A 72,089-nucleotide genomic window follows, 5' to 3' on the forward strand; every position below is an offset into this window, starting at 1 on the left:
TCTCCACTGACCAAGCACATGCATGCACACCTCCACGTACATATGTTCCCATACCCACCCCCACACACGGAAACCCACCCACACCTTGTGTACACTTTACACAACCACACGTATACTCAGAGTTGCATGTGACTGTCTTGACCAAAGAGAAGAAAACACACAGCGGTGTCTTGATTTTCACCCCACCCTTGCGCATGTGGCCCCCAGGTCCTTCCTGGGCTCTGGGCCTTTCCGATTAGGCAGTCTCCAGTGTTGACTAGGTCAGTCTGGCCTTGAGCATCATGGCCAGTCCTCCCCAGTCCCTGCCAGCATAAGTCCTTATGGGCAGCCCCTTCTGATCTTCCTCCTTACCCCTTCCCTCTTTCCCAGCAGATGAGAGATCCCCAGTACCACCCGACCCCGGCTCTTCCACCTCCCTGGCCTCGGCAGAATATGGATAAGCAGAGCAGTACCCGCAGGAAGGAGGTGCACACACAGGCTTCAGAGTCATCCACAGCCACAAGTCTGGCTCCTGCCTGCTCACTTCCTGTCTGTACAGATTGGGGCGGGTCCCTCAGCCTGTCCTGATGCTGAATGCACTCATCTGCAGCACAAGATCCCTGGAATCTGGAATCAGTAAGTGATTGAGTTCAGGAGCAGGAGAGCCGGAGGGCAGGGAGCGGTACTCCAGACCTGTCCACTGCTTCACTCTGCTCTCTTCCCCAGGTAAGCCTCCACCTGGCCTGGGTTTCTCTCCTGCAAGGTACACCATGCAGACAAATTTGAAGACATGGCATGCCACCAATGGGCTTCCCCAGTGGCTCAGCGGTAAAAAATCTGCCTGCAATGCAGGAGACCTGGTTCGATACTTGGGTTGGGAAGAGTCCCTGGAGAAGGGCATGGCAACCCACCTCAGTATTCTTGCCTGGAGAATTCCATGGACAGAGTAGCCTGGTGGGCTACAGTCCATAGGGTCGAAAAGAGTCGGACATGAATGAGCAAAGGAGTACACACACACGTGCCACCAGTAACTATGATAATTTAAAAGATGTTGGAATACTATCAGTAAATAACTTTGAAAAATTGAAATTTTATGAACTCTGGCTAAGACTATATTATATAAAGTATATGTGGATATGGGCAGGAATTTTAAAATTCGGAAAAAATAAACTTCTGAGATGAAAAAAGCAGGAAAGGAAAAAACCATGAACCCTTCTCTCTCCTTGGGATTCTGCCCCCTGGATCTGTAGCCATGCAAGAGTCTCCTGTTTTCTAAAGAAATCCCTCTTGACGACGCCCTTCCATCACCCAGGCCTTCTCTTCATTTATGTTATTAATATGATACTTACAATACTGCCCTTCATCTGCTTCCTCCTCTCCCATATATCACAGTGAACTTGCACCTATTCCACCTCCAGTCTCTTTATGTTTTTTAATATTTATTTAGTCACATCAGTCTTAGTTACAGCATGTGGGATTTAGTATCCCCACCAGGGATGGAACCTGGGCCCCCTGCACTGGCAGCACAGTCTTAGCCAATGGACCACCAGGCAAATCCTCCAGCCTCTTTTTTTTTTTTTCATTTATTTTTATTAGTTGGAGGCTAATTACTTTACAATATTGTAGTGGTTTTTGCCATACATTGACATGAATCAGACATGGATTTACATGTGTTCCCCATCCTGAACCCCCCTCCTACCTCCCTCCCCATCCCATCCCTCTGGGTCTTCCCAGTGCACCAGCCCTGAGCACTTGTCTCATGCATCCAACCTGGACTGGTGATCTGTTTAACACTTGATAATATACATGTTTCGATGCTGTTCTCTCAGATCATCCCACCCTTGCCTTCTCCCATAGAGTCCAAAAGTCTGTTCTATATATCTGTGTCTCTTTTTCTATCTTGCATATAGGGTTATCATTACCATCTTTCTAAATTCCACATATATGTGTTAATTTACTGTATTGGTGTTTATCTTTCTGCTCCAGCCTCTTTCAATGACACTCGTTCATCGCTCCTGTGGGGTCTCTCATACCCAAGTCAGTTGCACCCCCCTTCCAGCCTCCTGGTTCCGGTTCCAGCATGCTCCCTTCAGTTGAGGGTGGGGTGGAGTGGGGGGTGGCCAGAGCAGAGGCCTGACTTCCAAGCCTGGCTCAGCCCCTCACCAGCCATTCTGCCTTGGGTCATGCACACTTACTCTCCAAGCCTCAGTTTCACTATCTGTAAAATAGGGCCTCAAGGAACACCTGCTGTACTGGGCAGTGGCTGTGAGAGCTATACAAGGTGATGTGTGCTAGGTGTTTCCCAGGTAACAAGTTCTCAGTCATCATTATTTCTTTCTATTTATTTGTGCAGTTTGATCCCTAGGTTGGGAAGATCCCCTGGAGAAGGAAATGGCAACCCACTCCGGTATTCTTGCTTGGGAAATCCCATGGACAGAGGAACCTGGTGGGCTACAGTCCATGGTGTCACAAAGAGTCATACATGGCTTAACGGCTGAGCAATATATTTATATATTTATATATATATATATATATATATATATATATATATATATATATGTATATATATCCCCTTACTCTTGAGCCTCTCTTCTCTCAGTTGTTCTTCTTATTCTGACCCTTCAGATCTTCACTCCAGAACCTTGAATCTCCAGCCTCCCCTAGTCCATCCCCTCATGTCTTTTTTTTTTTTAAATCCTTTCAACCTTTAACTTGGGAATGTGCTAGCACTATGTTGTTTCAGTCATGTCTGACTCCTTGCAACCCCGTGGACTATAGCCCACCAGAATCCTCCATGGGATTCTCCAGGCAAGAATACTGGAGTGCATTGCTATTCCCTCCTCCAGTATTCTTTATTTGGGAATAAACCCATCCTTAAGGAGAAACCTAGACTTCTAGACTGTATTTCTTTTAGGCCAATTATAAGAATGCTTCAAACCAAGAAAGCAGGATTATATTTCACAACCTAGTGAATTCCATGCTTTACTGCAATCTTCCACAGATAGTATGAGATCATTTCAAAGAAATTCTCCTCTGCTCATGAAACAGATATTTGCTTGGACTTTCTTTGAAGAAACAGACTTCCAGTTCCATAAAAATAGTGTCAAAATGCAACTGCTGATTCAGTGAGCCTGGGTTTACATCTGAGGAAACCCAGCACAAGTGGCTGCCAAGATATGACAGTGCACCCAGCAATTTCAGATTTAGGTGAAATTGGGGACAAAATAGTTTGTAGAAAGAACACCATTACAGAAATAAGAAGACCACAGTTAAAGTTCCATCTCTCCTAGGTATGCAACTCTTTATAAAATAAGAAACTGCAGTATCTATTTCTCGTGGTTCCTGAGGCTACAGGAAAACACTCAAAATTTAAAAAAAAATTCGAATGAAGGCAAAAGAAGGGGATGGTAAAGAATGAGATGGTTAGATAGCATCACTGACTCAATGGACACAAATTTTGAACAAACTCCGGGCATGGTGAAGGACAGGGGAGCCTGGCATGCTGCAGTCCATGGGGTTGCAAAGACTCAGACATGACTTATCGACTGAACAAGAACAACATATTCACATGGTTAGAACTTCAAAAAGTACAAAGGATATGTAATGAAAACTCTTCCTTCCACTCTATTTCCCATCTCCAAATCCCATCTGCAAAGGGTAATCACTGTGATTACTTACCCTCCCAAAGATGTCTTATGTATACATATAACAATACACTGACATATTCATTTCTGCACCTTTGTTTTTATACAAATAGTAGCATGCTAGACACCATTTTTGCACTCAGCTTTCTTCACTTAATATGAGTGTTAAAACTTGCAAGTGGTACATGAAGGCAAGGAGTTATGATAAGATGGTTTGTTGGCATCACCAACTTGAGGGACATGAGTTTGAGTAAGCTCTGGTAGTTGGTGATAGACAGGGAGGCATGGTGTGCTGCAGTCCATGGGGTCGCAAAGAGTCAGACATGACTGAGCAACTTAACTGAACTGAAAGAGAAGGTGCATTACACCAAAAATCAAGACAGTCATTGTATCTATTATTGTTCAGTTGCTCAGTCATGTCCGGCTCTTTGCAACCCTATCGACTGCAGCATGCCAGGGTTCCCTGTCTATCACCAACTCCCAGAGTTTGCTCAAACTCATGTTCATCAAGTTGGTGATGCCATCCAACCACCTCATCCTCTGTCGTCCCCTTCTCCTCCTGCCTTCAATCTTTCCCAGCATCAGGGTCTTTTCCAATGACTCGGTTCTTCGACATCAGGTGTCCAAAGTATTGGAGCTTCCGCTTCAGCATCAGTCCTTCCAGTGAATATTCAGGCTTGATTTCCTTTAGGATTTACTGGCTCAATCTCCTTGTTGTCAAAGGGACTCTCATGAGTCTTCTCCAGCACCACAGTTCAAAAGCATCAATTCTTTGGGGCTCAGCCTTCTTTATGGTCCAACTCTCACATCTGAACATGACTACTGGAAAAACCATAGCTTTGACTATACAGACCTTTGTCAGCAAAGTGATGTCTCTGCTACTTATTTCTTCCCCAATGATTTATTCTTTGCTCATCTACACCTCAGGAAATCCATTTCCTATTCATATACACATTCATATCTCTTCCTTTGATTTTCTTGCTTTCTTTCTGTCTTTGAAAACTGTGCAACACCAGGAAAATCAATTCCTTTTTTTCTGTTTTAATTTCTGGTACAAACTGACTCCAAGTGTGGTTTAGGCCCTTGAGAGCCAAGCTAGTGTCATATTCAGGTCCCCTGAAAGGAAAGTCATCAGCTTTCAAGTGGCATCATACAGAATGAGAAGTGAGTGGAATTTCGTGTCCTCTAAAGGGATCAAAGCCCTTGGCTGCCTCTCCAGCCGAGTGATTTTCCAGATGACACGTGCACTGGCATCGTTTGAGCAGGCTTGTTATAATCCAGAGTCGGCCTGAGGTGGCATCTCAGGTTGTGTGTATCTCACAGATGCGCAGGTGAGGCTGACACAGTCAGCAGCGGGTGGTGGGCTGTGCTGCCCTCGATCCTGGCTCCAGTAGGTAAACCGCAGCCCCTCCTCTGGGTGCTGGAGCATCGGTGACGGAGCTCCCACGTGAGCTGCTCTCTGGGAGTCACTTTCAAGTGATGAAAGGTTTCTCTTCCAAAGACAAACTATTTCCCCAGAGGCATGTGTGCGTGCTCAGTGAGACCCCGTGGACTGCAGCCCACCAGGCTCCTCTCTCCATGGGATTCTCCAGGCAAGAATACTGGAGTGGGTAGCCACACCCTCCTCCAGGGCATCTTTCCGACCCAGGGATCAAACCCACGTCTCCTGAGTCTTCTGCATTGGCAGGAGTGCTCTTTACCACTGAGTCACCTGGGAAGCCTCTGAACTCCATTCCAGCAGAGGCAGAGACCAGCCCGTTGCTTCAAGGCAGGACAACACCTTCAGAGTCCCCCTTGACTGGTCTCTACTGCAGCTGACCCATGGTCCACATCCTCCTCCTGATCAGTCCTCCCTCCTCCAGGCTGCTGACCCTACAGGCACTTCCCAGTCAACCCTGCAAACAAATCTCTGTCCCGTCGTCTGTTTCCTGAGAGCCTAACAAAAGACGCTTTTTTGAAACTAAAATCTCCGTCTTGAAATACAGAGAAAACTATGTTAACAACAGAGTGAAACCGTAGATTTTGTCATGCTGTGTTTATGGAAAGGACCATTATAATTACTACACGTATCATTTTTAAAAATCTTATCTTATGCTCATTTCTATTACAAATAGAGGATGTTCCAGCTAATTTATGGAAGTCTAGCCTCAGGATTTTTTAAGTTCATTGAACATTCCAACCCCACATTAATAACATCCTTTTCATAGTAGGTTCCTTTCTTTTAAAAATGGCAATTTGTATGATTTTTCATTTTTAATGCAAATGTGAAGAAATCATCCATTCATTCTTTCTAGAAATATTCACTGAAGTCCTCTGGGCTTAGCACTGACTGTTCTGGGTGCTGAAACTACAGTGTTTTGGAGATTTCATTCTAGTATTAAATAATTATGTCTGCATAATGGCAAGCTTTAGCTTTCCAGGTCACTTAGTGGTAAAGAATCTACCTATACCGATTAATGCAGAGACACGAGAGACGCTCGATCCCTGGGTCCGAAAGATCCCTGGAGGAGGAAATGGCAACCCACTCCAGTATTCTTGCCTGGGAAATCCCATGGAATAGAGCAGCCTGTTGGGCTACAGTCCATGGGGTCGCACAGAGTCAGACGTGTCTTAGTGACTAAACAAAAACAACAATGACAAGTTCTACTAATGGACTGAGATAAGTGATGGGTGTAGACAGTGACTTCCAAGAGTTTAGATCTTGAAGCCCTTGATCTTATATAAAACACAGTTCTCAAGGGAATTCCCTAGTGGACCAGTGGTTAAGACTTTGCCACCCAATGCAGGGACTGTCAGCTTGATCCCTGGTTGAGGAGCTAAGATCCCACATAATTCGTGGCACAAAAACCAAAACATGAAGAAGGAAAAAAACAGAAGCACTATTGTAACAAATTCAATGAAGACTTTAACAATGGTCCATATCAAAAAATCTTCAAAAAAAGAAAGAAAATGGAAAAAGAGGTAAGCAGGTACAAAGCCATTGAATCTCAAGTGTCAAATTTCACCCTGTAGGGACCAGATGGAGAAAATCTCAAATGGAATATGCTCCACACAGAGCCTTAGGTACCATCCCCTACCCCCAAACTGTTCTTCCTACAGTCTTCTCCAATCAATTCAACAGCACTATCCCTTACCCTGCTCCAGGAGCCGAAAATTCAGCAGTCGTCCTGGACCCACTTGTGTCATTCTCTCAGCCCCTTATCAGCAAGTCTGGTCAGCTGCATCTACAGACACAAGCTCAATCCTTTCCACCTCCACTTCCTCACCCTAGAGCAACAGCATCTCCTGACCAATCTCCTTGTTTCCAGCCTTGCTTCTCTGTGGTCCAGTCTTTACCTTGCAGCCAGAGTGAGCTCTTAAAAAATATCAATCAGAATATACATTGTTGTTGTTCAGTCGCTAAACCATGTCTGACTCTTTGAGACCCCATGAACTGCAGCACACCAGGCCTCCCTGTCCTTCACTATCTCCTGGAGTTTGTTCAGACTCATGTCCATTGAGTCAGTGATGCCATCTAATGGTCTCTCCTTCTATTGTCTTCTTCTCTTTCTGCCTTCAACCTTTCCCATCTTCAGGGTCTTTTCTAACGTGTCAGCTGTTTGCATCAGGTGGCCAAATTATTGGAGCTTCAGCTTCAGCATCAGTCCTTCCAGTGAATATTTGGGGTTGATTTCCTTTAGAATATACATTGCTATTTGTGAAATAGATAGCCAAATGGGAATTTGCTGTATGATGCAGGGAGCCCGAAGCCAGTGCTCTGTGACAACCTAGAGGGGTGGGATCGGGTGGGAGGTGGGAGGTAGGTTCAAGAAGGAGGGGACCTATGTATACCAATGGCTGATTCAGGCTGATATATGGCAGAAACCATCACAATATTGTAAACTAATTATCCTCTAATTAAAAAAAATAAAAATATATCAGTCAGATTATGAATTAGGTCATCTCTCTGCTTGCAACCTTTCCACGCTCCCCATTATACTAACAATAAAACCAAAAGTCTTTACTGTGGCCAATAATCCCTCCACAATCTAGCCACTGCCTATTTCACTGATCTCTACTCAGACAGAATTCCCTAGTCTATTTCACCAAGTTCAAGCCACCCCGGCTTTCCCCTGCACTGCATGTTCCCTCTATCAGAAATGTTCATCCTCAGTTCTCCACTCACCACATCCTCAGGAACCTTCCCTGGCTACTCTAACTCACGCAGCACCTCTGTTCCTCTCTGAGTTGAAAATCTTTCTTCGTTATGCCTATAGCTGTTGGAAATTATTTTATTTGCTCACTTGATTGCTATCTACACATTCATTAGAATGGAAGTTCCATGACATCAGATCTAAAACTTTCATGCACTCATGTGTTCACTCATTGACTCAACAATAACTTATTAAACATGAAAAAAATACATACAAAATACTGTTGCTTCTTGGAACGATGTGCTGTGCTAAGCTGCTTCAGTTCTGTCCAGCTCTTTTTGACCCCACAGACGGTAGCCTGCCAGGTTTCTCTGTCCGTGGGATTTCCCAGGCAAGAATACTAGAGTGGGTTGCCATGCCCTCCTCCAGGGGATCTTCCCAATCCAAGGATCAAACCTGTGTCTCCGACATCTCCTGAATTGTAGGCAGATTCTCTACTGCTGAGCCACCAGGAAAGCCCATGTTTCAGCCATAAGCCACTACCTTGCATGTGCAAGTTTTCTTAATAGATATCAGTTGACTAAAGAAATAACTGAATAAACTGAAGGGTAGAAAAAAAGATTGAATAAGAAAGAGGTATATAGGTCACATATACATTGCTAATGAGAAAACTGAACTTTAATAATAAAGCAACAAAATGCTAATTTAGACTGGCTGAGACATCCCAGATCAAACAGCACTGGTCCCAGAGAAAGTGAACTGGGAAAGGCTCCCTCATTGAGACTTCTGAAATTATACAAAAATCATTAAAATGTAGAACACGACTGTGAGTAACCAGCATGAAAATACCATCCACAGTTCTTCTATTAGCAGGATAACCACTCAGTAACTTATTAGGAATAATTTATTAAGTGCTTTCCTTGACAAATGAAAGGAAACTGTATTGTAATTAACCACCCTTGCACTGCTGATTTCTAACAATAATTTTGTGTCCAGGATTTAATGAATCTTTCAGGAATTTCAAAGACTGCAACAAGCTGAAGTGAGTTTTGAGACAGCAAAGCAACCGTGTTTGCATGGGTTGGAACAACAGTGGCTGATTCCAGCCAGAAACTCCAATGTTTTTCTGCTTTCAGATACTGGTAATTTTTCACATGACATACTATCACTTCTTTTCTTTATTTTATTTTGGCTGCACTGCATCTTCATGGGGGTGTGCAGGCTCAGTAATTGCGGCAGGCAGGCTTAGTTGCCCTGTGGCATGTGGTATCTTTGTTCCCAGACCAGGGATTGAACTCATGTCCCTTACACTGGAATATAGATCCTTAACCACTGGACCACCAGGGAAGTCTCCCTTTATTATCACTTCTATGTGAAGTCATACGTACCTTCTCTCCCTTCTTTTCATTACAAAAACTAGTGAAGACATTAAACTAATTCCAGGTAGAGCAAGATCTCATTAATTCAGGCTCATGATGGAGAAAGCCTGTGGGACCCTGTTGCAAAACCTGAATTCTAAGACTTTCAGATACTGGTGACTTGGCGACTGAACAACAACAGCAGTCACCAAAAGTAGTGTCTGCTTTTTACAGGGCACTCAAAGCCAGTGCTCTGGGACGACCCAAAGGGATGGAGTAGAGAGGGAGGTACGAGGTGGGCTCAGGATGGGAGCACAGGTGCACCCGTGGCTGATTCATGTTGATGTATGGCAAAAGCCACCACAATATTTTAATTAGCTTCCAATTAAAATAAATTAATTAATTTAAAACTTTTTTAAAAAGACAAAAAAAAGCAGTGTCTGCTTTTTAAAAAGATACATTTGATAGTGTAAAATAAGTTATCTAAGTATTGACTTTTGCTAGTACTTGCCAGGGAGGACTCTAAATGAATGTCAGATTAAAAAGACTTATGACAGCATATTACAATTGATTTGTCCTCTTAGGGAGGGTAAACATTTTCCCCTACAAGATTACTTCTATTATTTTCTTAATTCACTTTTTTAGAACACTTAGCAAAATTCAATCCAGGTCCAGTCTGTCTATATGCAAACTTGGGATTTGTGGATCTGAATTCATATTTTATTGTAAAATTAAAAAAGCATTCTTATACCCAGCATGGTAAAATTACTCTAATATTCTCCAAGATTTCATCAGAGACTTCTTTTGGTGTTTAGGTGTCAAGATATTAATTGCTTTTTCCAATGTGCTGTGACCCATGTTTAATCAGTTTTCTTTAATGACTCAAGCAGGGAACTCAGTGACATCTGTGAGTGGCAGAAGGAGATGAAAGAAGCTAGGTGAATTATCTCTTCACCATTCTAAATGATATTATATGATTTCACAAGCTCAGACTTCTGCCCAAGTAAGCTATTATTCATTTATTTCAAGGCCAGGAATGCCTAATGTCTCCAGGATGAAAAAAATGATGTTGATGTTGTTACACAAGAATAGATGACTAAATGAATGGAGCAGAATAGAAGGTCCAGAAAACCATATATGTTTTCAATGGACTAATGTCAAAGGGTAAAGACAATCTTTCTAATAAGTGGCATCAATCAACGGATATACAAATGGGGAGGAAAAAACTCTTGACCTCATATCAGGTATGAATATCAATGCCAAAGGGAATACATTATTAAAAATACCATTTGCAGCACCATGGATGGACTCTGAAATTGTCATACTGAGTGAATTAAGTGAGACAGAGAAAGAGAAATATTGTATGATATTGCAAAGAACTTATTTTATAAAACAGAAATAGGCTCACAGACTTAGAGAACAAACCCATGGTTATCACAGGGAAGGGATAGTTAGGGAGTTTGGGATGAACATGCACACACTACTATATTTAAAATAAATAACCAACAAAGACCTATTGCATAGCACAGAGAACTCTGCTCAATATTCTGTAACAACCTAAATGGGAAAAGAATTTGAAAAACAATAGATACATGTATATGTATAACTGAATCACTTTGCTCTACACCTGAAACTATCAAATTATTGTTAAACAACTATACTCCAATATAAAATAATTTTTTTTAAAAAGGAGTACAGATACCACCATGAAATATAAAACAATAAAATTTCTTAAAGAAAGCATACATTCATGACATTGGATTTCTCAAACAGGACTCAAATTGTCAGTCATAACAGAAGAAAATGATACATTTCTATATTAAAATAAAGAACTTCTATTGATCAAAAAGACACCATTAAGAGAGTAGAAAATGCAGCTCATAGAATGGAAAATCATATTTGTGATGTATACATAACAAATGACTCATTTCCAGAATTTGTAGAGAATGTCTACAAATTGGTAAGGAAAAAGACAAAAGTAGAGCAAAAACTGGCAAAAATATGGACAGGCACTCCAAAATATGAGATCCAAATGGTCAATAAACACACAAAAAGATAGCAAGTCTTAGTACTGACCAAAAAAACACAAACTAAATACAAAATGTGCTACCACTACACACCAAACAGAATGGCTCAAATGAGAGAAGGAAAATATCCATTTTTAGTAGGATGTAGAGCAACTGGAACTCCCATATATATACTGCTGATGGGGCTATAGGTTGGTAGAACCGTGTTGGAAAACTTTTTGGCAGTTTCAGTGTTTGGCAGAGCATAAGAACATCTCATGATTCAGCAATTTTACTCCTTGGTATACCAGACCACCTGACCTGCCTCTTGAGAAATCTGTATGCAGATCAGGAAGCAACAGTTAGAACTGGACATGGAACAACAGACTGGTCCCAAATCAGGAAAAGGAGTACGTCAAGGCTGTATATTGTCACCCTGATTATTTAACTTATATGCAGAGTACATCATGAGAAACGCTGGGCTGGATGAAGCACAAGCTGGAATCAAGATTGCCAGGAGAAATATCAATAACTTCAGATATGCAAATGACACCACCCTTATGGCAGAAAGTGAAGAAGAACTAAAGAGCCTCTTGATGAAAGTGAAAGAGGAGAGTGAAAAAGTCAGCTTAAAGCTCAACATTTGGAAAACTAAGATCATGGCTTCTGGTCCCATGACTTCATGGCAAATAGATGGGGAAACAGTGGAAACAGCGAGAGACTTTATTTTTTGGGGGCTCCAAAATCACTACAGTTGGTGACTCCAGCCATGAAATTAAAAGACGCTTACTCCTTGGAAGGAAAGTTATGACCAACCTAGACAGCATATTGACCAACCTAGATAGCATGTTAAAATGCAGAAACATTACTTTGCCGACAAAAGTCCATCTAGTCAAAGCTATGGTTTTTCCAGCACTCATGTATGGATGTGAGAGTTGGACTACAAAGAAAACTGAGTGATGAAGAATTGATGCTTTTGAACTGTGTTGTTGGAGAAGATTCTTGAGAGTCCTTTGGACTGCAAGGAGATCCAACCAGTCCATCCTAAAGGAAATCAGTCCTGAATGTTCATTGGAAGGACTGATGCTGAAGCTGAAACTCCAATACTTTGGCCACCTGATGCGAAGAACTGAGTCATTTGAAAAGACCCTGATGCTGGGAAAGATTGAAGGCAGGAGGATAAGGGGGTAACAGAGGATGAAATGGTTGGATGGCATCACCGACTCAATGGACATGAGTTTGAGTAAACTCCAGGAGTTGGTGATGGACAGGGAAGCCTGGCGTGCTGCAGTCCATGGGGTCTCGAAGAGTTGGACATGACTTGGTGACTGAACAAGAGCACTCACCAAGACACATGCAAACATATTCATAGCCCCAAACTGGAAGCTACCCAAATGTCCATCAACAGTAGAATGAATAAATGAACATAATGAGAACTAAGTCGCTTCAGTTGTGTCCAACTCTTTGTGACTCAACAGACTATAGCCTGTAAAGCTTCTCCATCTATGGGATTCTCCAGTCAAGAATACTGCAGTGGGTTGCCATGCCCACCTCTTGCAGATCTTCTCGACTCCAGGGACAGAAACTGCATCTCTTACATGTCCTGCATTGACAGGTGTGTTCTTTATTACTAGCGCCACCTGGGAAGTCCAGAATGAATAAATAAGTTGTGCTATGTTTGCAATCAGTTAGTGCAATGAGAAGGAGAAAACTACAAACACACACCACAGCGTGGATGTTTTTTTACAATATTATGTTGAGTGACACAAGAGTACATACTGCATAAATGCATTCACACAAAGCTTGAAAACAGGACAAACTAATATATGCCCTGGAAAAAGGGTGTGTGTGTGTGTGTGCGCACATGCACATGAGTGCTCAGTCATGTCCAACTCTTTGTGACCCCATGGACTGTAGCCTACCTCATTTCTCTGTCCGTTGGATTTCCCAGGCAAGAATACTGGAGTGGATGGCCATTTCCACCTCCGGGGATCTCCCCACTCAGGGGATGAACCCATATCTCCTGCATTGGCAGGCATACTCTTTACCACTGAGCTACCTGGTAAATAGTATAGATGACCTTATTTGCAAAGCAGAAATAGAGACACAGACATAGAGAAAAAATATATGAGTATTAAGGGAACAGGGGTCGTGGGAGGAATTAGGAGACTGGGGCTGGCACAGATACACTACTGATGTCATGTATACAACAGACAACCAATGAGAACGCACTGCACAGCACAGGGAACTCTACTCAATGTCCTGTGCTGACCCAAATGGGAAGGAAATGCAGACAAGAGGGGATACATGCATACATATGGGCTTCCCAGGTGGCACTAGTGGTAAAGAACTGCCTGCCAATGCAGGATATATGAGACATGGGTTCAATCCCTGGGTTGGGAAGATGCCCTGGGAGGAGGGCATGCAACCCACTCTGGTATTCTTCGCATCACAAGGAGTCTGACACGACTGAATCTACTTAGCATATGCATGCACACATATGGATAGCTGAGTCACTTTGCTATACAGCAGAAATGAACACAACATTGTAAAGCAACTATATTGCTAACAAAAATTAATTTTAAAAAGTCAGGATAGTCATTCTTCTTTGTGAGATTTTCACTGGAAGGGGATTTGAGGGAGGTTTCTGGGGGTGCTTATATGTCCTGTTTTGTTTTTTTTAATCAGGATGCTAATTACATGAATGTGTTCCACTAGTGAAAAAGCATCCAGCCAGCCACGTATGATTTGTGCATGAAACTAACTGCATATAATTCATGCATAGAACAAAACCTCACAGCATGCTACTTCATCATTTCCAGTTTATTCTCGATTATATTTGGAGGGGCAGATTTTACATGATAGCTTCAAACCAACCATTATACGTTAACCAAATTTTACACAAGCCATTTGAAAAAAGATCTAAAAATGTGCTTAGTTATTAGTATTATATAACATTGATCAAGCACCAAGAGTGCGCTGAGAGCTTTACAGAACAAACATAGAAAAGACAGTCCCTGCCTTCGAGGATCCCCACTCCTTTAGACTCTAAACTTCAGAGTCGTGCCCATAAAACTTCACCTAATATTTCACACCCCTTTATTCATAAGGCATAAATAAGGAAGTTTGTTGCATTTCTCCTTGTTAATAAATATCGAATACCCTTTTCCCCTGTTATACCAACTATTATTAACATTGTTGCCTTTAAATACAAATTCCCAAGGTACAATATACAGTATACTCTGATTTGGTATTCACACAATTGAGCACAATCTTCTTGCAGGCTGGTTATAATATGAAACAGGTTGAATTTCAACATTCACACATTTTTATACCACTTAACAGAATCGTGTGTTCTCGGCAGAGCTTTTTTTGTTAAGAAAAAGGAGGTGCCGTGCTCTTAAACTGATAAACTATAAACAAAGACAGCACTGCCTTAATGCCAATAAGGGTATCAGAGCTTATGCAGGTTCCAAACAGTGACTTTCAGCACATCTATTAAGCCAGCCTTGCAGATACAAACCACATAGCTGCATGCCCTAAAATACTAATAATTTATCAGCTAGTAATGGGTGATACAAGTATGATTTGCATTACTGTATTTTCCATTTAAAGAAGGTACTGGTGTAAAATATCTGAAAACTGTGAGCTGGGAAATATTCTTTGCTTCTCTGCAAGGCTGTGTTCAGAGCAAATTTAGACTGAAAAAGAGGATGTGATGGTTACAACTTTATTTGGATAAAGAGATCTAATTTTAAAATAATCCCTTGATAACGACCGATGGTCCATTTTCTTTAAATGAAAGAGAACCGAAGTGAATATTGATAATATAATGATTTTCAGTTTAGGCACAAGAAATGGTACTTCATCAGAATATGCCAGATATGGTGGTAGAGGCTGTTGCTTACTACAGAAGTCAGGCCTGACCCTAGGTCGCCCACAGGGAGCTCATAGCAGCAGAAGATGAGAGGCAAATTTTAGAGGAATGGGTAGATGCTTCATTCCCATCCAGACTCTGGTCTTGACCCTTTCTGCAAACAGAGGGTTGGAGGAGCTGGAGTGAGTCTAGAGTTCCAGGGAAAGAAAGTGTAACAAGCTTGGGATCAATGGAGAGAAAGAAGCCAACTATGAACTTCACATTGTCTAGACCCCAAGACTCCAAGCATCCATCAGACTTCACGTCATGGCAAAGGTGCATAACTTGACACCAGCTCAGAGCTACCAAGCTAAGGACAATTGCTTTCCAGAGGAAACCCCTTTGTCTGGGGGTCATCTCTGTGTGGTCTCCCATGGGAGTGACCAGGTCTGGATGTTTCCATGATGCAGCAATGAGTGGAGCTGAATTTTAAAGCTACGCTGGACTTAGAGCAAGACTAAATTTCTTTGACTACCTCCCCAGATATGAAAAGTGTAAGAGAAAATTCTTCACTTCTATGCGTTGGGAGGGGGCTTATACTCGCCCCCTCCCCAGGGAGAGGGCCCTTTAAGAAGAAACTCACCCAAGGGCAGTGGCCATAGTGGTTCGGTCGATCCGGCGTGATCCTACCTGGCAAATGAAGGAGTCCGAATGGGATTTGACAAATTTTTCTTATCTTGGGTGACTGCATCTCCACTTCTCTGCAAATCACAGGGCAAGAGGTTGGCAACCTACCTACCTCTGCTGCTCTTGTGACTTAACCTGTGATAAAGGGGAGAGCGTCAGGGCTAGGGTGTTTTCTAGAGTGGTATAGATTGGGAGGAGACTTGGGAATCCACAACTCCCAAGGGTATTAACCTAGAATCCCCTTTGGGCTGAAAGAAATAATTTATTTAATGTGCCCAACCCAAAACAGAGCACCAAAAGACTAAATTCTGATGATAGACAGTAATATATATTAATATATTTTTCATTTTCAATTACAAATCCTCAGGTTTCCATACTAAGGCTTAAATTTCAGTCACCTAGCTGAAAATCTATACATAAACATGAGACTATAAATAGAGAACATGAAGACCTCTAAAAACGAAGGTTTACTACAGATGAGAGCATCCATCCTATATTTATTAACAACACAAAATGTTCTGACTCCCCTTTGGGGGAACAAGAGAATTAGACACAGCAAGCTAAGCAATATTTGGAAGATTTTAGGATGGATGCTGAATTCCTATTGCTTTAAAATCTGAGATGCTTCCCAAAACTCCCTTTTAGGAATTTATTCTATCATCGGGCTTCCCTGGAGGCTCAGACAGTAAAGAATCTGCCTGCAATATACGAGACCCGGGTTCAATCCCTGGGTCAGGAAGATCCCCTGGAGAAGGAATGGCTACCCACTCCAGTATTCTTGCCTGGAGAAACCCATGGACAGAGGAGCCTGGCGGGCTAGAGTCCATGGGATCCCAAAGAGTTGGACATAGCTGAGTGACTAACAATTTCACTTTTCTTTCACTGGAGTGACATGATTCTTACTACCAACATTTATTTATATTCCACTTTGTTCTCGGAAGAATTAAGGTAGATAGTTTTTGTCCATTGTTTTTCTTTAACCTATAATAAGACATTAGGATCTGACGCTGAAAAGGATTCTTTCTGTTCACTTATGTCAAAGCACCATTCAACAGGTGGAAACTGAGATCAAATTCTCATGAATGACAACGGCTTCCTTACATGGGAGAAATCTTGCTCTCAAGTTAATTAACAGAGAAGACAATAAACCAAAATTAGGTATTTAGATAGACATATAGATAGATAGATAAATGGTTAAATAGATCTTTTTTTTTTTTTTGCACTGCTGACAAATATTTGAAACTCTGGAATAGGTGCTGGAGTAGTTGAGAACACCTCAGAGCCTTTATCATATTATTGACAAGCTTTCAAAATCTTTTTAAAGCCATTGGAAATGGCTGGTATTATTGGTGCACAGCAACCACGGTTTATAGTTAGAAGGTCAAAGTTCTGCCATTGTCTCTACTTTTCAAGGCACAAGGACAAGTTCCAAAATCAACTCATGGTAAAAGGTGGAGGATCTGTACTACCAGGAGATAGAAGATGGAGGAGATGACCCACACACCAAGGCAAGGATGGGAGGTCCTTTGGGATACCTTGACTTTCAAATGTTGAGCATACATCATTAGCGAGAAGCCCTCCCATGGCTTGGGGTGGCCACTGGAAGGTCTCCTAGCCTGAAGACCTTGGCCTATTAAGCAGAGAGGTCACTTCATGCCATGCCTGACTTGGCAGTCCAGTACCTTTCTACCCTGGGCACCAGGAAGAAGGTCCGGAATGTTTCCATGAAGATCTGCAACAAAGAGCATCATGATGACAGAAGGGCAAGTATGAAAAGTCAGTAGCCCTTGATGACAGTCAGCAGAGAAGTAAACAGTAACCCCCTATGGAAACATATCCTGTTACTTCATCTGCAATGGTCTAGGAACATTAAGGAAGAGAGAACCCAGGCTTTTCTTTCTCATCGTGCTCTCTCTTAGCTTCCATTAAAGAAGTATGTATTAACCATCTCCTCTATAGCATATTATCCACCATGAAATGGAAAGAATCCAACCAATTAACCTTCCTCTTCTTTTTTTTTTTGGCCCAGAATTCAGTTTGTATCTACTGGTCGTCCATTACATTCTTTCGGTAGGAAAAGATATTGCACTTCTTAAAATTCATCCATGTCATTAAGTCAAAGCTAATAGGTAGGTAGACATCTTTCTAGAATGAATATTTTCTGAAGCCCATCATCAGCATTTGCAGAAAAGCCTCCATGGTTTCTGTTTCAACAAGTGGTGCCTGACCTGCCACGTGATTTTAGATTACAGACAGAGACGTCAGAGGTCACGAGCCATCGGCAACATTGCCTCCAGCAGCTCATGATTTCATCGTGCAGATGGGCACGACGATCACCAGAATGACCGTGCACGCAGCCGCAGCAATCAGGGCCGCTATCTTGCAGACCTTGGCTCGTCTGAATTCGGCTTCTTTCCGTTTTAGCAATGAGTCGTAGCCCGGAGTATAAATGTCTTCCATCCAATACTCTAAGTTGTTTGGATTTAAAGATTCTTGAGTCTAAAAGTGAAGAGAAGATGTTAGAAAGATGGTGAATTTTTGTAAACAGGTTCATCACCCTTGAAGCATCTCAGCTGGTGCTTGAAGCACCTTGAAGCTGTCTGCAGCTGGCAGCAGTGTCCAAGCTGCCCACCATTCCAAGCTGCCCACCAGCCCCTCCTGAGATGGACCACCAAGGACTCGGGGTCCTGCACACCCCAGATTGCATCTGCCCCCTCTTACTACAAAGGTCATGATGGTCTCGACACCGGAAAACCCAGAGGTTTTCTGGGGACAAGCAAAACAGGGCCGAGTCAAGCGAGAGTCAACACTTCAAGGGCGCACAGCCAAGAACAGGCTGGCCTCACTGTCGGGGAAGCAGGGAGGGTCACTGACAGATATTCCCCACTTACAGTCCCTAAGAACAGAGATGTCTGAAGCAAGGCTGTTCTATTACTCTGATTCACTTCCCAGTTCTTCAGAAAAAGCCTCTACTGAAAAATCAAAGGCACCTCCCATAGAAGCAGCTCAAACCAAACATATAATATTTCCATCTCAAACATCTGTCTGAGCAGGTCAGGCCACTGCTCAAAGGCCAGGTCTACAGACTGGAGGCAGACCACCCCCAGGCCAGGTGCGGCATCCCCAGTGGGAGGCCCCTCCCTGACATTTTGTCTCCTGGTCTCCCTGAGATTAACGATTGTCTACGAGAGAAATATCATATTTAACCTGTGTTGCCCATGAATCCCGTTCCCCGTGGATGGCTATAATCTATTTCCATAAAGAAAAGCAGTGTTCTCATTTTACAGCAAGCATTTAATAATGTGAGTGGCACATAAAAGCGGCAACACATTGCGATTCCAAGTTGAAGTCTCCTAAATCTCTGAAACACAAGTAAAATATCCATTTTGAAGATGTTCTCAGACTGGTCAATGCTGATAAACATGGGCATGTTACAAATTATGTACACATACACACACACACAGAATTACAAAACAAACACTTCCAAAACTTAAAAAACAAACAAACCTCAGTGGTACCAGGTTATTGGAATATTGACGATTTTGTCACCCACGTTAGTCATTCTCCACCTGTCCTTCCAGAGCAGTTCTCTGTTCTTCTCCACCTTGCTCTGGTCCCCCCAGATTTTGGTCCACACAGACGCATCCCTGGTGGGTTCCCTGGTGGCTCAGATGGTAAAGAATCTGCTTGCAACGCAGGAGACGTGGGTCTTCCCTAGGCCAGGAAGATCCCCAGAGAAGGGAATGGCTATCCATTCCAGTATTCTTGCCTGGAGAATCCCATGGACAGAGGAGCCTGGCGAGCTACAGTTAATGAGGCCACAAAGAGTCGGACACAACTGAGTGACTAACACACACACTGGTGGGTTCAGTTGATGGAGCACCAGTCCTCGGGCTCCCTCTCTGATGGACTACATTTCTATCTGACACCTGCTTTCACAGCTGTGGGTCCTGGTGGGTTTCAGAAATAGCTCCCATCTTTGGGCCTTCAGATCCAAGGGCAGCATCAGTCTCTCACTCATGCTGGTCCCTGGGTGCTTGTTGGGCTTTAAACCCCACCTACACTGATGCTAACAGTCCCCTCCTCCCATTCCTATCCTTCTATGAGTCCGCCAGCTGCTTCCTGATGGGATGCTGACAGTCCATACACCGTGGACCCCTCTGGCATCTCTATTGTTCTCCTGCTGCTAATGACCTTCTAGTACTGGGGCCAGCAGACGCCAGCCCGGGAGCTAAATTCAGCCCAACACCTGCCTCTATACAGCCTACAAGAATGGTCCTCACATTTTTTAATCACTGGGGAAAAAAAAGAAAAGAAAAACAACAGTCTGGGTATGTGAAAATCATAGGAAATTCAAATCTTAGTGTCAAAAGACAATGTTTTATAAAAACACAACCATGTCTAGTCATTTATTTAACACAAATTGTCCATAGTTGGCTCGAGACTATTATGGGAAGAGCTGAGCAGTTGAAACCTAGGGTGCTGCAGTCCATGGGGTCACAAAGAGTTGGACATGACTGAGAGACTGAACTGAACTGAGCAGTTGTGATGATGGAGATTGTAAGGACTGCTGGGTCTTAAGGTAATTACTCTCTGGCCCTTTAGAGGAGAGTTTGCCAATCTTTGTTCTAGTCTATTCAGTTGTTGTTTAGTCACTAAGTCATGTCCCATTCTTTTGTGACCCCATGGACTGTAGCCCACAAGGCTCCTCTATCCATGGGATTTCCCAGGTAAGAATACTGGAGAAGGTTGCCATTTCCTCTTTCATAGGATCTTCCCAACCCAGGGATTGAACCCATGTCTCCTGCATTGGCAGGGAGATTCTTTATCATTGAGCCAATGGGGAAGCCCTCTCCTGGGTAGATGTGCTTTACGCACTGCGATTCAGTCAGTGAAATAAACTATTTGTAATTAGTTTTTTCAATAACTGCAAGCTGTCATGATACCCAGTAGCAGAGAGGTGATGCCAAGCTTTCACAGGACCCAGGGAGCATCTCTGATTGACAATTACACCTGCTCAACACTGGAAATGGAAACGGTATTTTTGATGTATCCTCAAGGTGCCATTGGTGGTAAATTTATATCTCGAAGCCAAGAGACAGCAAGAAGGTGGTCCAGATGCTGAGGCTGCCGTAAGACAGTACCTGGGTCTCTGCAAAGTGATGGAAACAAGGAGGGTGGTGCTTTTCTGCCTTCACCAAGTTCCCGATACCTGTTCTGCTGCTGCTGCTAAGTCGCGTCAGTCATGTCCAACTCTTGCTGCAAACACCCTCGAAAGGCTATGAAACTCCTTGCTGTCTTACATTTTGTGAGACTAGATATATTATCCTCTGCTTTTTAAAGTGCTGTCACCTGAAGCTCGCTAAAGATCTTTAACTTTTTATAATTTCATCTTTAGTGCTTATAAACATTGGCACTTTAAACTCACATATATCTGTAGGAGCAATTCTCTCAGACTCAGCCTTCTGGATATTAAAAAGATGTTTTTCAATCTATGATTCATTCAGTTAATCTGACCATGTCAAGGTCATCCCACGATACTGGTGAGACACTGATTATTCCTCCAGGTGAGCCATTCATACCTCCAGGTCTTCCCTGATTCGTGGCATCCTAATACTCACAGAGCACAGTGTGGTACCCACGGCAAAGTGTTAGGACCACCTCCAGGAGAAAAGAATCCTATACAGCCTGCTTGCCAGCAGGATGGTGACAGGTGAGGACATGGCCTGAAGGGTCAAGTGATAAGCAGCAGGCATGTGGACATAAGGTGCAGGAGGGGACAGGGGCCACTATATCTCCAGGGTCATCCTGATAGCATCACCCACCTGACTCTCAGGATTTGGCCAGAGATGCTCCTCCCCATAACTGCTGTCAGTTAGGGACCAACATAAACCAATGTCATTGTGGTCACTTTAGTAACATGAAGCCCCACTATACTCTCATCAGAAAAATGAAATGGTGGCTAGGCAACATAAGATGAAAGAACAGAAGTCTTATTGCTGGAGAGTCCGACAGGAATTCAGACTTGTCGGACCTGCAGCAAGTTCTTGAGTTTCTCGGGTCTCAATTTCCTCATTTACCTGCTTGAGATGAACGTCATCACTCCTGCCTGCAGGCCACTGCACCTTGCATGACAGACTGTGTTAAAAAAGCACCACACAGGGGTTTCCCTGGTGTCTCAGTGGCAAAGAATCCACCTGCTAATGCAGGAGACATGGGTTCAATCCCTGGTTCAGGAAGATCCCATAAGTGCAGGGCAACTGAGCCCGTGTGCCACTATTGAGCCTGTGCTCTAGAGCCCACGCATCTCAACTATTGAAGTCCGCACACCCTAGACTTCAGGCTCCACAACAAGAAAAGCCACCACAGTGAGAAGCCTACACACCACAACTAGAGAGTAGCTCCCGCTCACCACAACTGAAGAAAAGCTTGCACAGCAACTAAGACCCAGCACAGCCAAAAATAAATAAATAGTTTTAAAAAAACACTATACAGAGTTGATTGACTTCAGCATCCTTTTGTCAGCCTAAATACCTTTTCAGTCCCTGATTAATGCCAGGTACTTTAAATACACTCTTCTCATGTCTCACACCACCACCACAAGTTAGAGATTATCATGGACATTTAACAGGTGAGGGGACCACAGCTCAAAGAGGTGAATGTTCCAGGCTGCACAGCAGAAGAACCCTGGATGAGAATCTGCACTGTGGGAAAACATTCCTTTTCTCACCACTGTACTGCCCCTCCTGCAGACTCTTGGCTTCAGAGCGAGGCAATGTCAGGGAACACCTTGCCATACCAGCCTCCACCAGCATCTCCCCAGCTGCCCTTTAAGTGGTGGGGACATTCAGGGACCTGGACGTGACTGGCAGCATTGAGACAATGACCTTGCTGCCCACAGATCTAACCGGCAGGTGAAGGCAAGGTGCTTCGCTGCTCCCAAGATGATACAGACACACAGATAGACGCAGTGTGGATGGAATCACCAAGATGCAAGTGTGGCCGAAACCCAGCCCTGCCTGTGGTTGAACAGCAAACACACCCTCTAGCCACAACTGCATTCACAGAGTTTCCAGGGGTGGCACTTACCTGGGGCTGCTCCGTACGGAAACATAATCCATAGCTTGGCTCCCACAAACATGCTTATCCCACGGGCTACATGTGGAAGGAGAAATCAGGCTTGTGTTCCATTAACCAGTTGGGCTCAGGTCTTAGGAGCAAGCATGAGAATCTGCACTTGGTACAGAGTCTTAAACGCAACGTTAGCAAATTGATGGCCAAGGTCAATCCATCAATGAAGCATTCCTGTTGCTAAATGTTTACAAGCCAAAAAGCAACATAGCAATCCCCTGGTTACACATCTCTGCCTTATGATGTATTCAGGTTCAGTATTCCATGGTGGGAACCAAGGGAGCTGAAGGGGAGGGAGTGGATGGCTAGGGCATCCTTCATCCATTTCTGCATCCACCAGGGTGTGGCCAGGTTTCCCCCACCTCACCCCACCCTGGGCAAAGAGGCTCACCTGCAGGTCCAGGGCTGTCAGCTTGCCCTTGTCACCCGAACTGCGTGCATACTCCTCGATGGTCCAGGAAGGCTGGCCCCGCTTCACCTCTGCCAGCTCTGTGAGCCGCATGTCCGTGTACAGAGGGTTGCTCTTCATGTGGGCCTTGAGAGAGGCGGGGTAGGGGTGAGGGCTGAACACCTGCTCCACCAGGAAGCCGTCCTTGGGCTGCTTGGGCAGGCGGTGCTGCGGGGGGATGTCGTACTGCCTGTCTGCCTGCAGAGGGGCACAGAGAAGTCCAGGAGGCCACACAGATGTGGTCAGATGTCACACTGGGCAGACCCCAGCTTTTCATCACTAGGTGCTGCCCAGGTAGCAACATGCAGTTATTCATGAGCAAATAGAAGGATTGCCTGTACTGGGGGACATTTACTAGGAAAAGCTTACAACATTAATACTACTCATACGACCCAACATTTCTGTGCCAGAAAGAGATGATTTTATCTAATCTTCACGCCATGACTACTACTATTAACACATATTATTCTGGTAAGGAAAAGAAGACCAGAAAGACTCAGTAATTTACCCCAGGGAGCACAGCTGCTAATGGCAGGGAGCTGGAATTTAAATTTAGCCTCTAGCTTCAGAAACGCCTTGTTTAACCACTGCATAGTACCGCCCCCTCTTTCTTTCCTTCCTTCTTTCTTTTTTCTGCCACACTATGTGGTATGGCAAGATCTTAGCTCCCCAAACAGGAATTGAACCCATGCCACTTGCATTGGAAGCGTAGTCTTAACCAGTGGACCACCAGGGAAGTCCCGGCCCCCTCTTTCTATTACCAATTTCTACCTGGTCCTGAGGAGTAAAAGGTACAGGTATTCTCCCCAAGGAGCTGGCCAAAACCACGGATGACACCCTGCTTCTCTGGATGGAAGAAGCCAAGTCAGAAAGTATATGGTGAGAGCCTCCACTGGTTTTCAGGAACATCTGCTCAGCCTTCAAAACAGGGAACAGTATGGACCACAGTGTGGAGGCAGGAAGGTGCCTGACACCGCTGGCATCACTGATGCTCTCAGTCCCTAGTTCTGAACCTGGAGCTCTGCTCTCCATGAATCCTGTTATAACCCAGGTCTTCTGATACTTTCTAACTTCAGGCCCTCAGATCTCCGCACACATGTCATATCCTCCAGGAAGCACTCCCTGACCCACCAAGACCAGGTCAGTGCCCACCTATGAGACCCCTTCAGACTGTGTATGGAGTTCATAGCCAGCACTGTCCCACTGAACTATAATGGCCTGTCCGTCTGTCTGTCTGTCTCCTCCACTGGACTGTGAGTTCCTCAAGGGCAGAGGACTATCCTGATCATTTTTCAATGCCACATTTGGCAAAGTCACACTACTAAGGAGAAGGTGCTCCAAGCTTTATAAAAGGGATGGATACAAACACTATGGGGTTTCCCAGGTGGTGCCAGTGGCAAAGAAGCTGCCTGACAATGCAGGAGATGTAAGAGATATGGGTTCGATCCCTGGGTCGGGAAGATCCCCTGGAGGAGGGCACAGAAACTCCCTCCAGCATTCTTGCCTGGAGAATCCCATGACAGAGGAGCCTGGTGGGCTACAGTCCAGAAGGCTGCAAAGAGTTGGACACAACTGAGCACATGTTGCAAGCAAGCTTTTCTGACCTGGAAAGTTACCCACTGCCCACACTTGCCCCCACTGCTCCTACCAAGGAGCTGCTTGTGTTCTAATACAGCAGTTCATATGTATACCTAAGATAGTTTAAAAATAAAAGCTGGTATCTACTCTGCACAAAGATGACTCAAAGAGGGAAATCAGAGACCAGCAAGAAGCCCCTGGGAAGCTTTCAGAGGCTTTTGAATTAAGAGGCCTTAATTCTAGGGGCTATCCAACCATCTCATCCTCTGCCACCCTGTTCTCTTTTTGTCTTCAATCTTTTCCAGTGTTGGGGCTTCCCTGGTGGGACAGAGGTAAAGAATCTACCTGCAATGCCAGAGACCCAGGTTTAATCCCTGGGTCGGGAAGATTCCCTGGAGAAAGGAATGGCAACCCACTCCAGTATTCTTGTCTGGAGAATCCTATGGACAGAAGAGCCTGGCAGGCTACAGTCCATGGAGCCAAATAGAATCAGACATGACTGAGCAACTGAACAATGACAAAAACAACAAAGCTGGCACCCAGTTACATGACCTTAAGTGGGCATTACCTCTTTAGACTTCCGATGCCAGTCTTTACTGTCTCCAGGACCTCGCTCTTTGATCTCTTCCTCGCTGATGCCCATGCGGTTGGAGTAAGTGATGGTGCGCCAGTCCCTGGGTGAGTTGGAGATGCTGGCAATCTTGGATTCTGTGGCGCTGTTCTCCTCCGTCAGGGACCTGGAAGACGGCCTGGTGAAGAGGCTTTTTTTTAAGGCCTGGACACGAAGGCTTTCGCTGTTGCTCCCACTGGCATCTGAGCAGCACCAGTCAGCCGTGTTCTCCAGCTTGGGCCCGTGGGCACCCTTGTGGGCACGGAATATCCGGGGCGAGGCACTCTCATCAGATGGAGCCTCACTGGTCAGAGAATTGAGGTCGATCTGCACACTCACCTTCTCGGGCTGCTGCATCTTCTGGTCTAGTTTATTGAGCTTGCCCAGGACCTGGGAGATCTCCTCACGCACACCCGACAGTGACTCAAGCTTCCGTTCAATCTCCCCGATCCTGAGCACCAGCTTGCACACGCTGGTCTTCAGCTCCTCTTCTGAGGGGTGGCTGTTTTCTGGCCGGCTGCCCTTCTCCCCTTGGCCACCGGGGAGCCCATTGGTGATTCTGGTGAGGTGGTGCTCTGGCGAACTGTCACAGTCTGACTTATGAAGCTGCGATAGGGACCCTGTGCTGTTGTAACAGGATGACTGCATGACCCCCGTCGAGCCACTGATGCTCATGTCGTCAAGAAACCGGAAGATGTCGCTGATGTCATCACTGACCACCTCCGAGTCATCATCAGAATGCTTCACGGCATGCCGGTCGCTGTACTTGCCCTGCCCGGGAGTGCACAGGTCCTTGCCTGTTTTGGGCTCCAGCACGTGCAGGTCAGTCTGGGTGCCCACGCTGCTGGTGTCTGAGCTCAGCTGCCCGCTGGCGCAGCTGATGCTCTTGTCTTTAAACTTTTTGACTGGTTCGTGCTTCTCCAGGTCCACAGGGGGCGGGATCTCTTTAGATTTGAGCCCATTGGGCTTTGCTGAGTAGCCGACTGGGAGGATGGGCTGCTGATCCTGTGGTGTTAGGTAAGCGGGGCATCTGTCCGGGGTTGGGAAGTTGGGTGTCTGACTGTTGGAATTTGGATAACGGAGCTTCTCCTCGGAGGGGTTTCTGTTGAAAAACGACCGTTCAAAGTCAGGAACTTCTTCGGTGTTGAGGCTCCAGCTTTTGGCCGGCCAGGGAGTCTGCTTGCCTGATTTGCCAGGACAGCGCCGGGCCTCCTGGGTCCCCATCACTGGAGTGGGTCCAAAATACGTGGAGGCTTGAAGGTCATCTAAGCTCTCGTGCTTTGCCCGCCTCTTGTCAGGAACTGGGGAGTACTCGGGGTTCAGGTACTGGCTGCTGTAGGGCATCTCAAAGCTGTGGTGGGGGAAGGGCGTCTTGTGGGATTCCTTGCGGGCCTGGGACTTCCTGCGCTCGCCCTCGGCCTTGTTGGCCGGACTGGCCAACCCGGGGGACACGGCCATCAGGTTGTGAAAGTCCTCTTTGAAGATGTTCCTTTTCTGGACACAGGACTGGACCACGAAGGGCTCGTCGTTCGAGATGAAGGTCTGCTTGATGCCCTGGGGGAGGGGCAGGGAGTCCTGATCAGACATGGACTCACTCTCGAGGTTCATGGGGAAGTAGGTTCTCTGCATCTCGCAGGGCTGAGGGCTGGCCACCGAGTATGGGGCCAGAGCCTGCAGCCTGTCCAGGGAAGCTGCCCGGGTTTTCACATCTTTGCCGACCCCCAGCAGGAAGTCAGGTTCAGAGGCAGGAATGAACTGTGGACAGTCCTTGCAGTCCACCTTTCTGCACTTGGATGACTGGCGGCTGGGGTAGCCCCGGCTGAAAGGCCGGTCACTCAGCTCACAGTTGAGGGGCTCGCACTCGGCCGCGCTGCATATCTCCGTGTCTGAGCGGCACGAGTCAAAAGAGGCATCTTTCTTGCGCATCTTCTGCCGGCCTCCAGGCAGCTTCTCCTTGGCGGCGCCCCCATTCATCTGGATCAGGTTGAATATGGTCACGATGTCCGCAGCCACCATGATTTTCTTGGACTGCTGGTTGTTTACAGCGCATTTCATCTTGTCTTTGAATAACGTGGCTGGGAAGTTGGGGTCAAGACAGGCTGTATAGAAGAGCACACTTCTCAGTTTGGCAAGCTGGGACAGATCGAAGCGGGCACACAAGGATTTGCAGAGGTCCTGGTAGGAGACAGTATTTTGCTTGCTGTCTAATTCCTCCAAGATCTTCACCAAGAAGAGGGACGTTTCCTGGTTGGTCTCCATGGCTTAGAATTTCAGAGGCTAGCTGGTGACACTGGAAACTTTGAGTCAGTTCTGCGGGACTGATGATATGGAAAAATAGTAGGGAAGGGAAAAGAAGATTAGAAACATCAGTGGAGTTTTAAGTCAAGCTGGTCCTGAACCACATAAAGAAATGCAAGGAAAGACTTTTTAATGCTTAGAAATGTTGTAAATGCTTTAAAAATATTTATAAAATACCACGTCATAATTCCCTTCCAAGGAACATTGGACCTGGAAAGTGGGGAATCTAGATTTTCGTCTTGACCTATTGATTAGCACTTAGATGCTGGGCAAAGGCTTTAAACTTTCTGGGAAACTACCTAAATAAATTACGAGTGACTAAAGGAATCTACCTAAAGAAATTATGAATGACTTTGATTTTGCATAAAAATGTTCATTGTGTTTATGTGCAACTGAGTCACTTTGCCGTACACCTGAAACACAATACTGCAAATCAACTATGCTCTAATAAAATATTCTTTTAAATAGTTACAATCATAAAAAAGATGCTCATTATAATAGTGAAAACTAAAACATCTTAAATATCTGAATATTAGGGTAATGCATAAATAAAGCAGGCTATGATATACAGTGATATCTTACAAACATTAAAATTACATTAATGTAGGGTTTCCCTGGTGGTATAGTCGATAGGAATCCTCCTGTCAATGCAGGGGATATGGGTTAGATCCCTGGTCCGGGAAGATTCCACATGCTGTGGAGCAACTAAGCCTGCACATCACAACTAGTGAGCCCTCGTGCCCTAGAGACTGTGCTCTGCAACAAGAGAAGTTACTGCAACGAGAAGGCGGCGCACCACAATGCAGAATAGACTCCGCTCACTGCAACTAGAGAAAGCCTGTGCACAGAACAATGACCCAGGGCAGCCACAAAATAAATAAATTACATTAATGTATATCCTTACAATGGAATACTACTCATCAATAAAAAGGAACAAATTACCAGTACATGTAGTAAATGACATGAATGAATCTGAAATGTATGGTGCTTGAATGAAAGAAGCCAGACTCAAAAGGCTACCTATCATATGGTGATTTTGTCGCTAAGTCATGTCCGACTCTTGTGACTCCATGGACTGTAGCCTGCCAGGCTCCTCTGTCCATGAGATTTCCTAGGCAAGGATACTGGAGTAGGTTGCCATTTCCTTTTCCAGGGGATCTTCCTGATTCAGTTATCGAACCTGAATCTCCTTCACTACAGGCAGATTGAGCCACCAGGGAAGCCCCTCTTGTTATACGGTTCCATTTTTATTATATTCTGAAAAACAGATCTGGGGTTTCCAGACACTGGATGTGAAGCAAGGTGTAGGTAAAATGGCAAGGTGTAGACAAAACTCCATTCTGGATGATGGAGCTCTTTCACATCTTGATTGGAGTGGTGGTTACATGTCTCTCTGCATTTGTCAAAACTCACAGAACTGTGTGCTAAAACGTGTGAATTTTACTTATGTAAATTATATCTTGATTATAAAATTACACATTGGAGACTTTTGATGACAAAAGAAAACTGAGGAATGACATTCTGAGTGAAAAATGTAAAAATGAATCTGTATCTGTAGTAAGATCTTAATTATATAAAATTAAATCTTCTTGGAAATGAAACTGAAGGAAAATAATATACACTAAAATGTTAATGGCTGTTACCTTTGGATTGCAAATATAGATTTTCATTCTGAATTAGTCATCTTTGTTTCTCAATATTTTATTATGCAAATTTTCAAACATACAGCGAAGTTGAAAGAATCTTACAGTGAACACTCATATAGCCACCATCTGGATTCCACCATTAACATTTTACTATATTTGCTTTATCACATATCTATCCATCTACCCTTCATGAAGCCATCTTATTTTTTTTAATGTACTTCAAAACAAATTACAAACATCTGTGTACCTCCTCCTAAAGATTTCACTGTGCCTATAATTAACCTAAGTCCAATAATTGTTTACAGTTTCTCTTTTATTAATAAGATTTACATACAGTGAAGTGCACAAAATTTGTGTGTATTTGCTGAAGTTGTAACAAATGTGTGTGCCCATGTTAAAAGCAAAACCCCTATAAGATCTGGAATGTTCCCATTGCCCCAAGTCCCTCATACCCCTTCTCATTCAATGACAGTTCTTATTTTTTTATAGATAACAATATTTTCTTCATAATTTTTCTTCTTTTCCAAAATTCCTACCATGACCACACATTATTTTTTGTCATCACCAAATCAACACAGGAGACGTGAAGAGATGCCGTTTCGATCCCTGGGTCGGGAAGATTCCCTGTAGGAGGGCATGGCAACCCACTCCAGTAATCTTGCCTGGAAAATCCCATGGACAGAGCAGCCTAAGGGCTACAGTCCATAGGGTCACAGAGTCGGACATGGCTGAAGCGATTTAGGACGCACACATACAAACAATAATTAATCTTATTTTGAAGTGGAAAGAAAAATCTACATTAATGAAACTTGGATGGAAAAATGAAAAACATCAAACCAAATATGGACCCAATTTCTGAGATTTATAAGGAAATATCAAATTACACATGAGAACCTTGCCAGTCACTACGTAGCAGAGGCATTTTGATGACTGACTTATAGATTGTCAGGTTGACTTGTCCCATACACAGCCACGAAGCTTCCCAAGTGGCGCTAGTGGTAAAGAACCCGCCTGCCAGAGCAGGAGGCGCAAGAGACATGGATTAAATCCCTGGGTCAGGAAGATCCTCTGGAGAAGGAAATGGCAACTCACTCCAGTATTCTTGCCTGGGAAATCCCATGGACAGAGGAGCCTGATGGGTTACAGTCCACAGGGTCGCAAAGAGTGGGACACAACTGAGAGCACACACACACACACAGCCTGTTTTCTAGGGGAACAGTGTCTTTTTTAGGGGTTAAATTTCAGCTGCTCTGGACCACGGGTTTTCTCTCCATCCTGAAGGCAGTGCTCCCAATGAGAATCTATACCCTCTCTCCATGAATGTCTGCAGGGACATGCAGAAATGAGTGGCCTGGATTTTCTTGTATGGAAAAGGCAGTTGAGCTCTGAGAGGCTCTGCTCCTGCCCAGAACAAGTCACAGGGAAACCCTCATCTCCCCACACAGATCTCCCTCCCTGCCCCATCCACCCACTTCATCTGATGGGAGTGCTGCATGTCAGAATGTTCTGGTTTGCTCCAGGTGGGGACAACCTGCCAAGCTCAATCTTCAAGGAAACAGGCACAGAAACCTGAGCAGAGGACAAATGAATGTAAATACTTAGGAAAGAGCAATCACAACTCAGGCACATCAGATTTTATATACAGGGGACACAAAGCATTTTCAGAAATTCTAGAATTATTTCAGAGATTTCTAGAATTCTTGTAACAATCCTAGGAGGCTTCTTTCACTATCAGTTTCTGACAGACCAGCAAACAAGTTCGGAGCCCTGCAAGCAGCAAGCGGGAGCAACAAGGATCCTCAGAGCTGGACTTGCAGTCCAACCCCGTGGACCTCCCCCAAACCCAAGACCCCACTTTCCTGCGAGGCTGACTCAACTTTCTATTCTACTTTGTGTGGTGAAAATTCTACTAATCCCAGGTCAAATAAGAACTTGGAAAATCAAGGCCCAGCATCTCCTGAAGTGAATAAAGGCAACACAAGTGGGATATGTCTAAACCTGAGTTGTTTTCTATTAAGACTGAAATTTAGGGGATTATGAACGGCTGGCAGGGCAGGCAGGTGCCCCTGTGCCAATGGACACATGTCTGCTGTGTGCTTAAGGCGATTAATCACCGCAGAGAAATCCATGTAGGTTTTCTACAATGTGCCAATGAATGCCAGAGAGGAAGAAGGAGCAAAAGAGAGGCCAATCGAAAAACAATTTCTAGGCTCTGTGCAATAGGATCTGGCCTGCAGCACACGGTCCCTGGCAGCTACCTCCTCAGGTCACAAAACAGCTCTGCGGTGTGGGAAGAGTGCTCCCATTTTGCAGATGAGGAAACTGAAGAGAGGGGAGGGAATGTGAGCTGCCTGGGGCCCAAATGGACCACAGCCCGGGCTGGGGATGCTATGGGCAGAGTAGTAGGCTCCGTCTTGTGCCAGGAGGAGGGAAAGCATTGCTGCTAAGGGACAGAAGTGAACTGGGGCGGGCGGGAGGTGCTGAGCAGGACAGGCACTGCAGTTAGACCACCTACTATGTGCCGGGGCTTCACACAGAACGTCCACAGCAGCCTGGAGAGTACAGCACCACCACTCGGCCACCTGTGCGGGAGGATGAGGGAAATGAGGCCAGAGGGAGAAGGAAATGCCAGGTCTGAAGCCAAATTTGCTGAATGCTGGATCTTGGATGCTTCTCTTAGTGATGACAGAGCAAGGAGGAAATATCAGCCTGAGATCTCTGGGGGCTAAGCGAATCTGCTGTGGAAGGTGCACATGAGTGTGCACACGGAGACACACACACAGCCACACACAGCGACACACAGCGACACACTCATACACTCACACACACTCATACATGTTCACACACACAGTCACACACAGAGACACACAGACATACTCATACACTCACACACATTCATACACACACAGACACACTCATACACACACACATTCACACAGAGACACACACTCACACACTCACACACTCACACACATTCATACAGATACACTTATACAATCATACATGTTCACACAGAGACACACACACTCATACACTCACAGACATTCACATAGAGACATATACTCATAGACACACTCACATACTCACACATGTTCGCACCCAGAGACACACACACAGACACACTCATACATTCACACGCATTCATACATACAAATCATCTGAGCAATAGTATGTACACTGAGCAAGGGACCACAGTGAGCCCCCAGGCCAAGCCCCTCCACCTTACAAACTGGAAAACAGGGCCGAGGATCATCATTTTTCAAAACTACATGGAGAGCTAGTGGCAGAGTCAGCCCCAGTTCACAGGGCTCCTGACACCTTGCCATTTTCACAAGTGTCTGTGTAGAAACTGTCAGGCCCCAAAGAAGCAGAAACCAGAGGCTGGGGACCTGGGGAGAGTGAGATGAGTCCCAGCCACTGGGAAAGGCCAGTTTTGCCAAGGAGGCACCATCAGCAATGGCCTTGAAGACTGAAGAGGAGGAGGGTGTGTGATGGTCCAGAGGAAGGAGACAGAGGGAAGATTCCAAGGCAGAGGGAGCAGAGGGCAGAGGCGTGAAGGGGTGGCGTGGTAGAGTCTGTCTGTGTGGTCAGGATAAGCAGGGGGCATCCAGAGAAGGCAAGGTGCTCAATCTGGGCTAGGTGTCTGGACTCGACTCTGCGGGCAGTGAGAGCTGGGAGCAGCGGCAGAGCAGGTGCCAGAAGGGCCGGACCTGCAGCTCACATGAGCATTCACCCACAGGATGCAGACTGGGGCCCACATTCTCTTGTCTGCAACGCCTCCTGCATACACACAGCCAGGAGGAGAACTCCAGGCTTTTCCATCTCCGGACACATGGCTATTTCCACCACATGTCTACAGCTTCGGGAAGGGCCAGAACCAGATTCTGGACTTTTCCCCACTCCCTGATGACGCCATGTGTGATTCTCATGTTGTGCTCCAGCTTGACTAATGCAGCTGTCCAATCTATGAGGCTCAAATGAATGTCCAACTTTTCATAACCTTATGCATTTGTAACTGCTCAAAGTGTTGATATCAGATATTGATCAAAATGGAAAAGAAGAAAAGGACATGATTTAGGACCATAACTTGCAGAACTGCCTCATGAATCTTTGGACAGAAGACAAGCTCTCTGAATTTCATGTCCACCAACTCCCCTAAAGCTTTAATCTTCCCTTTTGCCAACCACTCCAAAAATCTGATGAGGACAAATGATACAAACCTTGAACTGGATGAGTGAAACTTGGTTATAAGGTGTTCTTATTAATGTTTTCCCAGATGCAATGATATATTGATCTTTCCAACACTGAAATAATGTGCCAAGATGCAGTGTGGGCACAGTGTCCTCGCTTTACACTCATGAAAAGCAAGATAAAGAGAATTTCTCTGCAGCATCTGGGTATTGGCCTGGCTTGTTGTTTTGGATTTTGGTGTTTTTTTTACCCCAGGATGATGGATGCTACTGTGATTCAGTGAAACTCTGGATTCAATGAAACTATTAAAAGAAGGCATTAATCTAGGAATCTAAAATTTATGGATGGGAATTTCTACCTCCCTTGTGTCACCTGCAATAAATTTCTAACTGAAAGGAGGCCCCTTTCTCCCTTCATGGCAGTTTTCCTCCACAAAAATGCTAAAGAGGGCAAGTAAAAATTACAAATAAGATGACAGAAATGTTTCCAAATACATCATACAGAATAAATGTAAACATGCTAAATTTACCAGTTTTGTTGTTTTTCAGTTGCTAAATCACTAGGTTGCTTTGTGACCCTACAGACTTCAAAATGCCAATTTACCCTGTCCTTCACCATCTCCCAGAATTTGCTCAAACTCCTTTTCATTAAGTCAGTAATGCCACCCAACCATCTTATCCTCTGTTGTCCCCTTCTCCTCCTGCCCTCAATCTTCCCCAGCAAAACAGTCCTTTTCCTGACAAAAAGTGGTCCACTGGATAAGGGGATAGCAAACCACTTCAGTATTCTTGCCTTGAGAACCCTGTGAACAGTATGAACAGTATGAAAATTTACTGGTTAAAAGACTGTGACTCTCAAAGTGGATTTTCAAAAATTAAAAAAAAAAAAAAAAAAACTGCAGTCAAATGCTACCTATAACAGGCATACCTAAATGCTGTCACAGGAAGGATGCAAGTATGCCAATGGGATAAGAAAATATCTGTCAAAGCCAAATCAGAATATAGTTGGTAGCTTTTATAGGCAGATTGGCATAATAGTTAAAGGTCATAGACTCTGGAGCTCAACTGCTCAAGTTCAAATTAAAGCTCTTCCACTTACTAGCTGTGTGACTTGAACAAATTCTCTTTGTTTCAGTTTCCTCAGCTGTAAAATGGGAATGATAATAGTATCTACCTCTTGTTATATGTATTAGTGTCTGGCAAACATTAAGCAATCTGGCAATAGCGGTAAGGCTCAAGTTAAACAAGGGATTCCCTAGTGGCTCAGATGGTAAAGAATCTGCCTGCAATGCAGGAGACCTGGGTTCAATTCCTGGTCCAGGAAGATCCCTTGGCAAAGGGCATGGCAACCCACTCCAGTATTCTTGCCTGGAGAATCTCATGGACAGAGGAGCCTGGTGGGCTACAGTCAATGGGGTCCCTAGAGAAGAGGACATGACAGAGCAACTAACATTTTATATAAAAAGGAAGGTACACAAACGTATATGGAAATGATTCATACCATGTTTAGCAGAGGGTTTCCTTGGGAGAGAAAAAAGGGGAAGGAAAAATGCAGTTTAAGGTCTAAAATTAAATCTCAATGTTAAGAGCTGTCCTGACATCTGGTGACACCTGGAGGGCCTGTTAAGGATCTAGTCACAAGTTCCTCTCCCCACTCTGCTCCCAGATAGGATCCTGGAGCAAGACAACTCTCCTCATCAAGGGGATCTGGCAATTTCTACTTTTCCCCCAAGCAGCAAGTGCTGGTACCCTGCCAGCCCAGGGATATTCAAATAAGCCAATCACAGCCTCCCATGGAGACCAGGGGTCCCCTCAGTCCCTTGTTGCTATGAGGCCTGCCCTCAACAGACCATGCGTGTTCATTCTTCTCCTCAGTCAATCCCTGTGTGACCCTGAGTGATGTGCTGCATCCTCCCCCCAGACTATAAACCACGTGGCTAATGAGCTGCTGTTGGTAGAGAACAGACTTACGGACATGGATTGGGTGAGGAAGGAGAGGGCGGGATGAATGGAGAGAGTAGCATGGAAATATAGACACTACCATATGTAAAGGGCTTCCCTGGTGGCTCAGATGGCAAAGAATCTGCCTACAATGCAGGAGACCTGGGTTTGATCCCTGGTCAGATCCCTGACCAGACTTCACACATGTGGGATCTTAGTTCCCCTAGGAGGGATTAAATCCATGCCTTCTGCATTAGAAGCACAGAGTCTTAACCCTGTGCTTTCATGATCCCATGAAAGTCCTGACTGCAGCTTAATTTTTTCTATAAATTTGTTTATTTTTAATTGAAGGATAATGGCTTTACAATATTGTGTTGGTTTCTGAATCAGCCATGGGTATACATATGTCCCCTTCCTCTTGAACCTCCCTCCTACCTCCCACCCCTTCCCACCCCTCTGGGCTTAGTTACTCAGTTGTGTCCCACTCTTTGTGACCCTGTGGACTGTAGCCTACCAGGCTCCTCTGTCCATGGAATTCTCTAGGCAAGAATACTGGAGTGGGTAGCCATTCCATTCTCCAGGGGATCTTCCCGACAAGAGGCAAACACAAATGTAGCTAAGGATTCATTCCACAATGAAGGTGGCATTTCAAGTCAATGAGAAAATAATGGTTTATTCAGTAAAATGTGTCAATCAGTTCACTTCAGTTCAGTTCAGTTCAGTCATTCAGTCGTGTCCGACTCTTTGCAACCCCATGAATCGCAGTATGCCAGGCCTCTCTGTCCATCACCAACTCCCAGAGTTTACTCAAACTCATGTCCATCGAGTCAGTGATGCCATCCAGCCATCTCATCCTCTGTTGTCCCCTTCTCCTCCTTCCTCCAATCCCTCCCAGCATCAGGGTCTTTTCCAGTGAGTCAACTCTTCACATGAGGTGGCCAAAGTACTGGAGCTTCAGCTTCAGCATCAGTCCTTCCAATGAACACCCAAGACTTATCTCCTTTAGGATGGACTGGTTGGATCTCCTTGCAGTCCAAGGGACTCTCAAGAGTCTTCTCCAACACCACAGTTCAAAAGCATCAATTTTTCAGTGCTCTGCTTTCCTCACAGTCCAACTCTCACATCCATACATGACCACTGGAAAAACCATAGCCTTGACTAGACGGACCTTTGTTGGCAAAGTAATGTCTCTGCTTTTTAATATGCTGTCTAGGTTGGTCATAACTTTCCTTCCAAGGAGTAAGTGTCTTTTCATTTCATGGCTGCAGTCACCATCTGCAGTGATTTTGGAGCCCCCCAAAATAAAGTCTGACACTGTTTCCACTGTTTCCCCATCTATTTCCCACGAAGTCATGGGACCGGATGCCATGATCTTAGTTTTCTGAATGTTGAGCTTTAAGCCAACTTTTTCACTCTCCTCTTTCACTTTCATCAAGAGGCTTTTTAGTTCCTCTTCACTTTCTGCAATAAAGGTGGTGTCATCTGCATATCTGAGGTTATTGATATTTCTCCCAGAAATCTTGATTCCAGCTTGTGCTTCTTCCAGCCCAGGATTTCTCATGATGTACTCTGCATATAAGTTAAATAAGCAGGGTGACAATATACAGACTTGACGTATTCCTTTTCCTATTTGGAACCAGTCTGTTGTTCAATGTCCAATTCTAACTGTTGCTTCCTGACCTGCATATAGGCTTCTCAAGAAGCAGGTCAGGTGGTCTGGTATGCCCATCTCTTTCAGAATTTTCCACAGTTTATTGTGATCCACACAGTCAAAGGCTTTGGCATAGTCAATAAAGCAGAAATAGATGTTTTTCTGGAACTCTCTTGCTTTTTCGATGATCCAGCGGATGTTGGCAATTTGATCTCTGGTTCCTCTGCCTTTCCTAAAACCAGCTTGAACATCTGGAAGTTCACAGTTCACGTATTGCTGAAGCCTGGCTTGGAGAATTTTGAGCATTACTTTACTAGCATGTGAGATGAGTGCAATTGTGTGGTAGTTTAAGCATTCTTTGAGCATATCTTCTAACAGAAACAGAAGATATTAAGAAGAGGTGGCAAGAATACACAGAAGAACTGTACAAAAAAGATCTTCATGATCCAGATAATCATGATGGTGTGATCACTTACCTAGAGCCAGACATCCTGGAATGTGAAGTCAAGGGGGCCTTAGAAAGCATCACTACAAACAAAGCTAGTGGAGGTGATGGAATTCCAGTTGAGCTATTTCAAATCCTGAAAGATGATGCTGTGAAAGTGCTGCACTCAATATGCCAGCAAATTTGGAAAACTCAGCAGTGGCCACAGGACTGGAAAAGGTCAGTTTTCATTCCAATCCCAAAGAAAGGCAATCCCAAAGAATGCTCAAAACGTGTGAACAGTTAAGTATTATTAGAAACATTGGTTAACCAACTGTAAAAAGTTAAGTTAGCACTCATTCCTTGCCATATACAAGAATAAATAACAGATTAAATGAAAAGAAGAAAATCTGAGTAAGGACTCAGGTGAGGTTGTGAAAAGATATTTCCACACAGCATTCCAAAAGTTGAAACCATGATGAAAAAGATTGATCAACGTGGATAAATGAAAATGACTTACCATGTCAATAAACATCACAGAAACTGAAAAAAAAATAGAGTGCAGAAATTTTTTGCATCTCATAGAAAACTCTAAATATCAGTAAGAAAGAATGATCAGTCCCACAGACAATATTCAAAGAAAGAAAGACAAAGGAAAAAATGGGCAACATTGTAAGAAACAATTATATAATTTATTATGTAATTTATATATGTAATTTATGTAAATATAAATCATAATATATAATTAATATTTTATATAAATATATAAAGAATTATAATAAACAAATTCTTTGTGGCTCAGCTGGTAAAGAATCCTCCTGCAATGTGGGAGGACCTGGGTTCGATCCCTGAGTTGGGAAGATCCCCTGGAGAAGGGAAAGGCAACCCACTCCAGTATTCTGGCCTGGAGAATTCCATGGACTGTATAGTCTACAGGGTCACAAAGAGTTGGACACACCGAGAGACTTTCACCATCGTGATAATCAAAGAAAGTAAACTTAAACCACAATGGGTTTGACTGCCTTAGGATGTATACATGTAAAGAAAATTAAAATGATATTTTCTTTCTAAGGTGGAGAAGCACCAAAACACTATGGGGTTTTTTTTTGTTTTGTTTTGCCTGCTGAACTGATATGGGCTAAGAAGACTCATACCACTGTTGGGGAGAATGTGGAAAAGTGAGCACTCCTAGGCATTATGAAAGAGAAAGATAGGAAATGTGTGTGATCATTACAGGAAGTAATCTGCATAAAACCTGAAGCATGCATATCCTTTAAATAAAACAAATCCACACTTCTAAGTACTTATCTCAAGGCAACAGTCAAATATATGTAAAAAAGAAAGTGCTACAAATACATTCTTTTTAATGTTGCTTATAATAAGAGAAATATCAGCAATAACCTTTGTAGCTAACGATTGGTTATATAAAACTGTAGTGCTTCAACAATGATGAAATATCATGCAGCCACTATAAGCCATGTTGAAGAAATAAATGTATTGATATGTTTAATTTTTAATGATGTATTCTTAAGCTAAAAAGTGTGCCAGTAAGTGGCATACTGTAATATGATATAAAATTGTCTATATGCACACCTTATGTACCAAAATGTTATTAAAAATTATCCCTTGGTGCTTTTTCCTTCCCTTTGTTTTAGGTCTGTATTACTTAAATGCTTGGAATATGTGATTTTCTAATAAAAAAATAATGAAACAAGGATTTGCAGGAAATCCCAGCAAGGGGAACCTGGGGAAGTAAATTATTACCTCCGATCTTTGGTGTTCTCACCTAGAAAAAGAAGATATCAATTCCTCTTCCTGGGATTTCTAACATGGTCAAAGGAGACATTCATGATTTCATTCAAAAATCTTGTAAATGGCATGTGTCAGGCATGGTTTTCTTTCTATAACTACTGGAAATATAGCAGGCTATTCAAGCAGATTAAAAAAAAAAAACTACCCTCATGAGCTTATATGCTAGTGAGGAGACAGATAATAAGCAAAATGGACAAATAAAATGAATAGCATATTAGATGGCGGAAAATGCTACGGAGAAAAATAGAGGAGGGTTAGAAAGTAGGGGACCAGGGGTAGGGACTGCAATTGTTAAAAAGATGTTCAGAGAAGTCCTCAGGGGAAAGATTACACCTAAATGGAGTCCCCAAATAGGTAACAGAGCCAACCACATGCCTAGATGCCTTTCATGAAGAGGAAGTCAAGCGTCCCGGGCAGAGCAAAAAGCAAGTGCAAAGGTCCTGAGGTTGAAGCATGACTGGTGTGTTTGGTTGGCCAGGAAGGCATTTTATACATTATGATATGCAAATAAACACTATTTACTACTTTACTGTCAATGATACCATATTTATCTCTAAGGTGACTGTGATCTTTATCAAAATGTTCCCCCAAAATAGTGCAGACACCTCTTACATTCCATTTTAGAGTGAAATAATAATGATTCCCTCAACTTCTCTCTCCACCTAAAATCATCACTGTGTCAGCCTCCCTCCTAACCTTTAACTTCCTAGGAAGAGATGAGGCCCTGGACCAGATGAAGGTCCAGGATGAACCATCACCTTGGGATGAAGAGGGACAGATAGATACCACTGAGGGGAAGTAAAAACATTTCCTAACAGGAAACAGAATAAGAACCCTCTGGTTTGGGCTTCCCTGTGGTCCAGTGGTGAAAAATCTGCCTGCCAATGCAAGGGACATGGGTTCAGTCCCTGGTTTGGGAAGATTCCACATGCCTCAGTGTGACTAAAGGCATGCACAGCTACTAAAGCCCTCATGCTCTAAAGCCCATAAGCCACCACAATGAGAAGCCCAAACACCACAACTCGAGAGTAACCCCTACTTGATGCAATTAGAGAAAGCCAGAGCACAGCAATGAAGACCCAGTATAGCCAAAAATTAAAAACAAACAAACAAACAACTCTCTGGTTCATTTCTCATTTAGGAAACTTTCTCCAAAACTCTTTGCATGTATTTTCCTATATATGACATTTAGGGGGGGAAATGGTATGTCATTTTTCTGCTTTGTTTTAATTTAACTGTTTGTTTTCATTTCAGTGATAAATGTAAATGCATATTCTAGATCCTTCATTGGTCACCTCATAACTGGGTATGGCTATGTGTTCTCAGGATCTATACGCACTGTGGGGACAATGTTGAAATTTTATCACTGTGTTTCCAAAACTGCAGTCTAAGAGGAAACTTTGGGCTTCATGGATTTGTTTCAAAGAGGATAGAGGTTTTTTTGTTTTTTTTGGTTTTTTTTATATTTATTTGTTTATTTGGCTGTACCAGGTCTTAGTTGGAACACACGGGATCTAGGTCCCTGACCAGGGATTGAACCCGGGCCTCTTGCTTTGGGAGCACAGAGTCTTAGCCACTGGACCACCAGGGAAGTCCCGAGAGGGAAGAGTTTTAGGATTCAAGAAACACTGACCAAGGTGTAGATCTGATCAGATTGCCCAGAAAGTCCACTGCCACCAGAAGAAGCCAAAGTTATGCCTCTGGGTCTGCAAAATTCTGTTGCCTCTCGACACTTAGGTGGCAAATACTCATCATCTCAGAGGTTGTGCTGTATTAATAGTTTCTTATTGCTGTGCTATGTGCTAAATCGCTTCAGTCATAGCTGACTCTTTCCGACCCTGTGGACTGTAGCCTAACAGGTTCCTCTGTCCATGGGATTCTCCAGACAAGACAAAATTAGGGGCCATTGTCTTCTCCAGTGGATCATCCAACCCAGGGATCAAACCCATGTCTTTTAACATCTCCTGCTATGGCAGACACGTTCTTTACCACTAGCACCACCTGGGAAGTCCCATATATGGGATCTTCTTATCGCTGCTATAACAAATACCATAAATATAATGGCTTAAAACCACACAGATTTACAGTCTTAGAGTTCTGGAGGTCAGAAGTCCAAATGGACTTTTTAATCCAGGTATTAGCAAGGGCTGAATTCCTTCCAGAGGCTCCTCTAGGGGACAATCTGTTTCCTTGCATTTTTCAGCTCCGGGAAGCTGCCCACAGTCCCTGACTCATGGCCCCTGCGTCCATCTTCAAAGCCAGCGATTACATCATTTTGAGCTCTACTCCAGTGGCCATGCCTCCTTCACTAACTCTTCTGAATCCTCTTCCCCATCTGTAGGCTCTTGTGTTTGCTCTGAACCCCTCGATCATCCAGCATAATCTCCCCATCTCAAGATCTGAACTTAATCACATCTGCAAAGGACAGGTCACATATTCACAGGTTCCTGGGTATTAGGACATGGCCATCCAGGGGGTGGGGTGAAGGCTAACCTCTTTACCAGAGGGTCTGAACCCCTGACCCCCAGTGCACATGCAGAGAAGGATGGTCTGTCCTCTTCACTTTCTCATATTTAGAGTAGACACAGCTGGAAGGTTTGCAGTCCTTCTCAGAAGACAAATGCTTTGCTCTAGTTGATAAAACAAGATCTGGTTTGCCCAGCCTATCAGCTAGAACCCACTGTTGACCGGCAGCTGAGGATAAAGATAACTGGTGATGTTGATAAGGACTCCCTTGTACTGTAATCCTGGAATTTATCCTAAAATCCTGGACATGTGGAAGGCCACATTGTCAAGTCCCTCCCCCGCATTTTTCAAGCTTACAGCAACCCTGACCCATGCCTGCCTGGGCACCTGAAACAAACAACTGGTCCAGCTCAGGTCCTTCAGCCATCCGGGACCTGGCTGCGACTCCTGGAATTCTTCCTGTGGATGGGGACGTGGTCTCTGACTCGGATCTTCCCCTTCCTCTAGCAACTCCAAACAGCACTTGTAAATGTGGAGAATAAACTGGGGCCCAGGCCTCAAGCCCAGACATTCTGACCGGGCAGAGTGGGGCAAAACCTGAAATCTACTTGTATAAAGATACCCAAGAGGCTCTGGTACCCTCGAGTCCCTGACAGTGGCTTGGGAATGCTGGACTAGATGTATCCTAGCAGTGATGACCCTGATACTTTTAATAATCTTCAATCTGCTCACCAGCTCCTCCAACTAAGCCTCCTTACACTGAAGTACAGAAAACAGCGGAAGTCCCCTCTTCCTTCCCCATGCCATCCTTAAGCTGAGCCTCTTTCTGGTGGCCACACTGTAGTGTTGACTCACACAGAGGTGATGGGACACTGAATCATTCCACTTTTCCATCAGGCAGCAGCTCCGGAGCCAGGCTTTCCCGGCCCCGCAGACAGCCTTCTGAATCATCCGAAGTGACACCCAGTCCCTGCTTCACACGACAGCGCTACTGCACTGCCCAGCTCCGTGCCAGCTCCTTGCCAGCCATGGCCAAGATGGGAACAAGATACTGTCCTGCTCCTGCTGGGCTCAGGGATCAGAGGGAAGCTCAGGCTAGCACTGGTCTATTACAGCACAGCGCAAAGAGTGCGCCCACGGCTGTTGGACAGAGCGGGAGAGAGCCCGGAGCCCACCACCCAGGGCGCTCACTGCCCATCCCCACTCACTACCCACCACCATGCACTCCTGCCCACTCACTACCCACCCACCCCCACCCACTCACTACCCTCCCCATTCACTCCCACCCACTCAATACCTGCTCTCCATCCTGCACCCACAATGATAAACGACTCTGCATTCTCTTCAACCGCAGCACCAGAAACAGGCCGCATTGCTGAGTCTCAGCTGGCCTCTCACAGCTGCTGTCAACCCTCCAGGCTTCCAGGAGGGTCCGAAGCCCTTCACATTCCCATGAATCCCTACTGACTTTTGGTTTGTTTTCTCAGCTGTTTACTTGAAGTTTCCTTAAGTAACCATAAAACAGGCATGTTTAGCATCCTGCTTAAAATTTTTCTTTCTCAAAATCCCAGTGATATTGCAGAGGCCACAGCGTGGTCATCACAGCACATCAGCCTCTGAGAGTCAGAACTGCTCTCCAGGACCCGAGGGGAGAGGCAGGAAGAAAGATCACAGCAGACAGAGGAACACCAAGGAAGACATGCATGGCAGAGAGGAGGCGGAGGGCTGCAGGCTGGGAGCTTCCGTAGTGCTCTGTTCTCACAGGCCAAGCCAGTCAAAAAGGCTGCCAGGGTGAAACAGATCACCAGCCCAGGTTGGGTGCATGAGACAAGTGCTCGGGCCTGGTGCACTGGGAAGACCCAGAGGGATCGGGTGGAGAGGGAGGTGGGAGGGGGGACCGGGATGGGGAATACATGTAAATCCATGGCTAATTCATTTCAATGTATGACAAAAACTACTGTAATGATGTAAAGTAATTAGCCTCCAACTAATAAAAATAAATAGAAAAAAAATTAAAAAAAAAAAAAGGCTGCCAGGAAAGTTCCCACTGCTGAGAACATGGGCAACAGAGCCCCAGAAAAATCACAGTATTCGTGCTGGATAAGTCACGTGCTAAGGACGGTATTAAATGGTGGGGGTGGGGGGTTCTGTGTGTCTCTGTGTATGGAGTGCATTCAGCAAGTGGTTTTCAAACTTGGATAAAGAAGGAAACATCAGGGCTTCCTTGGTGGCTCAGTGGTGAAGAATCTGCCTGCCAATGCAGGAAACACAGTTCGATCCCTTGTCTGGGAGGATCCCTGCATGTCCCAGCCATAGGACACTAGCCATTCCACTAACTCCCCTACATTTCACTCCAAGCTCACAAAATACCTTCTTATTATCTGGCTTCTAATTGGCATTTCTCCCTGATCAGTGAGCACATTTATCAGATTCACTTTATTCACACTAAACTATTAAGCCAGCAGTTTGTGTCTTATGTATTGGGCCTCCGGTTATCATGCTTTTGCATGTGTGCTCAGTTGTGTCCAGCTCTTTGGGACCCCATGGACTGAGCATGCCAGAATACTGGAGTGGGTTTCCATTTCCTCCTGCAGGGGATCTTCCTGACCCAGGGATTCAAACTCAGGTCTCCTGCGTTGGCAGGTGGGTTCTTCACCGAGCCACCTGCAGAGCCTTGGTTAACCATGGGTCCTTCTCTAAAAGACTGGCCTGGGTATATCAGCAAAGGAACACTCCAACTAGCAAAAGTGACAGCTACACACCTCAGTGTGGGAACCACACCAAGGTTCAAATGTCCATGAAGCTCTGTCTCAGCAACCTCTGGCCTTTGAGGATAACACTAGATCCCAATGTGCTCTGATCACACACCAGTGTTGTCTTAAGCTCTTTTACGTGCTGCATCCATCAGGACAGATTAGGTTATGCTGTAGCAAGACTGTCCCTGGATTCCAAGAGTTTAAAACCCCAATGGTTTATCTCTTATCCATGGATGTGACCAACATGAGTCAACCAAGGGTTCTGCTCCTTGCCACCTTCAGCCTAGAAAGCAGGCCGAGAGGCAGGCCCCAGGATGTTTGCAGGACCCTAGTTCCTTCACTAGGGGTAGAATCTAGGACCACAGCAGTGAGAACTCCAAGTCCTAACCACTGGACTTCCAGGGAACTCCCATGGAGATTTGTCACTGGAGCAGAAGAAAAGGAAGAACAAAAAGTGAGGCACTTGCCAAAGCTCTAAAAGTTCCCAAACAAGGCACAAGACCACATCTAATTTCAGGTGACAGGGGAGGAGAAAATGGCAACCCACTCCAATATTCTTGCCTGGAGAATTCCATGGACAGAGGAGTCTAGCAGGCTACAGTCCATGGGGTCGCAAAGAGTCAGACACGACTGAGCACACACACGCATGGAACCTGAATGGGAAGGAAGTCCAAAAGGGACTTCCTTATATATATGTGTAGGTATAGGTGATTCATTCCGCTGTACAGCAGAAACTAACATGATATTGTAAAGCAACTACACCCCAATAAAAAATTAATTTAAAAAATAAAATAAATAATAATTTCAGGGAACTGCAATCCACCATGTTTCCAGAAGGAGAGAGGGTGAGAATCTTTATTATCAGAAGAATAACCATCACACACATGGTGCTGATGACCTCTTGGAGCAATCAGTCCCCAACTTTAACTAATTTAAAGGTTTTTCTTAAAATCTGCCTGGGCCAGGCCATGTTCTAGGCATTGATATACAACAACATTTCCCTGGAGAAGGAAATGACAATCCACTCTAGTACTCTTGCCTGGAAAATCCCATGGACAGAGAGTCTGGTGGGCTACAAACCATGGAGTCACAAAAGAGTTGGACAGGATTTAGTGATTAAACAACAACAACAAATAAACCAAAGTCCTTGTCCTACAATTTATACTGTAGTGGTTCCATCCATTAGTTCCTGTTGAGTCAAAATAACTTTACTCCTTGTTGTCTCATCCATTCAGTAAGCATTTACTGAGTACCTAATTCCCTGCCAGGTACTCTTCTAGATTTCAGGAGCTTTCAGGCTGAAGAGGACATGGTCTTTCAGGAGTCCATATTGTAGGGGGTTAACTAGACATCGAGGAGAATCAGCTACCAGGATCAGGAAAGGTGGGTGATGTGTCAATTACATGGAATTAGGAGGCCACAAGCTGGGCTTAGAAAGGGCAGAGAAACCAGAGATCAAATTGCCAACATTCACAGGATCATGGAGAAAGCAAGGGAATTCCAGAAAAACATCTACTTCTGCTTCATTGACTACAAGAAAGCCTTTGACTGTGTGGATCACAACAAACTATGGAAAATTCTCAAAAAGACAGGAATACCACATCACTTTACCTGCTTCCTTAGAAACCTGTATGCAGGTCAAGAAGCAATAGGTAGAAATGGTCATGGAACAACAGACTGGTTCCAAATTGGGAAAGGAGTACGTCAAGGATGTATATTATCTCCCTGCTTACTTAACTTCTATGCAACTACCTCATATGAAATACTAGGCTGGATGAGTTACAAGCTGGAATCAAGATTGATGGGAGAAATATGAACCTCACATATGGAAATGATACCACTCTCACGGCAAAAAGCAAAGAGCAACTAAAGAGCCTCTTCGGTTCAGTTCAATCGCTCAGTCGTGTCCGACTCTTTGCGACCCCATGAATCGCAGCATGCCAGGCCTCCCTGTCCATCACCAACTCCCAGAGTTTACTCAAACTCATGTCCATCGAGTTGGTGATGCCATCCAGCCATCTCATCCTCTGTCATCCCCTTCTCCTCCTGCCCCCAATCCCTCCCAGCATCAGGGTCTTTTCCAATGAGTCAACTCTTCACATGAGGTGGCCAAAGTACTGGAGTTTCAGCTTCAACATCAGTTCTTCCAATGAACACCCAGGACTTCTCTCCTTTAGGATGGACTGGCTGAATCTCCTTGCAGTCCAAGGGACTCTCAAGAGTCTTCTCCAACACCACAGTTCAAAAGCATCAACTTTTCAGTGCTCTGCTTTCCTCACAGTCCAACTCTCACATCCATACATGACCACTGGAAAGACCATAACCTTGACCAGATGGACCTTTGTTGGCAAAGTAATGTCTCTGCTTTTTAATATGCTATCTAGGTTGGTCATAACTTTCCTTCCAAGGAGTAAGCGTCTTTTCATTTCATGGCTGCAATCACCATCTACAGTGATTTTGGAGCCCCCAAAAAATAAAGTCTGACACTGTTTCCACTGTCTCCCCATCTACTTCCCATGAAGTGATGGGACCTCTAGATGAGGGTAAAAGAGGAAAGTGAAAAATCTAGCTTAAAATTCAACATTGAAAAAACTAAAATGGCATCCAGTCCCATAACTACATGGCAAATAGATGGGGGGAAAGTGGAAACAGTGACAGATTTTATTTTCTTGGTCTCCAAAATCACTGTGAACAGTGACTGCAGTTGTGAAATTAAAAGATGCTTGCTCCTTGGAAGGAAAACTATGATAAACCTAGAGAGCATATTAAAAAGCAAAGATATCACTTTACTGACAGAGGTCTGTAGGGTCAAAGCTACAGTTTTCCAGTAGTCATGTACAGATGTGAGACTTGGACTATAAAGAAGGCTGAGCACCAAAGAATTGATGCTTTCAAATTGGGGTGCTGTATAAGACTCTTCAGGGTCCCTTGAACAGCAAGGAAATCAAACCAGTCAATCCTAAAGGAAATCAACCTTGAATATTCATTGAAAGGACTGATGGTAAAGTTGAAGCTCCAATATTTGGTCACCTGATGTGAAGAGCCAACTCACTGGAAAAGACCCTGATGCTGGGAAAGATTGAAAACAAAAGAAGAAGGGGGCAACAGAGGATGAGATGGTCATATAGCATCACCGACTCAGTGGACATGAACTTGAGCAAACTCCGATGGTGAAGGACAAGGAAACCTGGCATGCTGCAGTTCATAGGGTCACAAAGAGCTGGACATGACTGAGCGACTGAACAACAACAACAACAACAACAACAACAACAACAACAGGGAACCACAGTATTTCATTTCCGACACTCAGAGGGGGGATATGCACATTCTAGAAAGAAGCCTTCTAGGGGTTCTCAAACTGTGTTCTCAGAGCCGCTAGGGGTTCCAAGAGAGTGCTTTAGAAATTACCTTGGGAAGTAAACAGGCTGCCATGTCACTCCCTCATCTCTAATCTGTTTAATGTACTTAACTTTCATATATGATTCAACTTAAAGAGTTCTACTCTTAGAGAGAAGAGGGGGAAAAAACTAATGGTCTATGGGACCATTAACCACTGGTGGTCTAGTGGTTAAGAACCTGCCTTCGAGGGCTTCCGTGGTGGCTCAGTGGTAAAGAATCCGCCTGCCAATGCAGGAGAAGCGAGTTTGACCCCTGGTCTGGGAAGATCCCATATGCTGCAGAGCAACTAAGGCCATGCGTCACAACTACTGAGCCTGTGCTCTAGAGCCCAGGAGCTGCAATTACTGAGATCATGTGCAGCAAATATTGAAGCCCACTCGCCCTAGAGCCCTTGCTCCACAATGAGAGAAGCCACTGCAATGAGAAGCCTGTGTACTGCACCAAAGAGTAGCCTTTCTCACCACAACTAAAGAAAGCCTGAGCAGCAGTGAAGACCCAGCACTGCCCGAAAGAAAAATTAATGGTCCAGTCTGATGCTCTCATTTTATATAAACACACAGAAAACTTAAGTAACTTACTGAGGTCATATCATAAGTTAGATGCATGCCAGAGGCTGCCTGCCAACTGCCTCTGCCTGTCTCTAAACTCCATACTCACCCCCCACACCCTTATACCAATTTATACCAAGTCTGCAGGTAAGTTCCGCATGTCGGTGGGAAAAGCTAATCAGTGGGCTTTAGCGGCACAGCCACAGGGGAACCTGGAATCTTTCCCAGCTACTTTGAGAACACACATCACCACTTGGCAGAAGCAGACAGAAGGGCCTTCCCCTTTCTTCTCCTGGTCATCAAGTCCCAGCTCAGCAGGCGCCAAGCCATAGCTGCAATACTGCTTTCTGCTTCACATTTTTCAGGATCTAAGAAAGGACTTATCTGGGGGCTCCTGAGTGAGAACCGCTGGCCTGAGACCAGTTCTGTGTGCAGTGGACAGAGACAAGACAGACATCTTAACCTCCCAGGAGCGACTGAATGTTCCAGAGGGAGTATCAGAGAGTTAATAAGCGGCAAAGGCTTTTGGAAGCTGGAAAACCGCGTCAATTTTGCCTCTAGCATTGGCTGGCATGGTGGGTGGGGGGTGCTATAGAATATTATATTTGTAAAATTCAAAAAGAACACATCACTGACAAAGAAACCTCTGTCTGTCTTCCAAGTATTAAGTGCTATACAACACTTCCTCACCAAACTCATCAGAAATGCAAATAAACTGTTTGATCTATTATTTGCCTGGCAATTTATTTGCACATAGTGTCAGATTTATACAAGCCTCTCAGACAAGTACAGTAAAAATCAGACTCTTTTTACCAGACAGTCAAGGTTTTCCTTCCAGGTAAGAAAATCTCTCAATGTGTTCATTCTGCAAGGTCCCTCCTTCTCTCTCCTACACCTCCTTCCTCTGAAACCCCTAAAAGGGGGCTGTCCAACTCTCCCTACAGCATCAGAGCATCAGACATCCCACTCTCTTTAACATCCTTCTCTTATCTCAATTCTCCTCAAAATACTGCTGTGAGGGTAGCATTCCTACAGACATACTGTGGTCACAGCAGTCTGCCAGCTTCTACCTGCAGAGCATCCCGGCTAGGGATGCTGGTGGTCACAGGACTGGGAAAGAAGGGTCATTAACCAAACATCTCCATCTGGGCGAGACGGTGGTGACAGCTTGTTTGGTGGAGAAAGGAGTGCATAACCTGGCTCCATAAGCTGCTCTCAAACAACTGGCAACTCTTGATGCCATGCATAAGACCTCAGCCAGCCGGGCAGCAAAGCTCCCCCATCACAGCCATGAGGGCAGAAGGATGGACTCTGCTTTCTCTCTCTCTGCTCTCTCTCTCTCTCTCTCTCTCTCTCTCTCTCTCTCTGGAAACCACCCCTTCCTCAAGACAAATGGGTTGGAAGCCTCTGAGATAAATCTTTATTGTTTATCGCAGAGACTCTCAATCCCCCAGCTCAGGTCTTCCTCACAGGATCCTTAATTCCCCCTGAAAAGCGAGCCTGAACCAACCATCTTCCCCAGCGTGCACACAACAGTCGAACACTGCTACAGTCTTCCAGCACAACGGTGCTGGAGTGGGCACTGTTACAGTGAAGCAGCTCAAAATCAGGGAGCTCCCAACACCCTCGGGAGAGTGGACTAACGATCACTCTGGCTGCATGTGTCAGCCCGGAGGAACGCTCGCGTTCAGAGCACCAACAGGCAAGGAATGCTGCAGGCGTACGAGTTAGACGGCGGCGGCCGCGTGTGAGCGCGCGCTCCCCGCCCGCCAGGCCTGGCTTCTGTGTCGTCTGGCAGGTGAAGTTGAACAATCTTATCTCCTCGGGAAAACCAACGATCCCATCCCACGTCGACGTGACTGGAAATCTCAATTTAAGAATTGGATGCACTGGTCGGTCCGGCTCTGGTGGGTACCTGGCGCCTCTGATGCGTGGTCGGGCTTTTTGTATATTAGTGCTGGCCTATTTAACCCTCAATATACCGGATTCTACAAGGAAATTTTCAGCCATGAAAACTTGCCCCAAACCGCATGGTCCTCTCGCGTCGACTCTTCCTGAATCCCTGATCTCTCCACCAGGTCTGGTCAAGCCCAACACCACACACACACCTTTCCCATCATAGCCCCCAGCGCGGCACCCCGCAGGCAGCCGAGTGGAGGCGCGGAGGGGAGCCCGCGGCCCGGGACTTCACATCCCGCGCGCGTGTGCGCTGAGCCGCGAGCACACGGCGCACACACCTCGCACCGGCACACACGAGCATGCGTGCGCTCCCGCCCCCGACCTGTCCCTGGCTCTCCGAAGTTACCTCCGAGGCTCCCCCGGCGCCGGGCCCACGCGGCCCTGCAGGGCTCCCACTTCTTTCCCGCCGTGGTCCGCCCGATCTCAATCGCCGCGCCTGGGGAAGGCTCCGGAGCCCGCCGGACCCCGCCGGACCCCGCCTCCTCTCGGGCACCCCGGGGTCCGCACTCGCGGCGGCACCCCGGGGGCTGGGGCGGCCGTGGCCTCGGCGCCCCGGGTCGGGCTCTGCCCTCACCTGCGCTGCGCCCACCGGGCTGCAGCTGGAGCCGGAGCCGGCGCACCGCGGGGGAGGCGGCCGCTCGGGCTCCTCCCGGGCAGCCGGCGGCCGGCACCGGCTCTCATGGCGCTCGGGCTGGCTGCGGCTCCGGGACGCGGCCTCGGCCCCCGGGCGGCCCCAGCCGAGGTCTTTGTGTCTCGGCCGGTGGCGCCGCGTCACAGGCTGGCGGGCGGTGAGCTGCGCGGGCCGGGAAGCCCCAGGCGGCAAAGAGCAGAGCTCGGCTTCCCCATCGTCGCCCGCCCGGGGCGCGCTGGCAGGCAGGGCGCACTGGCGGCGACTGCGCGCACCCGGGGGACGGAGGGGGCGGGCCCGGGAGGGGCGCGGCGGACGCGCCGAGGGGCTGCCTGGCTGGAAGCTGTAACCCGGGAGGGCAGGATGGGGGCCCCGGGAGAGCTCGGAGAAGGCGACGTCCGCTCGGTCCCGGGTCGCGGCTGCAGCGCTGGGGGAGAGCGAGCCGAGGCTGCGCGCTGGAGGGAGCCCGGCGGCCGGAGCCACCGCCGGAATTCGCGTCTCCCCGCTCCTCTACGCTGAAGGTGACTGCGGCCCCCAGCGGCCGAGCCGGGGCGGCGAACGGCGTCCTCGCCGCGCCTCTTCCCCGAGTGCACTCGGCTCGCCCTTCCCCGGCCTCCAGTTCCGCAATCCTTTGCAAGACCAGGGCAGAGTGGTCACTTCGCTCATTGATTTTCCCTCTTGGCTGGTCTGGGCTTAATTGGTACCCAGATTGGAGCGACTGGCGATCACGTGACCACCCCTTCCCCAAACACACACAGACACACACACACACACATACCAAGCCCAGTAAAACTAGCCAAGGGTGGGTTCCCCAAAGTCAAACTGGATACAGCCTTCAAAACTGGAGGCCTGTCGCGAGTTCCCCCCGCGCGCTGCTGTGGGGCTGAAACGCTGCAGCTGGCTCTGGTGCCACCATCTCTACAGATCCTGGCCCTGCGGTGGGGAAGAGCCCACGAACACACTTTCGGTCCGCTCGGCCAGAAAAGCGCAGAGAGAGTGCAGTGTAGTTTCAGAATCAACGGATCCCATTGCAGAAGGAAAGCCAAGCCCCCTATCGAGTCGCGGAACAGAACTGCTGCGGAGCGCGCCTCGGTAGGGACAGAGCCCTCTCCTAGGGGTGCAGTCGGCGGGCGGCTTTTCCCGGAGCGCAGCCAGGGTACCACCTCAGGCGTCAGCTACCTGTGGTCTGAGCGCCGGCCCCGGGGGGGCAACGAGGAGCCGACTCAGCCTCCCTTCACGCGCTGCCTGGATGCAGTTGGTGACAGCGCTCTAAAAGTGAACCTGCTAATAAATGGTTCTCTAAATAATGCCTGATGGGGTGGTAACTGTTGACTGCTTGGTGTTCTCAGAGCTCCTCCCTGCCCGAGTTTTATCATCCACTTGTTCCTTAGTGTAATGGGTGTCGACTAAGAAGTTCAGTGATAGCTTAAGTGACCCTGAGCCTGCCAGAATCCTCAGTGCCCCTAGAGTTCAAAGGATAATTATTTGAGACTTAAGCAAAGATATATACATATAGATAGATAACTAATGAGAATCTACTGTATAGCACAGGAAACTCTCGGTGGTGACCTTAATAGGAAGAAAGTCCAAAACCGAGGGGATCTATGTATACATATGGCTGATTCACTGCGTTGTACAGCAGAAACTAACATAACGTTTTTGTGTATATATATGATTTAGTTGCTAAGTTGTATCCGACTGCTGTCACCCCATGGACTGTAGCCTGCCAGGCTTCTCTGTCCATGGGATTTCCCAGGCAAAGTACTGGAGTGGGCTTCTGTTTCTTTAGAATTAGAATTCTTTAGAATCAGCCTGCCAATGCAGGAGACACAGGTTCAGTTCCTGGGTGGGCAAGATCCCCTGGAGGAGGAAATGGTCACCCACTCCAATATTCTTACCTGGAGAATCCCTTGGACAGAGGAGCCTGGTGGGCTACAGTCCACGGGATCACAAAGAGTCAGACGTGACTGAGCCACTAACGCTTTCACTTGCATAGTTTCTTTACAATGTTGTGTTAGTTTCCGCTGTCCAGTAAAGTGAATCAGCCGTGTGTATACATGGATCCCCTCTTTGTTGGACTTTCTTCCCATGCAGGTCGCCACCGAGCATGGAGTAGGATTCCCTGTGCCGTACAGCAGGTTCTCATTAGTTATACACAGGTCCTCATCATTATACACAGAATCAGTAGCATATGTGTATCAATCCCAGTCTCCCAATACATCCCACTCCCCTTCTTCCTCACCTTAGTATCCATACATTTGTTCTCTGCATCTGTGTCTCTCTTTCTCTCATCCAAGTACTAACTAGGCCCAACCCTGCTTAGCATTCGAGATCAGATGAGATCTAGTGTTTAAATATGGCCATAGACTGTGTCTCAATTTCTGCCCTGAAAATAGGTTCATCTGTACCATTTTTCTAGATTCCACATATATACATTAATATTTTTTGTTTTTCTCTGATAATATCTGTTCCCAGGGGACTTCCAGCAGTGGCAGGGGTTTCAGGTACAATCATGGGTTTATAATACAAATTGGAGGTGGGAGTGGGGTACAGAGCAACTCCCAACCCCAATTCCTTTCCTGTGAGTTACATGGGTAGAGACTGAGGTCAGCAGCTTGCCAGTCATGAAATGAGGCCTGGAAGGAGATGTGAATCAGAAATACATCTGAAACGGGGTCTGAAGTCTTGTGAATTCTCCCCCGATCCTCACAGTGGGTTGCTGCTCAAATATACTGCAGACCAGGGGCCTGTTTAGACTAAGGTGAGTCTTCTGAAGGCTGGGCCCTTGGCTGGACACACCCCAATCAGATATGAACACTCGGGTTCCACTCTTCAGCTTTGCACTTGGCCTTTTCCAAGCAGAAGCTGTTGCAGTGGGATGTTTGCCAGGCACAAAGTGTGTGTATTATACCTTCAATCATGCCTGACTCTTTGCAACCCCATGGACTGTAGCCTCCCACGCTCCTCTGTCCATGGGAATCTCCAGGCAAGAATACTGGAGTGGGTTACCATTTCCTCCTCAAGGGGCTCTTCCCCATCATCTGAGCCACCAAGGAAGCCCGCCAGGCACAAAGGACATTTGTTTATTTTCTTGTCTGCCCAGATCCTTAATTCTCTATCTTGAAGGAAATTGATACTTCATGAAACTTCAACACCCTCTCTCCTTGCAGACCCCTTGCAGATAGGGCCAAAGCTTGGCCAGCCCAATGCTCTTGCCCAAAGCTGTGAAACTGAAGCCAGCAATGATGAAAAGAAGCTGGTGACAGTCTTTAAATTGTGCCACCCCTTGGGGTTGTGACATCTAGGGTGCAATGGCCTGAGTCCAGTACTGGGAATAGCAGGGCCACTGACTGACTCCAATTTCACCCCACCCCCAATTTCCCTCAGGGCATTTTCCAAGCCTGGTTGGAAATTAGTCAGTGTTCTCTAGAGAAATAGACCAATAGGATGTATACTTATAGTATTGGTCATGTGTGCTCAGTGGTGTCTGACTCTTTGTGACCCCATGGACTGTCACCCACCAGGCTCCTCTATCCATGGAATTTTCCAGGCAAGAATACTGATGTGGGTTACCATTTCCTTCTCCAGGGGATCTTCCTGACCCAGGGATTGAACCTGCATCTCCTGAGTCTCCTGCATTGGCAGGTGGATTATTTACCACTGAACCATAATGAGATTTATTATAAGGAATTGATTCTTGTGATTATAGATGTGCAAGCCCCAAGATGGATGAGATGAGTCTTGAAGCTGGATACACAAAAGAGCCAATGGTATAGTTTTAACACAAAGGCACTTGCAGTCTCTGAGTCTTGGTTTCCTCAGCTGGTCCATGAGATGCTTGCAAAGATGCTGGGGTGCATTGAGGGGAGTCCCTGAGCACCTACCTGTCAACCTCCCGATTAGTGAGGCTTCCAGGACCAAGGGAGGAAGGTGGTGGGAAGGGAAAAGGAGCTTTGTCCATTTTTTTTTTTCCAGTTCGTGTGTGATGTGGGAGAGGGGAGAGACAAGGTACCCTGGTACAAAGGTGAGTGGGAAAATCAATAACTTTTGGGCATGGTGGTCTAGGGGACACAGAGCCTCCTAATTGCCTATTGATTTGCAGGAACAAGATACATAATAGCCACATGTATTGTTACAGGAAAAGCATGACTCCTTTCTGAGATCACAATTACACAATAAAGTTCAGACAATCCATAGATGTTATTGCTTAAGTTAGAAGATGAGAATTGAAACATGAATCCTCCCAGAGAGAAAGAACTAGGCCTTTTTTCTATTTCACAGCACCCAAGTATTCAACAGCATCCAAGTGTCTTGGAAAGCAGAAGCATGATTTTTTGTGGATTCTGATCACGGATGTATCCCAAGCACTAAAACAGTGCCTGAAATATAGTTTTGTTGTTGTTGTTGCTTAGTTACTCAGTCGTGTCCGACTCTTTGGGACGCCATGGACTGTAGCCTGCCAGGCTGCTCTGTCCTTGGGATATTCAAGACAAGGATACTAGCATGGATTGCCATTTCCTTTTCCAGGGGATCGTCCTGATCCAGGGATCAAACCCATGTCTCCTGAGTCTCCTGCATTGCCAGGCAGGTTCTTTACCACTGAGCCCCCTGAGAGGTCTGAAACATAGTTTGGGGTGCAGTAAATATTTGTCAAATGACTTAGGTGTTCTTGAAAAACTTATTTAACATGAATCTCCTTCATTTTTAAACCCCCAGATCCAAGCCTAAGGACAGGCACACAGTAGGTGCTCAGCCTGTTTGTAGAATCAGCTCTGTATTTCCACTGTGTTTTATCCAGGCAGCTCCCAGCCCGAGCTTGACACTAACCTCACAATATTCTCATGATATCAGGGAGAATGGGTTTGGTTTATATGTTTATTGTCTTATCATGACTCAACAGACAGGAGAACAAAGCCAAAGCACTATGAATGAATGAAATGACTTCACCAAGGTCATCTGGAGAGGAGGAATTCTCTAATGCTGATCTAACATTTTCTCCACTAGACTGAACTTCAAAAAGAAATTGGATTTCAATTCAGTGAACCCAAATAATATTTCCTGACAAAGAGGAGTTCAATGAAGGGAAACTCGATGAAGAGTACTTAAGAAAAATCCATTTATGCTAGACTTGGGTTGCTGGTGTTACAGATGCTATTTTGTGAGCAGATAAAGCCTGGCCTCTCTAACTGAAAGTCTGGTAACTAAGCCTCATTCTGAGATTCCATTATTTTCCTGGAGTTATCTGGATCCCTGAGATAAACAAAAATATTTTTAGGGTTGGCACAAATGGGCATGCATCCAAGTTCTACTGAAATAACCATCTCCTTTATCATGTCAGGGATGTCAGATTGCTGGACAACTTGAATCATCCAGAATTATCTACCAGCTAAGCAAAAAGAAAGACAGCTTTGTTAGCACTGGGTCATGGTAGGGTGGCGAGTGGGTATGCATCTATTTATTACTTGAAAATGCTGATTGCTACAATGTGCCAGGCCCTCTGTTAATAGTACCTGAATGCAGAGATGTCACCAAGACCTGTCAATCAGTTGGAACTTGTTACATGCCAAGGATCAGTTCTGAGACTTACATTACATAATCCTTACCAGAATCCTATAAGATGGCTAGTACTATTATTCGAATTTTAAAGATGGAAAATTGAGGCACATAGAGGTTCAGTTCCTTCCCTAAGGTCATAGAGTTGGACCAGGAATGTGAGCCCAGGCAGTCTGACTCTAGAACCTATGTTTTGATTATTTATACTGAGATGAGTAATATATGGGCTTCCCTAATGGATCAGCAGGTAAAGAATCTGCCTGCCAGTGCAAGAGATGAAGGAGATGAGGTTCAATCCCTGAGTCAGGAAGACCTCCTGGAGGAGGAAATGGCAACCCACTCCAGTATTCTTGCCTGGAGAATCCCATGGACAGAGGAACATGGAGGGCTACAGTCCATACGGTCACAAAGAGTCAGACACTACTGAGTGACTGAGCACACACAGTGACATCTGGCCCTCAGAAGTCTCACTGTCCACTGGGAGAGGCAGATGCCAAGAAGTCCTTATAGCTCAGAGTGATCAGTGAGTGCAGAATGGCATGGGAACACCAAGGTGGCAAGGCCATCAAGCAGTCATGGGAGTGGTACTTTGTTTATTGGTAAATAAATTGCTTAATTATGGCTTTAAATAAGTAATACACACAACAGGGAAAAATTATGCAGTATTCAAAATATACAGTATACCAACTGGTTACTCTGTCTGGAGATAGCTGTCTCATTAGTTTCTTACTTGTCCCTTCAAAGATAGACTATGAAAATAAAAGTAGTGCCCTCTTGTTTTTTTACACAATAGTAACATCCTATACATGTTACTTTATATGTTAATTCTTTTCAACATTAACAAGATATTTGGGGGATCAGTCTATATCAGTATCTATGGTGATGGAATTCCAGTTGAGCTATTTCAAATCCTAAAAGATGGTGCTGTGAAAGTGCTGCACTCAATATGCCAGCAAATTTGGAAAGCTCAGCAGTGGCCACAGGACTGGAAAAGGTCAGTTTTCATTTTAATCCCAAAGAAGGGCAATGCCAAAGAATGTTCAAACTACTGCACAATTGCACTCATCTCACATGCTAGCAAAGTAATGCTCAAAATTCTCCAAGCCAGGCTTCAACAGTACGTGAACTGTGAACTTCCAGATGTTCAAGCTGGTTTTAGGAAAGGCAGAGGAACCAGAAATCAAATTGCCAACATTCACTGAATCATAGAAAAAGCAAGAGAGTTCCAGAAAAACATCTCCTTCTGCTTTATTGACTATGCCAAAGCCTTTGACTATATAGAACACAACAAACTGAAAAAATTGTTCAAGAGATGAGAATACCAGACCACCTTAGCTGCCTCCTGAGAAACCTGTATGCAGGCCAAACAACAACAGTTAAGACTGGACATGGAACAACAAACTGGTTCCAAACCAGGAAAGGAGTTCGTCAAGGCTGTATATTGTTGCCTTGCCTGTTTAACTTATATGCAGAGTACATCATGCAAAATGCTGGGCTGGATGAAGCACAAGCTGGAATCAAGATTGCTGGGAGAAATATCAATCAATAACCTTAGATATGCAGATGACACCACCTTTATAGCAGAAAGTGAAGAGGAACTAAAGAACCTCTCGATGAAAGTGAGGAGAGTGAAAATGCTGGCTCAAAGCTCAACTTTCAAAATAATGAAAATTATGGCAACCAGTCCCATGACTTCATGGCAAATAGATGGGAAACTATGGAAATAGTGACAGACGATTTTCTTGGGCTCCAAAATAACTGCAGATGGTGACTGAGGCCATGAAATTAAAAGACACTTGCTCCTTGGAAGAAAAACTATGACAAACTTAGACAGCATATTAAAAAGTAGAGACATTACTTTGCCAACAAAGGTTTGTCTAGTCAAAGCTATGGTTTTTCCAATAGTCATGTATGGATGTAAGAGTTGGACTATAAAGAAAGCTGAGCACTGAAGAATTGATGCCTTTGAACTGTGCTGTTTGAGAATAATCTTGAGAGTCCCTTGGACTGCAAGGAGACCAAACCAGCCAATCCTAAAGGAAATCAGTCCTGAATATTCATTGGAAGGACTGTTGCTGAAGCTGAAACTCCAGTACCTTGGCCACCTGATGCAAAGAACTGACTCATTGGAAAAGACCCTGATTCTGGGAAAGAATGAAGGCATAGATGGCATCACCAACTCAATGGACATGAATTTGAGCAAGCTCCGGGAGTTGATGATAGACAGGGAAGCCTGGCATGCTGCAGCTCATGGTGTTGCAAAGAGTCGGACACGACTGAGTGACTGAACTGAACTGAATATTCTTTCATACATGTTACTTTATACATTAATTTTTTTCATCATCAAAAAGATATTTGGGGGAATCAGTCTAATCACCATCTATAAACCTGCCTTTGTTCTTAAAAGCAAACTTTTTATTTTGAGATACATGTTGATTTGCATATAGTCATCTTATTCTATTTTATGGCTGCATAATATTCCATTGTGCAGATTTCAGTTGAGTTCAGCTTAGTCACTCAGTTGTGTCTGACTTTTTGCGACCCCATGAACTGCAGCACGCCAGGCCTCCCTGTCCATCACCAACTCCCAGAGCTTGCTCAAATTCATGTCCATTGAGTCAGCGATGCCATCCAACCATCTCATCCTCTGTTGTCCCCTTCTCCTCCTGCCTCAATCTTTCCAAGCATCAAGTTCTTTTCAAATGAGTCAACTCTTCACATGAGGTGGCCAAAATATTGGAGTTTCAGCTTCAACATCAGTCCTTCCAAAGAACACCCAGGACTGATCTCCTTTAGGATGGACTGGTTGGTTGGATCTCCTTACAGTCCAAGGGACTCTCAAGAATCTTCTCCAACACCACAGTTCAAAAGCATAAATTCTTCAGTGCTCAGCTTTTTTTATAGTCCAACTCTCATATCCATACATGACTCCTGAAAAACCATAGCCTTGACTAGACAGATCTTTGTTGGCAAAGTAATATCTCTGCTTTTTAATATGCTGTCTAGGTTGGTCATAACTTTCCTTCCAAGGAGTGTCTTTTAATTTCATGGCTGCAATCACCATCTGCAGTGATTTTGGAGCCCCAAAAAATAAAGTCAGCCACTGTTTCCACTGTGTCCCCATCCATTTGCCATGAAGTGATGGGACTGGATGACATGATCTTTGTTTTCTGAATGTTGAGCTTTAAGCCAACTTTTTCACTCTCTTCTTTCACTTTCATTACTAAGCTCTTTAGTTCTTCTTCGCTTTCTGCCATAAAGGTGGTGTCACCTGCATATCTGAGGTTATTGATATTTCTCTTTACAATCTTGATTCCTGCTTGTGCTTCATCCAGCCCAGAGTTTCTCATGATACACTCTTTATATAAGTTAAATAGGCAGGGTGACAATATACACCCTTGACATACTCCTTTTCCTATTTGGAACCAGTCTGTTGTTCCATGTCCAATTCTAACTGTTATTTCCTGACCTACATACAGGTTTCTCAAGAGGCAGGTCAAGTGGTCTGGTATTCCCATCTCTTTCAAAATTTTCCACAATTTATTGTGATTCAGATAGTCACAGATTACCATAACTTATTTAATGAGCCTCTATGAATGAATATGTAGGTAATTTCTGTATTTCTACTATTAAAACATTGATGCAATTAATATACTTGATCACATCGTTTCACACCTTTGAGAGTAAACATATGGGGCAAAAATCATTAAAAGCAGAACTGGTAAGTCAAAGAGTAGATGTAATTTAACTTATGATATTAAAAATTTACCCTCTATTGAGGTTATAGCAATTCACACTCCCAACAGAATAGAAAAACTTATCTTCATGATTTCAATTTTGGGGGCAATTTGACATTTTCTTCATGGCCAGATTAATGGCCAGACTAATTTTCTGAATTTCTGTTTGCTGAACATAGACTTCAACATATATTGATTTATACCTTCAGATGTGTATTGAGATTTTCTGTAATTGTTCATTTTTTGCTCCCTTGCTCTGTTGTTGACTGAAGAAGGCTTTTTTGGTAATAGTATGTTTTTGTCTATTTTCCTGTTCACTTTCTTTAGTTTTTGCTCTATGAGTGTCTCTTTCATGTTATTTGGTGTGGAGATATTCCACCTTGTTTGAAATTAAGATGGCAATCTTTGCTCTTTTTGTTGGTTTCTGTCTATTTTCTCAGCATGTGTTTGTGCAACCTTTAATTTTCAACTTTTGGAGTCACCTCATTTTAGGAGTTTTCAAGTGTCGCTTCTCCCCAAATAAGAAAATACATCATACAGTGAAAGAAACTCTGATAATAGGAAGCATGACATAAAATATGACCAGTGAACCAAAACTTAAACATATATCATCTTCATCTTTGTAAGTATCTTAAACTCACTTATTAAAGGTTGTGTTACCTAGATCAGGAAGATCCCCTGGAGGAGGGCATGGCAACCCACTCCAGTATTCTTGCCTGGGGAACCCCATAGACAGAGGAGCCTGGTGGGCTATGGTCCATAGGGTCACACAGAGTCAGACACAACTAGAGTGACTTAGCATGCATGCAAGTACCTTGCAAAATTCCACCATTGACTCTCCCAGGAGACACCTGGAAACTCTTAAAACAAAGTGATTTCTAACCCAACCTGCATTGGAGGGTGATTAGGAAGGTCAAATGAGAAAATTAAATCATTGAAATCATAAAACACAATGCTAGGTAGGGTGTTGTTTTAATATTAGTGTCTTCACTATTTTGTTGGGCTCATGAATCTATTATTTCATGTCAGAAGTGCCTGGTGAATTACATGCCAGTCAGGATGGCTGCTATCCAAAAGTCTACAAGCAATAAATGCTGGAGAAGGTGTGGAGAAAAGGGAACCCTCTTACACTATTGGTGGGAATGCAAATTAGTACAGCCACTATGGAAAACAGTGTGGAGATTTCTTAAAAAGCTGAAAATAGAACTGCCATATGACCCAGCAATCCCACTTCTGGGCATACACACCAAGGAAACCAGATCTGAAAGAGACATGTGCACCCCAATGTTCATCGCAGCACTGTTTATAATAGCCAGGACATGGAAGCAACCCAGATGCCCATCAGCAGATGAATGGATGAGGAAGCTGTGGCACATATACACCATGGAATATTACTCAGCCATTAAAAAGAATTCATTTGAATCAGTTCTAATGAGATGGATGAAACTGGAGCCCATTATACAGAGCGAAGTAAGCCAGAAAGATAAAGACCATTACAGTATACTAACACATATATATGGACTTTAGAAAGATGGTAACGATAACCCTATATGCAAAACAGAAAAAGAGACTCAGATGCATAGAACAGACTTGTGGCCTCTGGGAGAAGGCGAGGGTGGGATGTTTCAAGAGAATAGCATTGAAACATGTATATTATCTAGGATGAAACAGATAACCAGTCCAGGTTGGGTACATGAGACAAGTGCTCGGGCCTGGTGCACTGGGAAGACCCAGAGGGATCGGGTGGAGAGAGAGGTGGGAGGGGGGACTGGGATGGGGAATACATGTAAATCCATGGCTAATTCATTTCAATGTATAACAAAAACTACTGTAATGATGTAACGTAATTAGCCTCCAACTAATTTAAAAAATTTTAAAAAAATAAATAAATAAACCAGCACTGTCTGATAGAAATACACAATGTGAGCCACAAATAAAACCAATAAAAATTAAAAAATAAATTAAAAAAAAAATACAAAAAAAAAAAAAAGAAGAAGTGCCTGGTGAATCGAGGAGCTTCAGTGACTGCCAATTCAGTGATGGGATTCCCAACCTCAAAAGCAAATGCCTTTTTAAAAACAAAATTTTGGCAGTACCCCCCTCCACCCCTGCCAGCATATGGGATCTTAGCTCCAAGACCAGGGATTGATCCTGCATCCCCAACATTGAAAGGCAGAGTCTTAACCACTGGACCACCAGGGAAGTCCCCACAAGTTCCCTTTTCTAAGGCTGTTCATCCCTGACTCTGGAAGACAATTGGCCCATGGAAGGTCAGTTGCAGGCTGCTCACACACTTGTCCTCAGCTCTGAAGGGCTAAACACAGAGAATATTGGTAGGGGAAGATAACAGAGCAAAGAAATATATCCATGCATACTAATGAGTGTAGATACATGTATCTATAAATATTTCTCTATATAAGCATTTGTATCTATAGTAAGATAAACATGAGCTCATACGGGTACTTCCAACTCTCATCCATTAGCCATTGATCATTCCAGCATTCCCCTTGTTTGCCTGTACCCCCCTCATTTCAACAGTGAGAATTGAGTTCCCCACTACGCACCATCCATGGCCTTAGTTGTTCTATTCCAGCATGTCTGTGCTATGGTTTCAGAACTGTTAACCCACACCCCTAGGAAACACCTCATCAAGTAGAGAACGGTGTTTATAGTCAGTTCCCTGGGCCCTCAGTCTTACCCTGTCACTCAATTCCAAAGTTATTTAGGTTAATGTTTTTTTCTCCTACCTCCTTTCAATGAGATTATTTTATGTGTTTGTTATCAAGTTAGATTCTTTGGTCCCATTCAGCATTCCATCCTAGCATTCCCCAAAGTCCTAAATGATTTTATAGATTTTTATGTGTTGAGGTTCACTCTCTGTGATGTAAAGTTTTGAGTTTTATTGTTTGCTTATCTTGGCCATGGTGGGTCTTCTGAGGCGTGTGGGCTTTCTCTTGTTGTTCTGCACAGGCTTCTCTAGTTATTCTGTGGGATCTATTCCTAACCAGCTATCTAACCCACATCCCCTAAACTGGAAGGCAAACTCCTAACCACTGAACCACCAGGCAAGTCCCAAGTTACGGGTTTTGACAAATGCATAGTTTACCTGCTAATACAACCGGATTTGACAATATCTGTCATGGAAAATGAATAAAACACATTTTAGTTGGGATAGAGACTCTTTCTTTACTTAAACTTGTAGAGCAAAAAAATTCAACTAAATATTTTTACCAAAACTCATTTCAAGTATCAGAACTGACCTTTGATAGTGAGATGACCTCCCTGCATCAAGGACTTTCTGTTTTGAAAGAGCTTCTCTGTCTACTCTCTGCTTTGATCTACATAGCAAACCCACGGAGTAGGCTAGGTTGTTTGGAGACCACTCTGACCTGAACTTCGCCTCTTCTCTCTTTGTTCAGTTACTCCAGATGCTAAGAAGCAATGACTTACCCACAGGATAGATGGGTGGGGTAAGGGAGTAGCTAGCCCACTGGAAAGCAGCTTGAACATTGTTTAGTTCCATTTCATGCTTACGTGTTCAAAAACATTCTTTAAAAACTTTCATCACCTTGCTCTCCTTATGGAAATGGTTCCTGGACTTCTGCCTGAATGGCAAAATAAGCTTATATGGAAAGACCCACTTCTTGCTCCAAAGACATACAAATGTTGCATAAAATATAACAATAAAATTTTCTTGAAATATAAAGCCAAATTCAAAATCAAAAAGGAAAAGCAACCCCAGCAACTGAAAATGAAAAAGAACCTGAGAGTTGAAACGATGTGCTGGAGTAAGGCAAATTGTCTGCCAAGGAGTTTGGCTTAAATATATATGCCTTAGAGCAGAGGATGGCAAACCATGGCCCAGGGGGGCAAATTCAACCCACTGCCTGCTCCTGTACAGTTTGGGAGGTAAGAAATTTTACATTTTTAAAATTTATTTATCTTTAATTGGAGGATAATTGTTTTACAATATTGTGCTGGATTCTGCAATATATCAACATGAATCAGTCATAGGTATATGTCCCCTCCCTCTTGAAGCTCCCTCCTATCTTAGACCTCATCGCACCCCTCTAGGTTGTCACAGAGCATGGGTTTGAGCTCCCTGTGTCATACAGGAAATTCCCATTTGCTATCTATTTTACATATGGTAATGGGAAATAGATGGAGAAACAGTGGAAACAGTGTAAGACTTTATTTTAGGGGGCTCCAAAATCACTGCAGATGGTGATTGCAGCCATGAAATGAAAAGACGCTTACTCCTTGGAAGGAAAGTTATGACCAACCTAGATAGCATATTAAAAAGCAGAGACATTGCTTTGCCAACAAAGGTCCATCTAGTCAAGGCTATGGTTTTTCCAGTGGTCATGTATGGATGTGAGAGTTGGACTGTGAGGAAAGCTGAGCACTGAAAAATTGATGCTTTTGAACTGTGGTGTTGGAGAAGACTCTTGAGAGTCCCTTGGACTGCAAGGAGATCCAACCGGTCCATTCTAGAGGAGATCAGTCCTGGGTGTTCATTGGAAGGACTGATGCTGAAGCTGAAGCTCCAGTACTTTCGCCACCTCATATAAAGGGTTGATTCATTGGAAAAGACCCTGATGCTGGGAGGGATTGGGGGCAGGAGGAGAAGGGGACGACAGAGGATGAGATGGCTGGACGGCATCACCCACTTGATGAACTTGAGTTTGAGTAAACTCTGGGAGTTGGTGATGGACAGGGAGGCCTGGCATGCTACAATTCATGGGGTCGCAAAGAGTCGGACACGACTGAGCGACTGAACTGAACTGAACTGAACTGAATGTATATTTCCATGATACTCTCTCAATTTGTCCCACCCTCTCCTTCCCCCACTGTGTCCACAATTCTGTTCTCCACATGTCTATATCTCCACTGCTGCCCTGAAAATAGGTTCATCAGTACCATCATTCTAGATTCCATATGTATGCATTACTATATGATATTTGTCTTTCTCTTCCTGATTTACTTCACTCTGTATGACAGACTCCAGGTTCATCCACCTCATTAGAACAGTGTCAAATGCTTTTCTTTTTATGATTACTCATTGGAAAAGGTCCTGATGTTGGGAAAGATTGAGGGCAGGAGAAGAAGGGGACAGCAGAGGATGAGATGTTTGCATGGCATCACAGACTCAGTGGGACCTGAGTTGGAGCAAACTCCAGGAGATTGTGAAGGACAGGGAAGCCTGGCATGCTGCAGTCCATGGGCTCGAAGAGTCGGACATGACTGAGTAACTGAACAACAGCAACAAATGTTCCATTGTGTATATGAACAACAACTTCTTTATCCATTCATCTGTGGATGGACATTTAGGTTGCTTCCATGTCCTACCTATTGTAAATAGTTCTGCAATGAACAGTGAGGTGCATATGTCTTTTTCAATTATGATTTTCTCAGAGTATATGCCCAGCAGTGGGATTGCTGGGTGATATAGTAATTTTACTCCTAGTTCTTTAAGGAATCTCCATACTATTCTCCATAGTGGTTGTATCCATTTACATTCCCACCAACTGTGCAAGAGCGTTTCCATTCCTCCACACCCTCTTCAGCACTTATTGTTTGTAGATTTTTTGATAATGGCCATTCTGACCAGTGCGAGTTATCTCATTGCAGATTTAGTTTGTGTTTCTCTAATAATGAGCAATATACAATTTAAATGGATATATAAGTACCTCCAGGCTATCCTTCAGAGAAGGCAAGGGCAACCCACTCCAGTACTCTTGCCTGGAAAATCCCATGGATGGAGGAGCCTGTAGGCTCCAGTCCTTGGGGTCACGAAGAGTCAGACACAACTGAGTGACTTCACTTTCACTTTTCACTTTCATGCATTGGAGAGGGAAATGAAAACCCACTCCAGTGTTCTTGCATGGAGAATCCCAGGGACAGTGGATCCTGGTGGGCTACAGTCCATGGGGTCACACAGAGTTGGACACAACTGAAGCGACTTGGCAGCAGCAGCAGCAGGCTATCCTTAATTTTGTTTCCTGGTCCAAAAAGCCTAAAATGTTTACCACTTAACCCCTTACAGAAAAAAGTCCAAGGACCCAGCCTTACAATATACCAGTACCCTCAAGGGCATGGTCTCTGCTGAGGACCCCAGCCCAGCTGAAGTCTGTATGTGAGTTCCTGGCAGAGAACCAGGAGCCCAGAGAGGATGTTCCACCTGTTAACAGAGGCAGACACACTGCCCACAGGTCAGAAGTGTGTGTAATAGCTGTGTACCCTGTGTCATGCAGTGAAGGAGACTCGCCTTTGAGAGTCCGGAAGTGCCCATGGGGATGAATGTCCACACCAGGATGGGTGTAGAAATTCACATCAGACTGAATAGATAATGAGTGGAAGGATGTTCCGTGAGCAGCCTTCCAGGAGTCTCGTCTCAGATTCGGTTTCTCCAGTGATTGTTCCCTGTGTTGTCCTAGGGGGTGACCTGGCTGCCTGTGTTAACCCTTTTTTGTTATTATAAACATACATAGTGGCCTGTCTCAGGGAGATAATCTGAGCTGCCCACCTGTGAAGGACTGTAAGGAAGTGAGACTAACACATCCCCTGCCTGAGGCTTCCCATTCTAGGGGACATTTGCAAGGATTGAAGAGTGTTCTTACTTTGTTCCCTCGCCTCCCCCCACCGCATCTCTAACGCACAAAAGAACCTGGCAACCAGACCCTGACAACACAGTTGTTTTGAGGTCCTACCCTGCTGTCTTCTCGGGCAGCAGGCTCCCAAATAAAGTCCCTTCTGTTAGAGCCTACATGTGGGCTCAATGTTAAAATGGCTCGTTATGTTGACCTCGCAAACAAACAGTAAAATCACAGTGACCCTTGAGACTGATCAAATGACATTCTCTTTTCTCACTGGCGCCTACCTTCTCAAGGCTACAAGACCACCAGATTCCAGACCTCCAGCTACATGACCTACATGACCGCAGGACTCAGCTACAGGCTAAAATTTAAACATCCCTTTGTTGCAGGAAGGAGGACCCCTTCGAGGGCCCAAAACCGGGCTCTTGTCTAACACTCGGAAATGAATTGTCCGAGGAGACACATGTGCTGACAAAGCAAGAGATTTTATTGGGAAAGGGCACCCGGGCGGAGAGCAACAGAGTAAGGAAACCCAGGAGAACAGCTCTGTCACATGGCCTGCAGTCTCAGGATTTATGGTGATGGGATTAGTTTCCGGGTTGTCTTTAGTCAATCATTCTGACTCAGGAGTGCTTCCTGATGGTGCAGCCTTGTTCAGCCAAGATGAATGACAGAGGATTCTGGGAGGTGGTCAGACATGTGATGTCTCATTTTGACCTTTCCCGAACTCTTTCAGTTGGTGGAGGCCTATTAGTTCCATGTCCTTTACCAGGACCTCCTGTCATAAAACAACTCATATAAATGGTTATTATGGTGTCTGGCCAGGGTAGACGGTTTCAATCAGTGTGCTTTCCCTAACACCTTCAGAGAATTTTTCATTCAGTTCAGTTCAGTTCAGTCGCTCAGTTGTGTCCAACTCTTTGCGACCCCATGAACTGCAGCACACCAGGCCTCCCTGTCCAACTGCCAGAGTCTATCCAAACCCATGTCCATCCAACCATCTTATCCTCTGTTATCTCCTTCTCCTCCTGCCCCCAATCCCTCCCAGCATCAGGGTCTTTTCAAATGAGTCAGCTCTTCGCATCAGGTGGCCCAAAGTATTGGAGTTTCAGCTTCAGCATCAGTCCTTCCAATGAACACTTAAGACTGATCTCCTTTAGGATGGACTGGTTGGATCTCCTTGCAGTCCAAGGGACTCTCAAGAGTCTTCTCCAACATCACAGTTCAAAAGCATCAATTCTTCTGCACTCAGCTTTCTTTATAGTCCAACTCTCACATCCACACATGACTACTGGAAAAACCATAGCCTTGACTAGACAGACCTTTGTTGACAAAGTACTGTTTCTGCTTTTTAATATGCTGTCTAGATTGGTCATAACTTTCCTTCTGAAGAGTAAGCGTCTTTTAATTTCATGGCTGCAATCACCATCTGCAGTGATTTTGGAGCCCCCCCAAAATAATGTCTCTCACTGTTTCCATTGTTTCCACATCTACTTGCCATGAAGTGATGGGACCAGATGCCATGATCTTAGTTTTCTGAATGTTGAGCTTTAAGCCAACTTTTTGACTCTCCTCTTTCACTTTCATCAAGAGGCTCTTTAGTTCTTCCTCACTTTCTGCCATAAGGGTGGTGTCATCTGCATATCTGAGATTATTGATATTTCTCCCAGCAGGATATAAGAATGACCCCATCAGAAAGGGAGGATGCTGATTCTTCTTAAGGGCCAGTCACCCTCTTGTTTCCCTCTAATAAATTTCCTTTTCTTGCCTGACTGCCTGGCTCGCTCTCTTTTTCTCCGCACTTGTCTTACACCTTCCTGATCCCAACACCTCATCTCAGATTCATTGAATTATCTTAGATTTGAAAGGTTGTTGCTGAACCACAGAAGAAGCCGGCATTCTTGGCCTCTGGAGAATTCAATCTGGGGCCAGAGACGAGGCTTGATCTCTCAGAGCTTTTGTGTAATAGAGTTTTATTAAAGTATAAAAGGGATAGAGAAAGCTTCTGACATAGACCTCAGAAGGGGGCAGAAAGAGTACCCCCTTGTTAGTGTTAGCAATGGAGTTCTATACTCTCCAATTAGTTATTACAACAAATCAAAAGAATGTCTCAAGTTTGTGAAAATTTTACCAGACCCACTCCCACAATTTACATTTTAGGATAACAAGATTAGAATTTAACAATAGAAAGATCCTACCAGACCCACTCCCATAATATACATTCTCAGATATCAGGATTAGCCGGAAGGTTTTCAGGAAGGGGCAACTGTCCTCCAGCAGTATACACTATAATCCCGGTACAGAGTTTAAACTGAGTTATGTCATTGACTAAGACTGAGGAGTATACACACAAAAAAGCTTGTCCTTTCCTCCTCCTTGAGAATTCCAGATCCCCAATCTCCACTTTGAGAGTCCCAGACCCCTTTCTCCTCCTTGGGGACCCTGGACTTCTTATCAGTCTGCCTAGGAATTGACTCTCTCAGATTCATTGACTTATCTTGTGGAGAGCAGAGCTAATTTGGACTCAGTAACAGGAAAGAAGGTGGGGAGGTCACGGGGTCTGCAGTCTGAGTCTTCCCCCATTTCAATCTTTTCAGCCCTCCTCATCCTCTCTTATGTCTCTGAGTGTCAGACTTTCCAGGTTTTGTTGGGTAAACGGGCTCTCATCTCAGCACCCATCGTAACAGAGCAATTTTGGTACTTCCCTGGTGGTTCAATGGCTAAGACTCTGGGCTCCCAATGCAGGGGGAACTAGATCCCACATGCCACAATGAAGATCCCACATGCTGCAACAAAAATCGAAGATCTAAAAGGTCCCACATGCCACAACCAAGACCTGGTGCAGCCAAATTAAACAAATGAAAATAAATATTTAAAACGGCAACCCACTCCAGTATTCTTGCCTGGAAAATTCCATGGACAGAGTAGCCTGGTAGGCTACAGTCCATGGGGTTGCAAAGAATCGGACACAACTGAGCAACCTCACTCACTAGTGTCTTCTCTGGGTTAGATCACTTACCACTCCATTTCCTTTTTTCCAATAATAAAAGTGGTTTCTTAGCTGATTTCCCCTCTCATACTCACCCTGTTCTTTGGAGTTGTGTCTTTTTTAATTCCCTTACCATAATTTTTGGGGATTTCATAAGAAATCGGTGATAGCTTCCTATGGTCACTGTACCATCTTTGTCTGAGTTCTTTGGGAACTGAAAGTCTTAAAATTGGTTTAGATATTTTCTGAAATGACTGTGTTGTGAATATATTGCCTAGACTTTAAACATTGAATATATGGTTGTTTCCTTTTCCATGATAATGTGCTTTAGCATTTTCAGTTTAATTAAAACTCTATTTTTAACTTATCTTTTAAAAATTATTTTGAATTGCACAAGTAAGGCATGAATGTCATCTCCATTCATAACTGATTCTTTTCTACTAGTCTTTTCTTTATTCCTGCTGGAATAGATCCTATAGCTATTCTTTCAGGAGCATCTACGGGTTGTAAGTTTATCTGAGCCCTTAGAAAAATGCCTATATTTTATTCTCCCTATAGAATGATAATCTACTGGTTAGACCATTCTAGAATGAAAAGGCTTTCTTCCTCTCCTTTGGCACCTTAAAGATTTTCCTTCATTTTCTTCCATCCAGTGTTGGGGTAAATTTGATTCTCATTCTTGCATAACTATTTTATCTTTATTTCCTGGAGATTTCTAGAATTTTCCTTACTTATCCTTGAAGTTTTGAGATTTCACTATTATTTGTCCAGGTGCTTTCTGTGTTTTTATAAATTCATCCTACTCAATAAACAGTAGACCCTGTCAATCTGAAGATGAATGTCTTTCTACAGTAGTAGAAAATTCTTAGCTTTTTTTTTTCTTTTTCAAATCTTGTATTCCCCCTGCTTAAATTCTATCTATTCTCTCCTTCTAAAACTATTAGAAGGATTTTTGAATCTCTGGATTTATCCTTCATGTCTTTGAATATTTCCTTTATCCTATCCCTTTCTCCTTTGTCTATTGCAGTTTCTGCCATATAGCAAAATGAATCAGCCATACATATACATATCTGCTCAGTCACTCCGTTGTGTGTCGGTCACTCTTTTGCGACCTCATGGACTGTAGCCCGCCAGGCTCCTCAGTCCATCGGATTTCCCAGACAAGAATACTGAAGTGGGTTGCCATTTCCTACTCCAGCACCTACACGTATCCCTTTCTTTTGGACTTCCTTCCCATTCAGGTAACCACAGAGCATTGAGTAGAGATTCCTGTGCTGAAGAGTATGTTCTCATCAGTTATCTATTTTATGTATACTATCAATAGTGTATGCATACCAGTCACTTTACATCCAGAGTCACAGCATGGCAGCATTTGTCACTTTGGGATTAAATTCTACCTTTTTTTTTTTAAAATGTTTTATATCTTTTGCTGGAATTGCAGGGCTCTCCCCAAACGTTTGTTGATTCTCATCTTATTCGCTGAGACTCCCAGTGAGTTGATCTGCTGCTGGCCCAGGAGGGGGTGGGGTGCGGGGAAGCCTTCCTGCAGTCTGCAATGTGCTCCGTGGAGTTGGGCATGCTGGACAGTTTGACCATCTTGGTGTGCGTGTCCCCAATTCTCCCAGGCCTCTGCTGTCCTTTCCAGTCCACCTGCCTGTGATCATTCTTCCCACTGGAGGAAAACACAATTTTTGCTGCTTGGGGAAAGAAGAGAGTGTTTGTATGGGGTCAACCCTCCTGCTGCTTTCCCTGAATCAACCCAGCCAATCAGGGCTGTGAGCTAACCCCCTCCCTGCCCCCATCTTCTCTCACTTCCATCAAAAAGCAGCCTCAGCACTCCCTCCTCCTTTCTGGGTTGGCACTCTCTCACCCCTGGTGTCCTGAGCCATCTCTTCTGCTATCACGGGCTTGCCTTGCTGGCTTCCTGACCGGCTTTGCTTTTGCCTTTGTTTTTTAATTTGTATTGGAGTATAGTTACTTTACAATGTTACTTCAGTTTCTGCTATACAGTCAAGGGAATCAGCAGTATGTACACATGCATTCTCTCTTCTTTTGGATTTCCTTCC

At 44.8% G+C, this 72,089-nt stretch overlaps 1 protein-coding gene across 1 annotated transcript; it reads right to left on the reverse strand.

Moving 5' to 3' along the window:
* Window positions 1-13,928: 13,928 nt before the first annotated feature.
* Window positions 13,929-51,777, reverse strand: MINAR1 (membrane integral NOTCH2 associated receptor 1). The gene is made up of 4 exons (XM_070478257.1): window positions 50,867-51,777; window positions 25,389-27,748; window positions 23,186-23,440; window positions 13,929-18,162 (listed from the first exon to the last, which is right to left on the reverse strand). The coding sequence occupies exons 2-4, from the start codon at window positions 27,687-27,689 to the stop codon at window positions 17,965-17,967; spliced, it is 2,754 nt and encodes a 917-aa protein (XP_070334358.1). The 5' UTR covers window positions 27,690-27,748; window positions 50,867-51,777; the 3' UTR covers window positions 13,929-17,964.
* Between the last annotated feature and the right edge of the window lie 20,312 nt (window positions 51,778-72,089).

The sequence above is a fragment of the Odocoileus virginianus genome, chromosome 16 (assembly GCF_023699985.2).
Source record: "Odocoileus virginianus isolate 20LAN1187 ecotype Illinois chromosome 16, Ovbor_1.2, whole genome shotgun sequence".
In the NCBI taxonomy this organism is placed as follows: domain Eukaryota; kingdom Metazoa; phylum Chordata; class Mammalia; order Artiodactyla; family Cervidae; genus Odocoileus; species Odocoileus virginianus.

Coding starts and splice junctions, on each gene's coding strand:
- MINAR1 (XM_070478257.1), bottom strand. CDS start 27,689: ATGGAGACCAACCAGGAAACGTCCCTCTTCTTGGTGAAGATCTTGGAG. Junction 23,441..25,388: donor GGCATCGGAAGTCTAAAGAG/GTAATGCCCACT, acceptor GCCCCTCTGCAG/GCAGACAGGCAGTACGACAT. Junction 18,163..23,185: donor TGACAGCCCTGGACCTGCAG/GTGAGCCTCTTT, acceptor CTTCACTTTTAG/ACTCAAGAATCTTTAAATCC.